Source organism: Wolffia australiana, chromosome 14, assembly GCF_029677425.1.
Source record: "Wolffia australiana isolate 7733 chromosome 14, ASM2967742v1".
In the NCBI taxonomy this organism is placed as follows: Eukaryota; Viridiplantae; Streptophyta; class Magnoliopsida; order Alismatales; family Araceae; genus Wolffia; species Wolffia australiana.
Window position 1 is genome coordinate 4,950,456 of NC_135848.1, and position 70,001 is coordinate 5,020,456.

Consider the following 70,001-nt stretch of genomic DNA (forward strand, 5'->3'; position numbering starts at 1 on the left):
CTTGGAAGCATTATTTTTGTGTAAATATATGATAACAATCCAAATTTAAGCCTTTTAAATGCATAAACCATGCTAATAACATGAAATAAAGATCGAAATTAGGGTGTTATCAGTAGCGCCGAGCGCTGCGCGCGGGTGCGGGACGCGCAGGCCGGGCGGCATGCCGCGTAGCGGCCGTGCGGGCGGCGCGCGCATTGCATGTGCGGGCCGCGCGATTGGGAGACATCCCCGCTAGGAGACTAAGGCATGTGGCGCACTGAGAGCACCGAGACGGCACAACGGGCGCGTGGCGCTCCTGCGGGTAATGATGGGCGCACAGCGCCCAGCTCGGGGACGTCGAATGCGGTGGCGTCGCGCAGACTGTGCCAGAATGTAGACACGGGTGCTGGTGGCGTGTGGGATCGCCATGCCCGCGGGCGCACGACGCCCGGCCCGGCGCACGGATGAGCGACAGGGCGAAGCGGCGGCCCTGAGGCGGTGTGGCATCATTACCTCGGTGCAAGGTGCCTCGTCTCGTTCCTTGTAACACCCCTCGTCTTTCCCCATGTAATCTAAGATGTACTCTTCATGATATTAATGCAATGAACCTATTCACTAACGGTGCCTAGCACCAACCACTCCTCTAACCCCTTCTATACGATCTTAAGCAATCCTAAGAGCTTCCGCTGCAAGAGATCAAGGCTGCTCAGTGTTCTGCCCAAACACTGAGGCCGGCACACGTCAATTCTAAGCCAAGAGTCCTAGCTCGAGATTTGACTGTGTGACAACTGGTATCAGAGCCAGGTTGGATCACCATGCCCGCAATGGCTTTTGAAACTCCGGTTGAGGAGATGGAGTCTGTCCGCGCACAACTGAGCGAGGAGAGACGACGGAAGGAGGAGCAGCGGCTGACGAACCGCATACTCCACCAAAACATGATGGGTTTGAAGACCCGAGTGGACAAAAATTATGACGATATGAAAGCAGACATAAGAGATGTGCGGGCGGAGACCCGCGACAGACAAGAAGGTCTCGAGGAGACCATCCGACAACACGAGGACACCATCTGGCAGCTGACCGAGATAGTCTTGACACTAAAACTCCAGATGGAAAGACTGGAGGAGGGGGCCAGTAGTCGCCCCAGCAACGATACCGGGAGGAAGCACTCACTCCCTGAACCGCGGTTCGACAGTTCTCGCCGGGAAGATGTAGTGGCAGATTTCTTATACGACTGTGACCGGTACTTCGGCCAGGGACAGTACTCAGATGAAAGTAAGATCCTCCAGGCCAGCTACTTCTTAACGGAGGAAGCGAAGTCGTGGTGGAGACAGCGGGAGGAATGTGGAGATTGGCCACCCCTGACTTATGAAGAACTTGTTCGGGAAATCAAGGAGAGTTTCATGCCGCACAACACGGCGTGGATCGCGAGGGGAGAGCTCGAAAACCTCAAGATGACGGGCAATCCGAGGGAATATGTGGGCCAGTTTGTGTCCACAATCCGGAGGATCACTGACATGTCGAAGGCGGACAAGCTCTACCGCTTCGCCAAGGGCCTCTCACACTGGCTCTAGACGGAGTTGGAGCGGAGACAGTGCAGAGATTTGAACTCGGCCTACAAGGTCGTGGAAAGCACAGAGCTCCGCCCCGCTAGACCCGCCAAGACCGAAGACAGACCCACGAAGGGGTACAAGCCGCGCCAGGAGCGCGCAGAGGCACCAGCAACACCAAGAAGTCAAGGCCTGAAACGAAAGTTCAAGCTAGGCCACGACAAGAGTCGGGACAAGGACAAGAGTCCCAGACTGTGGAAACAGAATCCAGGCGGCGGGGGAAACAAGTTAACCTGCTTCGCTTGCGGAGGTCCCCACTTCATGAGGGATTGCCCACGAGGGACGACAGCGGCCACCAATGTCAATGCGATAGTCGTGCCGCCGCCCCAACCAGATGTTCCCGGGGGAAGCAGCACGGTGACCCTGAACCCCCTTCAGTGCCTAGCGGCATTGCAGGGCGGAACCCCTGTCCAGTATGAGGGTCTGAACCTCCTGCATGTCCCGGTACAGATCAACGACAAACCCTCCACGGCCATGGTCGACACGGGGGCGACACACAACGTCCTCGCCGAGAAAGAGGCGAAGAAGCTCGGCTTGAAGCTGTCCCCGAGTGCGGGGAAGATCAAGGCCGTCAACTCGGAAGCACGAGAAATTGTTGGTGTGGCCAAGGGGGTGCTGCTGCAGGTGGGAACGTGGGAGGGCCGGACCAACTTCATGGTGTCCCCCATGGATGACTTCGCGGTCGTCCTGGGTCTCGACCTACTGATGGGCTCACGCGCGGTCGTGTTCCCCCAGTACCGCAGTGTACTGTTCCCAGAGGGATTTCACCCATGCTTCGCGAGGGACCAAGGGGTCCAGAAGCCGCAGAACACCGCTCTCTTGTCCGCAATGTAAATTAAGGACGGATTGAGGAAGGGGGAAGAGACCTTCCTCGTCTCCATACGAGGGCCCGCACCCCGGAGAAAGGGTGAAAGGCAGGGGTGTGCACCAGCCCGTTTGGCTGCACTTAGTTGGGGCGACGACGACGACAATAGCCCCGGTGCAGCTACGGGTGGACTACCAGGGCCAATTCAGGACGTACTATAGGAATTCGCCGGGGTGATGCCCTCACAGCTCCCCGCGAAACTACCGCCCAAGCGGGATGTGAACCACGAGATTGAATTACTCCCTAGAACACATCCCCCTGCACGGGCTCCCTATAAGATGCCCCCCGCTTACCTGGAGGAGCTAAGGAAGCAGCTCCAAGAATTGTTGAAGAACAAGCTCATCCGACCGTCGAAGGCCCCCTTCGGCTCTCCAGTTCTCTTCCAAAAGAAGAAGGATGGATCGCTCCGACTCTGTGTGGACTACCGAGCGTTGAACAAGGTAACAGTGAAAAATAAATATCCTGTACCGAATGCTGAAGAATTGTTCGACAGGCTCGGCGAGGCTCGCTACTTCTCGAGGATGGACTTGAAGAGCGGGTACCACCAGGTGCAGATCGAGGAGGGGGATGAACCGAAGACGACGTGCGTGACGCGCTACGGATCTTTTGAATTTTGCGTGATGCCTTTTGGGCTCACGAACACTCCTACTACGTTTTGTTGCTTGATGAACAATATTTTTCGAGACTATATCGATGATTTCGTGGTTGTGTATTTGGATGACATTCTCGTATACAGCCAAAGCTTGGATGACCACGTGAGGCACCTGTGGAAGGTGATGGCCAAGCTAAAGGAGCACGAGCTCTACCTCAACCCGAAAAAGTGCGAGTTTGCACTGCAGGAGATCGAGTTTCTTGGACACCTAGTTGGGAAGGGAAGTGTGCGCATGAATCCCTCGAAGGTGAAGGCCATTAGAAATTGGACGGAGCTGAAGGGAGTGCCGTAGTTGAGATCTTTCCTTGGTTTGGCTAATTATTGCCGGAAATTCATCAAAGGTTTCTCCCGACTAGCTGCCCCTTTGACGGATTTGTAGAAGAAAGACATGAAGTGGCAGTGGACAGACCGGGGCCAGAAGGCATTTGAGAAGCTAAAGTGTGCAGTTTCTAGCGAGCCGGTGCTTCACCTGCCCAAATTCAACATGACATACGAGGTACACACCGATGCTTCTGACTTCGCCCTTGGAGGTGTCTTGATGCAGGATGGACACCCCATGGCTTACGAGAGCTGTAAGCTGAAAGACGCGGAGAGAAGGTACTCGGTGCACGAGAAGGAGATGACGGTCGTGGTACATTGCCTGAGAGTCTGGCACCACTATCTCCTCGGAGGCAAATTTGTGGTCTACACCGACAACGTGGCCACCAGTTGCTTCGAGTCCCAAAAGAAGCTGACCCCGAAGCAAGCGAGATGGCAAGACTTCCTAGCGAAGTTCGACTTCGTCTTGAAGTACAAGCTAGGGCGCGCCAATCAAGTGGCCGACGCCCTAAGCCGGAAGGAACCCGAAGTGTTTGTGGCAGCACTTTCAGCAGTCCAAGGAAGCATCCTCGATGAAATCAAGTTGGCGCTGAAAGGTGATCCAGAAGCTGTTCGACTGATGAAGCGCATTGCTGCGGGCGAGACAAGGAGATTCTGGACTGAAGATGACATTGTATACGCAACCGGAAATAGACCGTACGTGCCACGTGCGGGTGGGTTGCGCCAGAAGCTCCTCTACGAAGCCCATGACGCACCCCACGCCGAACACCCAGGGCAGGCCTGGACGCTTGCACTCCTGTCCAGCAGCTATCACTGGCCGAGAATGGAACGGGATATTGAAGCTTATGTTCGTTCGTGCCTAGTGTGTCAACAAGACAAGACGGAGAAGGCCAAGGCAGCGGGAACGCTGGAACCTCTCCCGAGGGCGAGTAGACCGTGGAAGTCCATCTCAATGGATTTCATCACTTGCCTTCCGCGCGTGGGTGGGCACGACGCCATCTTGGTTATCGTAGATCGCTTTTCCAAATATGCGACCTTCATCCCCACTACATCGGAGGTGCACGCAGATGGCGTTGCTCGTTTGTTCATGTCCTATGTGGCGAAGTATTGGGGTCTTCCACTAGACATCATCAGTGATCGGGATATAAGATTCACTAGTCTTTTTTTGGGAGTCGTTGTTCAAGTACATGGGCTCCAAGCTCAAATTTTCTACGAGCTTCCACCCCCAGACCGATGGTCAGACGGAACGGGTTAACTCCATGCTCGAGGAATACCTCCGGCATTACGTTTCGGCCAACCAAGAGAACTGGGTGGAGCTGCTGGATGCAGCACAATTTGCGCACAACATCAACCGGAGCTCGGCTACAAGACACTCACCATTCGAGATTGCAACCGGAAGACTGACACTGACCCCTCCGGAAGTTGTGAAGAGGAAAGGGAATGGACATTTCCCTGCGGCCTTCCACTTTGAGCGCTAATATCATGCTCGCATTGAGGAAGCTCGCGAGGTGTTGGAGCGCGCTGCTCAAAGAATGAAAAAGTAAGCACACCAACACAAACGGGACGTTGAGTTCCAAGTGGGCGACAAGGTTCTACTGAAGACTAACGCTCAGATGTTGAAGACAAAGCAAGCAAAGCAACGTCACAAGGGTCTGGTTCCCCGCTACAATGGACCTTTCGAAGTGGTAGCAAAAATCGGCCGGGTTGCCTACCGACTCAATATTCCCCGTCGACGGGCGGTCCATCCGGTCTTCCATGTGTCGGTTCTGAAGAAATATGTACCAGATCTCGAAGACGCGGCGAGGAACCAGCCCCAACGTCCGCCACAAAATGTGCGGGCACACTTTGATCAGGAAGCAGAAGCTGTCCTTGCAAAGTGGGATATTGACCGGGGAGGACGTCATGGCTGCTATCACAAGATTGAGTACCTCATCAAGTGGAAGAACCGGCCAGAGGAATCAACCACCTAGGAGCGCGACTCAGACTTATGGCAGTTTGAGGATCTACTTCAGGCATATGAAGTGGAGCAGCGAGCGTCGATGAGGGCGTCGACAAGTTTAGGCGGTGGGGGCGTGTAAGGCCCCTAACTAGTCGACATTCCTTGCCTAGAGGCCTGTGTGCTTATTGGGAAGGATCGCCCTTGTATTTGGCTCACGACATTTATAAAGACCAAGTCATTATGGATAGCGATATCCAAATACCTGATCTATTAGGCCATTGCCACTACCGATGGTGATTCACGGTAGACTGCGTATGTGCCCGTCCAGGCCCAAGGCGGGACGGATCAAGTACGGTCCGTGCGTGCTGGGCGCACGGCCTGAACGGCCCAGGTGCGCGCGCGCAAGCGCTGCGCGCCAACGCTAACCGCCAGCGCCGAGTGTTGCGCGCAGGAGCGGGAAGTGCTGCACGCGGGTGCGCGACGCGCAGGCCGGGCGGCATGCCGTGGGCGCGGCGCGCGGAGTTGTGCGGGATGCCACGTAGCGGCCGCGCAGGCGGCCGCGCAGGCGGCGCGCGCATTGCGTGTGCGGGCCGCGCGTTTGGGAGACATCCCCGCTAGGAGACTAAGGCTTGTGGCGCACTGAGAGCACCGAGACGGCACAGCGGGCGCGTGGCGCTCCTACGGGTAATGCTGAGCGCACAGCGCCCAGCTCGGGGACGTCGAATGCGGCGGCGTCGCGCAGACTGCGCCAGAATGTAGACACGGGTGCTGGTGGCGTGTGGGATCGTCAAGGCAGGGGTGGCGTGTGTGATCGACATGCCCGCGGGCACACGACGCCCGGCCCAGCGCGCGGATGAGCGGCAGGGCGGGCGCGTGCGTGTGGAGCGGCGGCCCTGAGGCGGTGTGGCGTCATTACCTCGGCGCAAGGCGCCTCGTCTCGTTCCTTGTAACACCCCTCGTCTTCCCCCATGTAATCTAAGATGTACTCTTCATGATATTAATGCAATGAACCTATTCACTGACGGTGCCTAGCACCAACCACTCCTTTAACCCCTTCTATGCAATCTTAAGCAATCCTAAGAGCTTCCGCTGCAAGAGATCAAGGCTGCTCAGTGTTCTGCCCAAGCACTGAGGCCGGCACACGTCAACTCCGAGCCAAGAGTCCTAGCTCGAGATTTGACTGTGTGACACCTGCCCATTGACCCACCTCGCCCCATCCCCAACCAAGAACCCCACCACCTCCGCCACATCCCCCGGCCTGCCCACCTTCCCCATTGGACACTCCCCCACCACCCTCGCCACCTCCTCCTTTGTCTTCCTCACCTTGTACAACATCTGCGTTGCCGTCGGCCGAGGCGCCACGCAGTTCGCCGTCACCCCCTTCCCCCCCACCTCCTTCGCCACCACTCCCACCACAGCCTCCGCCGCTGCCTTCGCCGCAGCATACACTCCGAACCCTGCCTTCCCCTGCGCCACCATCGATGACGTCACCACCACTATCATCCCCCTCCCCCCTTCTCCATCCAGCCTCATCGCCCCCTCTCTACAGCACAGAAACGCCCCCTTCGCGTTCACCTCGAACAGCTCCTCGAAGCTCCTCTCGCTCGTCTCTGACACAGTTGTATAGTCTGCATTGATGGTGCCTGCACAACAGACGAGGATGTGCGCTTTCCTCGAGAAGGCCTGCTCGGCGAGGTCAAAGAGGGAGGCGACCGAGGCGGCGCTTGTCACATCGGCTTTGATGGCCACGCCGTTGAGGGTCGCAGCTAGGGAGGTGGCGGCCGTGGCGCTGGTGGCGTAGGAGATGGCGACTCTGGCGCCAAGGCCGGCGAGGTGAGCGGCGAGGTGAGCGGCGAGGTGAGCGGCGATGGCCGCGCCGATGCCGCCTGCGCCGCCAGTGATGATCGCCACGCGCCCCTCCAGCGGCCGCTCCTCTGCCATCTGCGAGTGGATAACCTGTGATGAGATGAGACGAGAGGGTGGAGTAGAAGAATGAATAATCCCATGGTAGGAAGGGGAATAGGAGGATAAATAGAGTCCCATGCATTGCCATAGCGCAGGATGAGATGGGTATGAATAGGAGGATAAATGGGATTATTCATACGAGTCCCATGGATTGCGATAGTGCTCGAGGAGTTGACATGAGATGAGATGAGAGGGTGGAGTAGAAGAATGAATAATCCCATGGTAGGAATGTGAATAGGAGGATAAATAGTGTCTAATGGATTTCCATAGTGCAGGATGAGATGAGATGATATGAGTATGGATTCTACCGCCTTCTGTTTAAAGTGCAAGCCCTTTTCCTCTACCCAGAAAAAAACTCTATAGAATAAGGACCCTTTACCTTCTCTTTAAAATGCAAGCCATCTTTCTCTACCCAGAACAACCTTTGTAGAGTAGGTACATAATTTCCCAAAAATTTCCCAACAATCCTATATTGAAGTTTTATCCAAGTCACCATCATTTTGATATTTTATTCATTGTTCCTGCAGAAATAAGATTCCATATTGGCGTATTTGGCAAGAACGAAGAAAAGGAAAAATATCCTAATACACGTGGTGGAAAAACCATAGAGAGGGGTCGGTAATCGTGTCACAGCCCAACAATTTGAGAAAGAATAAGCAGATCCAGTCGGCAAAATAAATATCAGGAAAAAAAATTGTCGGAAAACAAAAAAGAAGCAATAATCACACGGATGGCCGCGCAAGAATATAATCCAGACACTGCAACCGCATTAAATGAGACTGAATAATAGACAGTAACAACCTCAGCGATATAAGATCCACTTAAATTTAGTTTGATTGAGTAAAATTTTCAATAAAAGGTTCCCTTGTTCTAAATGTTCTAAAATTAAGCTCAAGCGTTGAATTAAAATCTCCTCGGGAAGAGTAACAACAAAAAAATGGTACTAGAGGCTGGGGGACTGCTTGTAGAAACTACTCACCAAGTTTGAAAAAAAAACTCAGAAACAATTGATTTATCATGAAAGTCATGCGATTCATCTTAACATTGCGGTGTTCCAAGAAACTGTGGGCTCAACAGAGAAGCTAAAAACAATGATAACAATGAAGGTGGTCTTAATGGCATTCCGAGAATAATCAGTTTCGAAATGACCCAAAATAAAGAAAATCTTACAAGTTCGAATTTGTTCTTTTTGCTCTGAAAGATGGCCAGAACTTCATTCGGGTTAGAATCCGAATGAGAACACAAAAAACAAGAGATTTTCACAGAAAAGTTTATTTTAAGAGAAGATCAAAATAAAATAAGAAAATTGAACATTTTCAAGAATAAATATTTGCCAAATGACCCGAAAACAAAAAAAAATACTACAAGATCAAATTCGTTCTTTTGCTTTGAGAAATAGCCACAATGTCATCCGGGTTCGAATCCTACTGAGAGGTCCACAAAAGACCAGACGTTTTCTCAGAAAACTCAGCGAGACATTCGTAAAATAAAGAAGAACAAGATCAAAAGAAAAGAAGAGAGTTTAACATTTCGAAGAAGAGAAGTGGTCGTAATAGCATTCCAAGAACAAACATTTACCAAATGACCCGAAAACAAAAAAAAATCCTACAAGATCAAATTCGTTCTTTTGCTCTGATAAATGGCCAGAACTTCATCCGGGTTCGAATCCTACTGAGAGGTCCATAAAAGACCAGACATTTTCTCAGAAAACTCAGCGAGACATGCATAAAATAATGAAGAACAAGATCAAAAGAAAATAAGAAAGTTGAACACTTTCAGAAATAAACATTTACCAAATGACCCAAAAATAAAAAAACCCTACAAGATCAAATTCGTTATTTTTGTTCTGATAAATGGCCCGAACTTCATTCGTGTTCGGGTCCTACTGAGAGGACCTCAAGAGACGGGACATTTTTTCAGAAAATTTAGCAAGATATTCATAAGATAGAGAAGAACAAGAACTATCAGGGAAACATCGTCACCTCGTCTTCAGGCCCAGCTACCTTCTCCACAATTGCCCCTTCCATTCCATTACCCATATAGTTTAATATCATGCGACAGAGAAAAATATAAGTTTTGTTTGACAATTTATTTTTTGGAGAAAAAAATAATTTCGGATTTTAATGGTTTATTGGGTGGATTTAAATAGCCATATAAGCATCTGTTTTACTTGGGGAAAAAATGCAATATCATTTTGGCCTTTTTATAAGAGGGAGGAATTTATTGCCAATTTTATGAGTAATTTGGGACAACATTACTCCGTTAAACTCTTTTAAGTTTTGTTTAAAATGCACTTTTTCAAGAGCAAAATAGAGGAATTTATGGATATTTTATGAAATACTGAGAACCCCTTGATTTTGTGTTTTCATTTGATTGATGATGGACGAAGAAATGAAGAACTGGAGAATATCCGTCCATCTGACTATTTTTCGATAGGGGAAAACCAAAACAGCAGTTTCTATGTGTTATTGGGACATACAAAAATACTCGTTCAACCTTTTAAAACTCTGATGAAAAAAATGTAACTTCAAAATATATATATTGGGAAAGACAAAAAAACTCTTGATTTCTTGAGTTAAGTTGATTAATGAGGGGAAAAAAATGGAGACCAGGAAAATTACCTTAAACTATTTGTTTAGCTTGGGGGAAAAATGCTACTTCATTTGGCTATATTATAGACAACAGGGAAGGACAAAATACATATTTGAGGGATATTCAAGAAAAAACGAGAACACCCATTTAACATTTATTACTCTTGTTTGAAAAAATTCAATTTCAAGAGAAATACATATTTTAAGGGTATCTTGAGAAAGATGGAGATACCGTCTATTCAACAAGTTAACGTTGATTGATAGTGAACAAAAAAATGACAAACAGAATAATATATTGAGGCAAAGATGAAACTTCATTATTCTAGTTAATAGGAAGGACAAAAATGCAGATTATGGGGATATTCAAAAAAGACAATAATATCCATATAAGATTTTTTGCTCATTTTATAAAAGTTCATCTTCAATAAAAATTGTAGATTGCAAGGGAAAATTAAAAAAAGATGAAAATATCCGTTGTTTTAACAAGTTAGAGGTGACTGATGCTGGGTGAAAATGAGGAACATGATATTAGATTGCAGATAAAATGAAACTTCATCAGACATATATTATATATAATGAGGAAGAAAAAAATGCAGATTCTGGGATTAATAAAATATTAAAAACCCGTTTAACATTTTTTAATCTATTATTAAAGAAATTCAATTTCAAGAAAAATTGCAGATTGCAAGGGTATTTGTACAAAGACACAATCCCCTGCTCTTGACAAGTTAAAGCTGATTAATGCCGCGCATAAAAATGAGGAAAATGTTATTAAATTGGGTTGAAAATGAAACTTCACTTGACAAGATTATAGAAATTAAGGAATAAAACAAAATGGCAGGTTCTATGTATATTTAAGGGAGGACCAAAAACACATTAAACAGTTTTATCTCTTGTTTAAAAATATTAACACTGAAGAAAAAATCCCCGATTTTAAGTATATATTTTTGAGAAAGACAAAAATACCATCGATTTCTTCAGTTAAATATTGATCAATGGCAGGCAAAAACGATAAACATAATAATAAACTGGGTTAAAAATGCAACTTCATTTTTTTCTATTTTTTGGATGCTGGGGAAGAAAAAATTGCAGATTCATGGATACTTTAGAAAGACAAAAATTCTCATTTGCCATTATTTATATTGTCTTTCAAAAAATTAAACTTCAAGAAAAAAATCAAAATTTTGAAAGGGTATTTTGAGGAAGACAAAAAATCCCCAAAATTTTAAAGATATTTGCCAATTGATGCAACCAAATACACAAACACACATTTAAAATTTTTTATTTTTTTTTAAAATTAAAAACCAATAAAAGATTCCTGATTTTAAAAGGTTATTTTGAGAATGACAAAAATACCTTTGCGTTGCAAGTTACTTGTTAATCGATGCGACCAAAAATTGCAGAAACAACCCATTTAACATTATTTATGTCATATTTTAAAAAATACTTCAAGAAAAAAGTATGGAATTTAAAAGGGTATTTTTAAGAAAGACGAAAATACCCTTGATTTTGCAAGTCAGTTGTTAATCGATGCGACCAAAAATTGCGGAACAACCCATTTAACATTATTTATGTTATCTTTTAAAAAATTTTACTTCAAGAAAAAATAATGGAATTTAAAAGGGCATTTTTAAGAAAGACAAAAATACCCATGATTTCGCAAGTTACTTGTCAATCGATGCGACCAAAACTCGCATAAAATACCCATTTAACATATTTTATTTTGTCTTTCAAAAAAATTAAACTTCAAGAAAACACCCGAAATTTAAAAGGGTATTTTTTGAGAAAGATGAAAATACCCGAAATTCTCTCAAGAAAAAATCTGAAATTTAAAAGGGTATTTTTGGTAAAGACGAAAATACCCCTGAGCTCTCAAGTTTTTTGTTAATTGATGCAACCGAAGACAGATACCCATTTTATATACTTTTTTTTTGTATTTGGAAAAATTAAACTGCAAGAAAAAAATCCTGATTTTAAAAGGATGTCTTGATTTCTCAAGTTATTTGTTAATTGGTGCGGCCAAAGATTGCAGAAAATACCCATGTAAGGTTTTTTACTGCCCTTTAAAAAAAATTAAACTTTGAGGAAAAAATTCAGGAGTTTAAAAGGGTACTTTGAGACAGACGAAAATACCCTTGAGTTCTCATGTTATACGTAAACGAAGAACAGAAGAAAATATAATAGAAAGAGAAGAGAAGAGAAGAGAAGAGAAGAGAAGATCGGCTGGGAAGAATGCCACCGACGAGCAGCGGAGGAGGGCGAAGATGCGAAATGCGAAAAGACGCGGTCTTTGGGCAGTGGGTGATCTTCTCTCCTGCGCGCGGACGACGTCCTTCTGATTTCAAATCTTCTTCTTCTTCTTACTCGACGACTACCCATCTCAATTCCTGCCCTTTCTGCATTGGAAGAGAGCGAGACTGCGCCCCAGAGATTTTTAGGGTTCCAAACGGCGCGCCAGAGTGGAAATTACGCGTTATTCAGAATCTGTACCCGGCTCTGCACCGCGATGAAGAACCTCCAGGGTTGAATCCCCAAGAGAAATCCATCATTGTCGGGTATGGGTTTCATGATGTGATCATAGAGACGCCTTATCATGATGTTCATCTTTCTGATCTTTCTGCTACCGAGGCTGCTGAAGTTCTGATGGCTTACAAGGAGAGATTCCTGCAGCTCTCTGCTCTGGGTGATGTTGAATATGTCCAGGTGAATTCAAAGATGTAGAAATTTATTGTAACCGAGAGGGTATCACGATGGTATCCATTCTGAATTTGGAAGAAAATGCAATTTTATTTAACTGTTTCTTAGAAGAGGGAAGAAAAAAATACCAATTCCATGGGTGATTTGATAGAGCATTATTTTAAAAATCTATAAATTTGTTAAAACTGAGTGGTTTTGATGTTACGAAGGTATTCCTTCAGACTTTGAGAAAAAAATGCAACTTCATTCTACCGTTTTTTTTCTAATACGGAAGAAAAAATTGCCGATTCTATGGGTGATTTTGGGGGACACAATAATAATACTCCGTTAACCTTTTTTTCAACCCTTGTTACAAAAATGCAACTTCTAGAAAAAAAAATCAGATTTTATGTGTATTTTGTGAAATACTGAAAATTTTGAATCTGAGTGATTTTGATGTTGCGAAGGTATTCATTCTGATTTTGGGCAAAAACGCAATTTCATGCTTTTTTGTAAGAGGGAAGAAAAATGTACCAATTGTATGGGTGATTTGGGGCGCAAAATAATACTCCGTTAGCCTCTTTTAAAAATCTTATTAAAAAAGATGCAACTTCAAAAAAAAAGACAGAATTTATGGGTATTTTGTGAAATACTGATTTTTTTTTGAATCTGAGTGATTTTGATGTTATGAAGGTATTCATTATGACTTTGGGGGAAAATTCAGCTTCATTTTACCGTTTTTTAGCAGCGGGAAGAAAAAATTGACAATTCTATGGGTGATTTGATTGAGTATGGTTTCAAAGATCAATAAATTTATTGACACTGATTGATTTTTTTGATGTTATGAAGGTATTTAAGAATCACGGGGCTTCTGCTGGAGCTTCGATGAGCCATTCTCACAGTCAGATAATTGGAATGCCTGTGATTCCTCCAACTGTATCATCAAGACTGAGGAGTATGAAGGAGAATTATCTTCAGACAGGGAGATGTGGGCTATGCGAGGCATGGTCTCAGGATATTCTCATTCATCAGTCTGTTTATTTCTCTTCGATAGTTCCAATGGCTGCTTCATATCCATTTGAAGTTTGGATTGTTCCTCGACATCATCTGTCTCACTTTCATGAGATTGAAAGAGAAGAGGTATTCACTAACTGATATGTGTTTTTGTAATTTATGTTTTTTATTTATGTCTTGTATGAGCCAACTGAATTTGTGGGGAGTTATGATTTTTCTTAGATGGGTCTCTCTATTTTCTTCTGAGATTTACTTTTTATCAGACCATTTTACTGTGGTATTCTGAGATACGCATCATCTGTCTCACTTTCATGTGTTTTTTTATATGATTTTGTGTATCACCCGATTGAATTTGTGGGCCTGTTATGATTTTCCTCTGTTGGGTCCCTCTATTTTCTTCTAAGTTATAATTTTTATGAGTCCACTTTACTGTGGTATTCTGAGATATATATACACCATCTGTCTCACTTTCATGTGTTTCTTTATTCATGTTTTGGTATTCGATTTGTGTACTAGCCGATTAAATCTGTGGGCCTGTTATGATTTTTCTCAGTTGGGTCTCTCTATTTTCTTCTGAGATATATATATATATATATATATATTTTATCAGATCATTTAACAGTGGTTTTCTAGGATAAGCATCATCTACCTCACTTTCATGTGTTTTTTTATCCATGTCTTTTCATATGTTTTTGTACTTGTTTTGTGTATCAGCCAATTGTATTTGTGGGCCTGTTATGATTTTTCTCAGTTTCGTCTCTCTATTTTCTTCGGAGATATATATATTTTATCAGATCATTTTACAGTGGTTTTCTAGGATAAGCATCATCTACCTCACTTTCATGCGTTTTTTTATCCATGTCTTTTCATATGTTTTTGTACTTGTTTTGTGTATCAGCCGATTGTATTTGTGGGCCTGTTATGATTTTTCTCAGTTTCGTGTCTCTATTTTCTTCTGAGATATATATATTTTATCAGATCATTTTACAGTGGTTTTCTAGGATAAGCATCATCTACCTCACTTTCATGCGTTTTTTTATCCATGTCTTTTAATATGTCTTTGTACTTGTTTTGTGTATCAGCCGATTGAATTTGTGGGCCTGTTATAATTTTTCTCAGTTTCGTCTCTCTATTTTCTTCTGAGATATATATATTTTATCAGATCATTTTACAGTGGTTTTCTAGGATAAGCATCATCTACCTCACTTTCATGTGTTTTTTTATCCATGTCTTTTAATATGTCTTTGTACTTGTTTTGTGTATCAGCCGATTGAATTTGTGGGCCTGTTATGATTTTTCTCAGTTTCGTCTCTCTATTTTCTTCTGAGATATATATATTTTATCCGATCATTTTACAGTGGTTTTCTAGGATAAGCATCATCTACCTCACTTTCATGTGTTTTTTTATCCATGTCTTTTAATATGTTTTTGTACTTGTTTTCTGTATCAGCCGATTGAATTTGTGGGCCTGTTATGATTTTTCTCAGTTTCGTCTCTCTATTTTCTTCTGAGATATATATATTTTATCAGATCATTTTACAGTGGTTTTCTAGGATAAGCATCATCTACCTCACTTTCATGTGTTTTTTTATCCATGTCTTTTAATATGTTTTTGTACTTGTTTTGTGTATCAGCCGATTGAATTTGTGGGCCTGTTATGATTTTTCTCAGTTTCGTCTCTCTATTTTCTTCTGAGATATATATATTTTATCCGATCATTTTACAGTGGTTTTCTAGGATAAGCATCATCTACCTCACTTTCATGTGTTTTTTTATCCATGTCTTTTAATATGTTTTTGTACTTGTTTTGTGTATCAGCCGATTGAATTTGTGGGCCTGTTATGATTTTTCTCAGTTTCGTCTCTCTATTTTCTTCTGAGATATATATATTTTATCACATCATTTTACAGTGGTTTTCTAGGATAAGCATCATCTACCTCACTTTCATGCGTTTTTTTATCCATGTCTTTTCATATGTTTTTGTACTTGTTTTGTGTATCAGCCGATTGTATTTGTGGGCCTGTTATGATTTTTCTCAGTTTCGTCTCTCTATTTTCTTCTGAGATATATATATTTTATCGGATCATTTTACAGTGGTTTTCTAGGATAAGCATCATCTACCTCACTTTCATGTGTTTCTTTATCCATGTCTTTTAATATGTTTTTGTACTTGTTTTGTGTATCAGCCGATTGAATTTGTGGGCCTGTTATGATTTTTCTCAGTTTCGTCTCTCTATTTTCTTCGGAGATATATATATTTTATCAGATCATTTTACAGTGGTTTTCTAGGATAAGCATCATCTACCTCACTTTCATGCGTTTTTTTATCCATGTCTTTTAATATGTTTTTGTACTTGTTTTGTGTATCAGCCGATTGTATTTGTGGGCCTGTTATGATTTTTCTCAGTTTCGTCTCTCTATTTTCTTCTGAGATATATATATTTTATCAGATCATTTTACAGTGGTTTTCTAGGATAAGCATCATCTACCTCACTTTCATGCATTTTTTTATCCATGTCTTTTCATATGTTTTTGTACTTGTTTTGTGTATCAGCCGATTGTATTTGTGGGCCTGTTATGATTTTTCTCAGTTTCGTCTCTCTATTTTCTTCGGAGATATATATATTTTATCAGATCATTTTACAGTGGTTTTCTAGGATAAGCATCATCTACCTCACTTTCATGTGTTTCTTTATCCATGTCTTTTAATATGTTTTTGTACTTGTTTTGTGTATCAGCCGATTGAATTTGTGGGCCTGTTATGATTTTTCTCAGTTTCGTCTCTCTATTTTCTTCGGAGATATATATATTTTATCAGATCATTTTACAGTGGTTTTCTAGGATAAGCATCATCTACCTCACTTTCATGCGTTTTTTTATCCATGTCTTTTAATATGTTTTTGTACTTGTTTTGTGTATCAGCCGATTGTATTTGTGGGCCTGTTATGATTTTTCTCAGTTTCGTCTCTCTATTTTCTTCGGAGATATATATATTTTATCAGATCATTTTACAGTGGTTTTCTAGGATAAGCATCATCTACCTCACTTTCATGCGTTTTTTTATCCATGTCTTTTCATATGTTTTTGTACTTGTTTTGTGTATCAGCCGATTGTATTTGTGGGCCTGTTATGATTTTTCTCAGTTTCGTCTCTCTATTTTCTTCGGAGATATATATATTTTATCAGATCATTTTACAGTGGTTTTCTAGGATAAGCATCATCTACCTCACTTTCATGCGTTTTTTTATGCATGTCTTTTAATATGTCTTTGTACTTGTTTTGTGTATCAGCCGATTGAATTTGTGGGCCTGTTATGATTTTTCTCAGTTTCGTCTCTCTATTTTCTTCTGAGATATATATATTTTATCAGATCATTTTACAGTGGTTTTCTAGGATAAGCATCATCTACCTCACTTTCATGTGTTTCTTTATCCATGTCTTTTAATATGTCTTTGTACTTGTTTTGTGTATCAGCCGATTGAATTTGTGGGCCTGTTATGATTTTTCTCAGTTTCGTCTCTCTATTTTCTTCTGAGATATATATATTTTATCCGATCATTTTACAGTGGTTTTCTAGGATAAGCATCATCTACCTCACTTTCATGTGTTTTTTTATCCATGTCTTTTAATATGTTTTTGTACTTGTTTTCTGTATCAGCCGATTGAATTTGTGGGCCTGTTATGATTTTTCTCAGTTTCGTCTCTCTATTTTCTTCTGAGATATATATATTTTATCACATCATTTTACAGTGGTTTTCTAGGATAAGCATCATCTACCTCACTTTCATGTGTTTTTTTATCCATGTCTTTTAATATGTTTTTGTACTTGTTTTGTGTATCAGCCGATTGAATTTGTGGGCCTGTTATGATTTTCTCAGTTTCGTCTCTTTATTTTCTTTGGAGATATATATATATATATATATATATATATATATATATTTTATCAGATCATTTTACAGTGGTTTTCTAGGATAAGCATCATCTACCTCACTTTCATGTGTTTCTTTATCCATGTCTTTTAATATGTTTTTGTACTTGTTTTGTGTATCAGCCGATTGAATTTGTGGGCCTGTTATGATTTTTCTCAGTTTCGTCTCTCTATTTTCTTCGGAGATATATATATTTTATCAGATCATTTTACAGTGGTTTTCTAGGATAAGCATCATCTACCTCACTTTCATGCGTTTTTTTATCCATGTCTTTTCATATGTTTTTGTACTTGTTTTCTGTATCAGCCGATTGAATTTGTGGGCCTGTTATGATTTTTCTCAGTTTCGTCTCTCTATTTTCTTCTGAGATATATATATTTTATCAGATCATTTTACAGTGGTTTTCTAGGATAAGCATCATCTACCTCACTTTCATGTGTTTCTTTATCCATGTCTTTTAATATGTTTTTGTACTTGTTTTGTGTATCAGCCGATTGAATTTGTGGGCCTGTTATGATTTTTCTCAGTTTCGTCTCTCTATTTTCTTCGGAGATATATATATTTTATCAGATCATTTTACAGTGGTTTTCTAGGATAAGCATCATCTACCTCACTTTCATGCGTTTTTTTATCCATGTCTTTTCATATGTTTTTGTACTTGTTTTCTGTATCAGCCGATTGAATTTGTGGGCCTGTTATGATTTTTCTCAGTTTCGTCTCTCTATTTTCTTCTGAGATATATATATTTTATCAGATCATTTTACAGTGGTTTTCTAGGATAAGCATCATCTACCTCACTTTCATGTGTTTCTTTATCCATGTCTTTTAATATGTTTTTGTACTTGTTTTGTGTATCAGCCGATTGAATTTGTGGGCCTGTTATGATTTTTCTCAGTTTCGTCTCTCTATTTTCTTCGGAGATATATATATTTTATCAGATCATTTTACAGTGGTTTTCTAGGATAAGCATCATCTACCTCACTTTCATGCGTTTTTTTATCCATGTCTTTTCATATGTTTTTGTACTTGTTTTGTGTATCAGCCGATTGTATTTGTGGGCCTGTTATGATTTTTCTCAGTTTCGTCTCTCTATTTTCTTCGGAGATATATATATTTTATCAGATCATTTTACAGTGGTTTTCTAGGATAAGCATCATCTACCTCACTTTCATGCGTTTTTTTATCCATGTCTTTTAATATGTCTTTGTACTTGTTTTGTGTATCAGCCGATTGAATTTGTGGGCCTGTTATGATTTTTCTCAGTTTCGTCTCTCTATTTTCTTCGGAGATATATATATTTTATCACATCATTTTACAGTGGTTTTCTAGGATAAGCATCATCTACCTCACTTTCATGTGTTTCTTTATCCATGTCTTTTAATATGTTTTTGTACTTGTTTTGTGTATCAGCCGATTGAATTTGTGGGCCTGTTATGATTTTTCTCAGTTTCGTCTCTCTATTTTCTTCTGAGATATATATATTTTATCAGATCATTTTACAGTGGTTTTCTAGGATAAGCATCATCTACCTCACTTTCATGTGTTTTTTTATCCATGTCTTTTCATATGTTTTTGTACTTGTTTTGTGTATCAGCCGATTGAATTTGTGGGCCTGTTATGATTTTTCTCTGTTGGATCTCTCTATTTGTTCTGAGATATACATTTTATCTCACCATTTGACTGGTATGCTGAAATATACATCGTCGGTCTCACTTTCATCTGTTTTTTTATTCATATTTTTGTATTTGATTTGTGCATCAGCCAACTGAATTTGTGGGCCTGTTATGATTTTTGTCAGTCAGATCTGTCTATTTTCTTCTGAGACCTACATTTGATCAGGCCATTTCACCGTGGTATTATCTTGCTTTCTTTATCTTTTATTTTATTTTTTTAATAAAATTTTGCAGGCTGTTGATTTTGGTGGAGCCCTGACAGGGATGCTGAGGAGAATATCAAAGCAACTAAACGACCCTCCTTTCAATTTCATGATTCACACGTCGCCATTTGGCTTGAGCTCTGCTTCCTTTCCTTTTGCCCACTGGTTTTTACAGATCATCCCTCGGCTATCTGGAGTAGGTGGGTTTGAGCTTGGCAGCGGTTGCTATATAAACCCTGTTTTTCCAGAGGATGCTGCCAAGCTCTTGAGAGAGGTCAATCTTGATTCAGTCGAGCCTTCATCTATTTTCTCTTTATAGAGCTGCTTCTTGGAAAGGTGCTAGAACCTTTCATCAATTAAATAAACTATGATTATCTTCAGTGTATCTAGTAAGTTCCATTCAATATCCACACTTAGATGGGTGTAGAGGTGAACTGGCTGTAAGACACGCCGCCGAGAACTCGGAGAGAGGGAGAGCTCTGGAAAGATCATCGGCGGAGAGACGTAGACGTGGGGAAGAACATCACAGGGGAGAAGGAGCTACGAGAGACGAACACTATTTCTTCTTAGCTGCCATCCTAAAAGGGAGGGCTGCCCTATTTAAAAAGAAATACTCGCTGAGTGGAAATTATGGAAAAACGAAACTTCCCTAGATATGATGGGGATCATATCAGAAATTTGCCAGCACACTCCACTAAAAAAATAAATGATGATTATTTAGCAGTCATTTTCATCTTTCAACATATCTAGTAAAATCTGTTCAATGATGTACCACGAGTGATTGTGCTAGGTAGTGAGCTCTATAAATGGGAATCTCACAAATTTAGATAAATAATATTTTCCTTTAAAATATAAACATGAATTCCAAAGTATAAATAATACTATCCAACATACAACTTATGTAATTTTTTTCGTTCTTCAGGCCCCACGTCCATGATCATAATTCATATACTCAATACGATATGATTTCCAGTAGTCCTGGTTCAAAATCAGTTAAGCTGAGGGTTAACTGACGCCTTTAAAAGCTCAAAATGAATGTACATTGTCATAGGAAAACAATATTGATGAGAATTGCACACATATAGATGGCGATATGCCTAATAATAATAAATAAACCCTGTTTATTTACACATTTTGTAAAACCAAAATGTGCGGTTAAAGATATCTCTCTCTACATTCATTAAATAGTTACATGCACAAGTTAATTCCCAATCCATCTCTCTCTCCATCTACTATACATTCAATAGAGACTGTAACACGGTTGCCTACATAGCGTATAATTGAAGTTTTCCCTATCTCTCTCTCTACATCTACTTACTATAAAGTGTATAGCTGTAAGTAGACGATTCAATCCATCGTTCATACCATGGATTAAATAGTAAGTAGATGATCATTGCCTACATAGAGTGTATAGTTGAAGCTCTAAACATTCAAATTCACCCACCAAAACTTTTTTTACCGTCTATCGGAAAATAAAATCACAAAAACAAGCAGCAAAAGGAAACGATGCCAGCCGCCTAAAAGCGAGCCAAAAAAAAAAAAAGATCATGTGGAAAAGGCGACGAACCTCAAAAACTCTCAGTTGGTGGATGCGAGGTCGGCGCGGAGTAGCTTGGCGGCGGAGACCATGGCGGCGAGGGCGGGGAGGACCTCAGCGTACTTGCGGGTCTTGAGGCCGCAGTCGGGGTTCACCCAGAGGATGTTGTTGTCCAGCACCGCCAGCATCTTCTTCACCCGGTCGGCGATCTCCTCCGCCGAGGGGATCCTGGGGGAGTGGATGTCGTATACTCCCGGGCCGATACCGGCTCCATACTTGACTCCCTCGCGGAACACCGACAGAAGCTTCTCGTCTGACCGCGAGTTCTCGATGGTGATCACATCCGCGTCCATGTCGATGATCGAGTGGATGATGTCATTGAAGTTGGAGTAGCACATGTGTGTGTGGATCTGCATGGATCGCCATCAGGATAATGAGAATTGGAATCAGAGGACAGATTCATATCACAATCAGAGTCAGAAAAAAAAGAAAATCCAAAGAATAACCAGGTCCAGCACACAGGATCAATTGAATCATTTAATCTGATTGACATCTAGATCAATTAAGATGCAATCTGATCCGGTTCGAACTGATTGAAGAAGCCTACTAGTAAGTAGTAATCTTATTCTCTTAAATTTTAAGATTTTCTTGCGTGCTATTAATGATAACAATATAAGAAGAAGATGGATGATGACCTGAGTGGTGTCCTTGACACTGCAGTTGGTGATGCGGAATGAGTGGACAGCCCAGTCGAGGTAGAAAGCTTGCTCGGACTTGCGGAGAGGGAGACCCTCACGGAGCGCAGCTTCATCGATTTGAATCACCTAAAAAATAGCAGAAGAAGAGATCGGATGAAAAAAAGGGAAGATAGAGAAAGAAGAGAGAGGGGGTGAGGAGTAGCGCGTACGGTGATCCCGTTGGCCTCGAGGTCCTCCACCTCCTTCTGGATCGCAAGCGCAATCTGGTAGCACGTCTCGAACCTATGCAGAAAAAGGGCGTTAGAAATTAATTACAAATTGTATGTGGGATTAAAAAAGCTGGGGTTTTACAGTCACCTGGGCTGGTCGTTGCGAACAAAGGACCAGTTGAGGATGGTGACAGGGCCGGTAAGCATGCCCTTCATGGGCCGCTGGGTCATGCTCTGGGCCATGGTGGACCAGAAGACAGTCATGGGCTTGGGCCGGCTCACGTCTCCGTAAATGATCGGCGGCTTCACGCATCGCGACCCGTACGACTGCACCCACCCGTTAGCCGAGAATGCGAAACCAGACAGCTGCTCCCCAAAGTATTCCACCATATCGTTCCTCTGCAAGTTACACCCCACAGTTAACCACCTTTCCTGTTTGTCTTTCCTTGTATCTATCACTTTTATGTCTAACTCTATCTCTCCATCCACCAAACTTTCTATCTACCCATCTGTTAAATCCATCCATCAATCCATCGCATCAGTCAGCGTAGAGGGAATGATTACCTCAGGCTCGCCATGGACGAGGACGTCGATGTCGAGATCTTCCTGCAGCTTCACGACCTTGCTGATCTCCTCCTTGATGGCCGCAACATACTCTTCCTCGGAGATCCTGCCAGAATTTTACCTCCATGGGTAAGTAAAAAAAGAAATTAAATGTAGCGAGAGTATTTTCAGGAATGGCCTTGTTTTATACTTTTTTGCCTTGACCTCCCGGCGAACCCGCCTCAGCTCGATGGTCTGCGGGAACGACCCGATCGTGGTCGTGGGCAAGATCGGCAGGTTCAGCTTCTTCTGCTGAGCCTCCAATCGGGCACTGACATTAGTCGCCCTGCGGTGGTCTGATCCTCTCAGGGCAGCCGCCTGCTTGAAAGTTCACCATTAGCATGATAAACTTGGCGCACTTAATGTGCAAACACTTACAGCTTTCTGAACTGCGTCATTGGTCACTCTCGGGGAAGTCCTCCTTGAAGCTTGGGCGGCAGCGTTGGCAGAAAAGTATGCCTGTTTTTTATCACATGGAGAAGGGCTTAATTTTCTCAAAGTTGAACTATATATTGTTTTTTGGAAGATAAATTAATTATAATCCACTGAGTGAGAGTACTTGCCTCATTCTTTTGACCTACCAAGGCCTTGGCCAGGGCATCAACTTCCACAATCTTCTGTGCCGCAAAGGCCAACCACGACTTGATCTCGTCGTCTAGCTTGGTTTCGTTGATCAAGTCAACGGCCGTGTGCAGGAGCGAGCAGGAGGTGGAGACAACGAGCTTGTCTGCCATTCATTTAAGCAAGCCCCACAAGAATCAGAACTGGCCACCATTGAAGAAGAATATGGGAAAATGGGACCTACCTTTGCCGACAAGGGACTCAAGAGTCTCGAGAACAGTGAGTGAGGCAGCAAGATCATTAGCCCAGATGTTTCTGCCATCAACGACACCAGCAAAGAGAAATTTTCCGGCGGGAAACTCGCTCTTGATCAGCTCCAAGGTCTTAGCCCCTCGGACAAGGTCAAACCCAAAGCCGGAGACGCCACTTAAGCTCGTCAGAGTCCTGCCAAAAAACAGTCACCGATTATTGAGAAGCATAAGAACTATTTAGCTAAGCACACTTGCGCCGATTCGATAAGTTAATCATGGGCAGACTTCACATGTATAATTTGATACTTTTCTTCTATTAGGGAAGGAGTCAGTAGAGGTAAGATGAATAAGAATAGTCCCTCCCACGAAACTAAAAATTATGAAAATAGGATGAGAGTTTGACTGGAGAAAGGAGAGGGAGGATGACTCACTTGTATGCATCGGCGGGAATATCAGCAAAATATGTCTCAACCACCACATTCAAGCCAGAGAAAGAAGAAGCCAACTCCCCGTAGGCCTGAGTAAAGGCTTCCAGCTTCTGGGCTTCAAGATCCAGGACCAGCGTTGGCTCATCAAGCTGGATCCATGATGCACCTGCTTCCTTAAGCTCGGCAATCACTTCCCTGAATTTTCCAAACAAATCATTTTTCTTAATATCTGATTTAAAAACTAGGTTCCAAGGAAATTCCTATGGGAAACATGACTTGTCAAGGAAAGAAAGGGTCTCACTTGTAGACAGAGAGAACACTTGGGAGCAAAGAGAGCGGGGAAAAGGATTTCTCGACACCCTTTGCCGGCTTTGAAAGCAGCAGGTAGGTCACAGGCCCAACGAGGACCGGAACAGTGTCCACACCCAGCTGCATCATGGAAAATAGGATGACTAAAATAAGACAAACGAAGAAAGGCAGGGCCATGAAATTTTTTCTAAAAATTACTACTATTTCCTTTTAAAGTGATAAGAGTACACACCGCTTTGGCCTCTTTGTATTCAGACACAGCCTTGTGGGAACCGTAAGAGAACTTGGTGTTTGGTCGAAGTTCAGGGACGATGAAATGGCTGCAGAAACAGGAAAGTAAATGCTTCATTAATAAAAGAATTTAAGAAAAATGAAACCAGAGAAAATAAAAATTACGTCTCCACTTACTAATTGGTGTCGAACCACTTGGTCATCTCCATGGCTGGAAGAGTGGCGTTTCCCCGAGCCATAGAGAAGTAGATGTCGTGACCGATCTCTCCGCCGGTGTAACCATATCTGTCGGGAACGGCGCCGAGCATCGCCGTGGTGTCCAGCACCTGATCGTAGTAGGAGAAGGTGTTGCTGGGGATGTACTTGATACCGGCACCGGACATCTGCTTCCAGATCGAAGCTCTCAGATCAGCAGCAACTTTCTGCAGGTCCTCGGCGGTGCTCTTCCCATCCCAGAAAGACTCCAGAGCAAACTTCAGCTCTCTCTTGGGCCCCATACGTGGGTATCCGACGACATGGGAAGCCATGTTTCTAGTAATCATTAAATCTCTGATTAGGCACTTTTTCTAATCATTAACATACAAGAAACGGCCCAAGATACTTAGAATCATAGGCTGACTGTATTAAATATCGTCAAAAGCGAGCTATCTGGAAATTTTGAAAGTTTTTTTCTGAAATAAATCAATAAAAATCCTCAGAACTGATGAGAGGCCATGAGTGAATTCCTTTCTGAGTGTAGGAAAATAAATCCCAAAATATTGAGTTACAAGGATCGGTGCAGATGTAGAGCGTTATTATCACATGAGCACAGATCGATTCAAAAGACGTTAACGCAAGAAAAAAATGGCGCGGATCAATCCTCACAAAACGGCGTTATATCGCCGCTGCACAGGCTATCTTGCATCCTCAAACAGAATGCAGCAAAATATCAAACAGGTTAAAGACTCGCATCCGTTCAAACTCCCTTTGCACGGATCACATATCAGATCTGAAAGTTCACTCCTCAGAGAGAGTAAACTTCCAGATCTGATCACTGATCCGAGCAAACGGAGCAGGAACCGGTGCGAGTCTTCATTCTATTTGATCTGAAAGTTCACTCTTCAGCCAATATGAAATTCGAACCACAAAACAATCGAATATCGAAGCGCTTTGGAAAGAAAAGCCGGTGCAATCACATAAAAATGCCGGAGAACAAAACCGCTTCCAAAATAAGATAAAATCAAAATGCAACCAAAGATAAAGAAGTGATCATCCACAGACCTGACAGCAAACGAAAAACAAGAACGTCTACGCAGGCAAGGTCCAATCCGCACAACAAACATCAACAACGAATGAGCAAATCTAAGAAATCAACAACCGAGGCCGAACAAGAGAGGTTAAGGTAAGAGAGAGAGAGAGAGCTAGAGCTAGAGAGAGAAAGACGAGATCAGAAGTTACCTTAGCGGAGGAGCGTTGAAGCAGCACCTCACTGATCTTCTTGGCGGCAGTCTGCGAACGGGAAAGGGCACAGAAATTGTTGATAGGGGTTCGCGCGCTTTTATAGGCACCACGTAGAGAGAGAAACGGATCGACATAGAGAGAGAAAGAGTGAGGAAGAAGAAGAGGCGGAGAGAGAGAGAAGAGAGAGAATGGAAAGAAGAGAGAGAAGAGAGTAGTTGAGCTGGACAGGAGAATATTGCCACGGAATCCTCAAATAGTTTAATTAATTTCGAGATTATTCTTTAAATATTGTCATTAGGTGTCGTTGCAGAGTAACTAATCGTTTGATAATGACTTAATTAATTGTCTGATTAAGGGTTGTGGAGCCCACCCGTGGTTGGTGACTACGAGGCGATAGGTGGATAGCCTCACGTGACTTTCTGTTCCGCGCGTGAGTCCACGTCATCTCGCAGTGGTATTTCTCTGTTTCGCCCCTGTTTTTGTTAGCGAGAGCAAGTGTGCCTTCATTTTGAAATATTATCTGTGTTACCTGAGTTGATCCACGCTTTCCCGGTTTAGAAGATTTGAGATTTCTCGAGGAGACGACGAACAGTCTCGTCAAATTGGAAAGATTCCGTCCTTGAAGGTTTTTGATTTCCGCGAATCGCAATCAGGTATGTGGTTTATGCGTGCAGCCGCACTTGTAGACCCTATTTTCCGTTCGAATTTGTATTATTTTCGTCGTTGTTTGTAGGGGAGGTAATTGTCGAACAGTTTCAAAACGCGCAAGAGATTGTAGAACTTTTCATGTTGAGCGCGTAATTTGGCCTTGAACCGAGATAATTTTTGTGATTTCTGTTGTCGTAATTGCGCAATCATGTTTGTGATTGAAGCGTGCTACGGCAGCTTTTAGATCCTATATTTCCTTTTCGAATGTATTATATTCTCGAAATCGAAAATTCTCAAAATGCGCCAGAGACTGAAGTAAGATATTTCATTTTGAGCGCGAAATATAAGTGTCGTCCGCACCTTCTGGATCATGTTTTCCTGCACAATCGTAGATTGTCGGCGTTGCCTTCGGCAACAATTGTCCGTTTTTCCAGATTTCAACCAAGATTAATTTTCTGCACTTATGAGTGATAAACATAACTTGCAATTGGTGCAACGTAGTCAAATATTGTTTCTTTCAAGATTTGCTGCCGTATAATAGAATTGCTAATACATCGTCTCCTCTACATCTAGATCTTAAACAAATAAGCAACAGATCTAGCATTCTAAGTTTCCTTCTTAACGCGGAAAACTAACCATGATTTGGAAAAATTTCATGGCCATGTATTTTCAATTCAATTGATTGTCTGTCAGACTCCACCATTATTTGTGCTCTAACCACAGAAAATTAGAAAATTTCTTACACTTCTAATGAAATAGTACAATGTTCGATGCCAGTCATCTAACGAAACCAAATCTTAAGTTCCTATCTGACAGATCCCTCTAGAAAAAACAAAAGTCAACTTTTTTTTGAATGAAGAACAAAAGTCAAAACTTCTGATCACACAAAGAAAAATCAAACTTCAACATTACTATGATTTTGTTTCTTCTGATTTGGTGTCTGTAATCGATTATTGACTGGAAAACTGGAAATTCAGGTCTCTTCTGATGGGAGGACTCCTCTGCAAACAGGGCTTCCACAGAAGCAAGGCCGCCCGGTCTGCTGCCCCTCCGCCTCGCCGTAGCTAAACCTTAGCTCCTCCCCGGCGGCGATATCTCTGCAGGCAAAGAAGCAGACCCGGGGAAGCATCAGGCCGGTGCAGCGCACCAGAATTGCAGCCAAATTCCCACCGCCGCAGTCGTGGTTGATGAACCGGGCCACGTTTCCTGTAACCGTGGCATCCACATTCACTCTCAAGCATGCCCGGCCCGATGGTAGATGCTCCCGCAGAACCAGCAGTGCCGGTGCCACGGCCTGCTCATCGTATCTCTTCTGCCGTTGCCGAGCTTCCGTCGTTGTCAGGTACTCCCCTGTTTTAATTCAACAATTGGGTACTCACCATCATCAAGATATGGATGAAGGTTTGGATAGAGAAAGATATAATTATAGATAGTAAATGATGGAATGATTGAGGTAATGGATGGAAAAGAAGAGTAAAATGTGGATCAAAGACTCCGGAGACCCCAATGCTTTCTCGCAAGTCTGTATCCTTATATTCAGTTAGAGTCCTTATGAAATAGCCGATTCTTGAAATCGTAGGGTTATAAATACCCCCTTGTAAGGTCATTAGAAAGACTTTTGATGAATGATTACCCAGTGGTTTCTTGGCAGGAGTAGCTGTATCCGGCTTTCATGAGAGCAAGAAGTCCCGATTCGGAGGTTCTTGAGAGTTTGTTCTCCTACCACTCTTTCTTCTTCACTCGTACCTCATCCATCTCTCCTATTCTCCTCTCTATCCCTCGCTCCGTTTCTTGATTTTGTTAGATCTCCATGGGGATCGTAACATATTCCTCCAGGATCATACATTTTTTCATGCAAACAAGATAAGAGATTGAAAGAATTTGGACTGTGGAGAATGTATTATCTTGTTGGTGAGCCACTTGGTAGAGCGTCGATTGCAACTCATTTAGCAGAAACATTATGATCAAAATTAAAAATGCAATAAAATATGCCTTAGTGCCAGTTTTCTTGGTTAATGTGAAATCAGATCATGCAGTTTTGTTGAAAGAAATGCAAGGAAATTATGAGAAAAAGTCTTGAATCTGCAACCTACTTGTGTTTGAGGGGGGAATTTTGTCATCATCCCCAGACAGCTGACAATTTCACTATCACCTGGCCTAATCTGAGAGAGGATTATAAAGGAGCCATGATGATTTACTCGAGTGATCAACATCTATAGATGATGAAAGACGATCACGGTTTCATCATCATCAGCACCATCCTGGCGAGTCACGGGATGAAGGTTGAAAAGTCCAATGACAATGTCGACGGCAGCGTCACTGGAACACTTCCAGTGTGCTTATGTCATTGTCAACAGTGGTCAATAATGGTACCTAGATCGTCATTTTCTAACCTTGACTTAGCTAAAATTAGGCTGATGATGGCAAACACTTGACCCCAATTAGCACTTGCTCGTCATCCAAAACTCGTCAACATCATCGGTGAACGCAGACACATTACCAGCATACTCGCAGACGAAGGCGCCATCTTGGATGGGCTCCGAGGCGAATAAGCCCCATCCCTTGCGCGGGGTCCACCCAATCTCCAGCACCACTGAGACACCACCTTGGCTCCGCCGCTGAGGGCAGCTCGGGCCGCAATCACACCCTGGCCCGCACTCCGTGATCAAATCCCCTCTGCCCAGCAACCCACATGGGCAATCAACATCATCGCCATCACCATCATCACTATCACCATCATCGCCACCACCATCATCATCGTCATCACCATCATCACCATCACCATCAACATTACCATGACCATCACCATCAACACCATCAACACCATCGACATCACCATCAATATCAACATCAACATTACCATCGACACCAGCACCTTCACCATCACCATCAATGCCATCAACATCACCATCATGACCATGACTATAGTTAGCACCACCACCATCGTCATCATAACCATCATCATCATCATAGACATTGTCATTGTCATCATCATCATCATGTTTGGGGGCACAGGAGAGGCAGCGGCAACCGGGGCCGGCGTGGGGGAGGGCGGAGAAGGGGGACGGCGGCGCCGCCGGGGGGAGGTCCGGCCAAGGGCGGGAGAAGGGAAGGGGGGCGGCGGCGGCGCCGATGAGAGAGAAAGGGGAGTAGAGAAAGGAGGCGTACGGAGGTGAGAGAAAGTGGCGGCCGCGGAAAGGGATAGGGCGGCGCTCCAGGCCACGTGTCGCGTCGGCGGCTCTGGCGGCGGTCACGGCGGCGCATAGGCAGCGGAGGTGGCGACACGTGGCGGAGACGGCGGCGATGTCCGCCGCCGGCATCCATGGTAACACCGCCTCCCATGCTTCCCGTTCCATCCGTCTCTCCTCTTTACTAACTTTCTCTGTTTCTCTCTCTAAATATTTCTCCGATCTTTCTCTCTAACTAAAACTATATATACATTTATTTAAATTTATTTTCTTAAATATAGTGCTCTGTTTCTCTTCAGTGAGGAGTGAATGATTTGTTTTTTAATTTAAAACTGCTAGTGCAAAATGTCTTTCTTTCTCTCTCAAAATATTTCTCCGTTCTCACTCTCTAACTAAAACTATTTATACATTTATTTTAAAAAAAAATTTCTGAAATATAGTGCTCTATTCTCTTCAGTAATGAGTGAAATATTTGTTTTTTAATTTAAAACTGCTAGTGCAAAATCTCTCTCTTTCTCTGGCTAAACATTTCTCCGTCCTGTCTCTTGAGCGCTATAACTAGAACTATTTTTTGATTTTAAATTATTTTCTTAGGTATAGTGCTCTACTTCTCTTGATTAAGGAGTGAATGATTCGTTTTTTAAGTTAAAACTGCTAGTGCAAAATGTCTCTCTTTCTCTCACTATTTCTCCACCCTGTCTCTAACAAAAACTATATTTTGATTTGAAATTATTTTCTTAGGTATAGCGCTCTACTTATCTTGAATAATGAGTGAATGATTTGTGCTTTATGTTAAAATTGCCAGCGCAAAATGTCTCTCTTTCTTAAATTTAATAAAATTATACTGCCATTTCCCTCTATTAAATTGCATGGTCCGTAGGTGATATTCTTTGCTGCTGAGTATCTCTCTCTAAAAAAATCAAGCAAGTCTCTCTTTAATTTTTATCATTAAACTCAGTGCTCTATTTCTCTTGACTAATGAGTGAAAGATTTGTGCTTTACCTTAAAATTGTTAGTGCAAAATGTCTCTCTTCCTTAAATTTAATTAAATTCTACTGCCATTTCCCTCTTTTAAATTGCATGGTCTGTAGGTATTATTCTTTGCTGCCGAATATCTCTCTCCAAAAATTCAAGCAAGTATTTCACACTGACAGCGGCGCAAGTGTATATATTTTGAACACATTGTACCTGTCCTTGACAAGTAGTGGTTTGTCAGCAGAAATTTGCGTCACACATCGCACAAAGCCACATGAGTATCTTTATTCACGTTACAGATGTTAGTAATCTTATAAAGCCACACAAGAATCGAGGGGAGAGAGAGATATGAGAGAGATGTGAAATGTGAAATGAGCCCAGAAATGAGAGATGGATGAACAATGAGAGAAAGAAAGGAGAAAATAGAGGGAGAGAGGGATGAACAACGATAGAATGAAAGGGGACACTACTAAATTGAGAGAGAAAGGGATGAACAACAAGAGAAAGAAAGGAGAAATAAGAGTAAGAGAGACGAGAAATGAGAGAGAGATGGAGCAAACAGAGAGAGAGAGATGAACAATGAGAGAGAGAGATGAGCAATGAGGGAGAGAGAGGGATAAACAACAAGAAAAGAAAGGGGAAATAATAGAGAAAGAGAAGATAAATGAGATGGAGAGATGAGCAACAACTCGCAGGTCACTGGTCAGTGGAGAAAAATTTTGATTGTTTTCAATTCTTTAGAAAAAATTGAAGATATCCACAGAACTGCACCACACACTGCGTAGGCCTTAGTACTCAGCAACTGTGACCAGAAAATAGTGATGCAACTACTATAGTGATCAAATAAATATCATCTATATCTTATCTCCATCTCCTCATCTTTTTATCTCCATCACAATCTCTATCAAGTGGAAGAAACTGCATTAGATGAAAAAATTGCAATTCGTATAAGCATCAAGAAATAACCGAAATATCTGTTCTCTCAGTTTGTATAAGCATCAAATGGGAATGACTAATGTAAGTGGAGACAGGGAAAAGGATTACAAAATGTAATTTGTATAAGGATCGAGAAATAATCAAAATATCAGATATCCCAATGCGCTTATTTACATGCCTCTTCTTCTAAACCCCCTGTCCATAAGAGTTCTCCAGAACAGGGATTGCAGGGCCATAAATCCGGCGGCATCGATCGGTGAACGAGCCAACGAGCATGGATACCACCTCCTTGAAGAACATAGAGGCGACCTGCAATGGAAATAGTGATTAAAAATGTGAAAATAATCTTAAATAATTATGAATTGGATTGAACGCATTAGGGGGGACTAACCCGGCGATATAATGGGGACTGGAACTTGAAATCAACCAAGAAGTAGAGATTGCAGGTTCCGGGGGCCGAGCCAGGATTGAACTCCCAAACATTAATCAAGTACTCGAAGAGACTACTCTCGGAAACGGCACTCTGAGAAATAACAAGGATTGTGATCCATCCCGGTGGGATAGTCGCATGAAACTTAAAAAGCATTTTAGGGTTTTTCGTCGTTTTTATACAACACATTTCGCAGTTCTAATTGGATCATTGGATGAAAATTTATAACCTTTTGAAGGTATTGAATTTTCAACTAAATTGTACCACCACAGAAAAGGAATTTCAAGCAGCTGATTTTAGATCTTAACCATATAGACTGAGATGGAGAATATTTTATTTCAGGAATTTCACTATTAAAGATTGTCATAATGCAGTGCCTGACCAAGCGTGCAGACTGAGAACTTCTGAGGGAGACCCTCTACTACTGCATGATTGATCCTCTTCAATTTTGAATTTTGATCATGGGATGAAAATTTATACCTTCAGGCGGCTTTAAATTTTTAGCTAAATAATGTCACAACAGAAAATTTTGATCTAGACTCATAAAGGCAAGTATTGTGCATTCCGATCATTGTGGCCCATACTATAGATATAGATAGAATACATTGTTTAAGAAATTTCAAAATACAGAAAGAATAGTCAAAATGTAACCGTTGACACTGTCATCATCATCTAACCATAGTTTGGAGTCGACGATGAAAATGACTAATGGATAATGACACTATCATCAGTATCATCATCCAGTTCTAAGATTCATTATTATCATCGTCCTCATCTTACAAGTGTTCATGACGAAATCATCATTGCTGTGGTCACTAATCCAAGCCACCCATGTATGAAGATGACAAATCACATAATTTAAGGATGACTATGACTAATTCGTCAATGTCAGCCGACTGTAGTTGGACGCTACTGTTTCAATTAACGTTTATGCTTTGAAAAATTCCTCAAAAGTTGGTTTTTTCGGCTTCAAAGCTTACCATGAAACTTAAGTCAATAATGCAAAGAAAAAATGCGAGAGTGCATTTATTACCTTGATATACTTGGGTTTTCTCACTTCTACGTGGGAGACATAGCTTTCAACAAGAAACTTGAATCCGATCTCGAGCTCGGCATCAAAAGAACCATCGCTGTTGCGCCGAACAACTTTCGAGCGTTGACACCACGGGAGGAAATCTTCGTACATGTCCACTGCTTCCACAACTGCAAAGAGCTGCTCAGGGGAGTACCTGGGCATCACCGAAAAAGAGTTTGCATGTTCATGATCCTCAGAAACTAGGAGATTTTGATAGAAACAAAGAAACAGCACAAGATTATCATGTTTTAGCCAAAACTCCAGCAATGAACTGATTTTTAGCCTAGACATACACAAAGATTATGAGCTGGATTATAAGCAAAACATTACACAAATTGGAGTAAGAGTAAACATTCGCGTCATCAATCAACAAAGATAGGCAAATTATTCGATCATACTTGGTTCAACGTTCAATGCAAAGAATCTCCACGTTAAAGAACAGACTATGAGAAATTCTTGTTTTGGTGACAGTGTTTTCAGAATTTTCATCAAACAAAAGAACAAAGATTTAATCCAGAATTCGTTTATAGGACAATTTGATGGCAAAAGGAGAGAGTAAGATCATTAGTTTTGGCAAAAAATCTCATACAAATTCATTCACATGCTTTAATCCATATAAGAGAGTATCGGCTTCATAAAAGAACCAAGAATACGTTCGTCTCTACAGATGTTCTCTGTATCAATGTCAGGATTTTTGGTCGGACATAAAAAAATATGAGGCAAAACACTAGACAAAAGGAAAACCAGATTATGAATAACTTCCGGGTCACCAATCAACCAATTTTGGCAAATTACTCGATCATATTTTGTTCAACACAAAAAATATCCACGTTTCTCTCAAACTAAAAATCTAGAGATAGGAGAGAGGAAGATCGCGAACTAATTACCCGATCAAACGCCTTTCCTCGTATGTTTTGGCAAGAACATTGCCCTCCTCGCCATCGCCGCAGCCGAGAAAACGCCTGATCTGACCAGAACTGGATAAATATCTCGGAAATTGATCAAATTCCGCGGGAACAACGACTCGATCCTCGATTGCGGGGATCAACCCACGGGCCGATCGGCTTAAAGATCTATTCCATCTTCCAGCACCACAACTCGCCAACGTTTCCAACGCAGGCTGTCGCGATGATAATACCCTCCCGGCGGCCTTCGAGGCCGACAGAATCGTCCGCATGATAAAAAACCGTCACCTTTCCTCGTGCCCCAAATTCCACTTCGAACCCAGATCAAAATATCGAAGGAGATCGAGATTGGGAGACGATAGGTTGAGAAATCCAAGGCGGATGGCGTTTCTGGTGCGCTTTTCTGTGAGAAAGATGATCAAAATCGACGGTTTGGTGAACTGGGAGATGAAATTTGATAGCGAAAAACAACAAAACTAGAAGATATACCAGATAATGGCGGGTCGAGTTCAAATCCCCGGATTGACGCCTGCAACGAGGAGAGTAGTTTCCAAGAGAGAGAAGCAGGTCGACGATAATGAGATTGATTGGAAGGAATGAGCCATATAAATAAGAGGGACGAGAGAGAGATTCGGAAGGTAGTTTATTCTTCAATTTTTGTTAAAAATGTATTAATTTTTAATTATATTTCCATTTTCAACTTTTTGGGTGACTTTGATAAATCATCAAGAATGAAGCATGGGTGTAGGAAATTCATGGTTGCATCCTTGTTAACCCTCGGAATTTATGAATTTATTTTCAAGACATTGAAGTTGATTATGTCATAAAAAACATGGAAGTGAAAGTATATGAATGATGCAAAATTTATATCATGACTTCAAATTAGTCATGGAGCATTGGTTTGCTGTATCAAAATTTAATGTTTGTTTCATGTTGACGACTAATATACTTTGGTGGCAGCAGAAATGTGTAAAGTTTTCATTTATGTGAATTGAATGTATTTGTTGATTCTCTGCCCACATTTTCAAATTTATCCTTTTTGGAACGTGCATTTTTGGATTATGTTCTCCTTTCATGTCATAGTGACATGCAAGTTTAAACTCTCCCTCTGTGTATGTATGCCACTTCTAAATAAATGATGGAAGTTGGCTGATTTTGTCACAATTTTTCAATTGTAAAAAGGATGATCAACACCATTATTTAATGGTAACAACATCTTGTGTGTACCTTTTTGGAAATCCTGTTGATGTAAAAAAATCCACCAACATGTTATTTATTTTGCAATACCATGCTAAAAATATTGTAATATGGAAGAATTATTTAGGCCCAAAATTAAGAAAAAGCTGCATTTTACTGAGATAAATAGTTATCTCAGTTACTAAAGTTTGTGATCCTGTTTTAAAAATCAGGGACTATGAAGTTTAATAAATAAATCTAACTCTTAAAGAGAACATATTCTTGGTTTTTAAATTATTGTGATATATTTTTTGTCATGCCTATAAGATACTAAATCATATCATGCTTTTTAATTTTTACTATCTGGGCTATAATGTCATTATGTCCAATGAAGCATTGATTTGGTAAATTAACAAATTTAGTGTTTTATTGATGGCGTTAAGTTTGTGAATAGTTGACACATTTTTTGTGATTCATATTATGATTTATGCACAGTATTCTTTCCGTACATGGTTACTTTCCCCAAAATGACAAAACCTCGAGTTTGTTGTTTTATTATGGGAGTTCAGGCACAAAGGAGTAGCATAGATCTCATAGTCACTAAAATATTAAACAACTCAACAATATGTTTGACCCTATCACAATTTGTTGACGTATTGTATCTTAAATCAACCTTATTTTAATTTTTTTTAATTGCGTATTTATGTCATCAAAATGAATTCCAAATGGGTATATATTTAAATTAACCATGAATTTTCTTTTCACATTTTGTAATTGTAAACATTTGACAATATAAGGAAACTGAATGAAATAAAGACAAACTACACCGACACGATGGAGCTACACAAACTGTGAAAACATGGATGATGCCCAACCTTTTTAAAACATAAATTAGGTATTATATTATTGAGATATTTTTGAGGAAACTCTGCTCTGGTGTTGACTTAGAATTCTTAAACGGATGATTTTAATATGTGTTCAAAGGTAGATTTTATTTACTACATCCATTTTATGTGGGTGGACTGATAAGCCAAAAAATAGGGGTAAATTATGCAATTTTATAATCCCTTGTCATTGTTAATTTTAGCTTATACAATAAAATTTATAGAACCTTAACTTAATATGTATAATGATAAGTAGAGGTATCGTCCAAGGGAAGCTTGTGAGGTAATTTAATTGTGTTCTGCATGAATAATTTCTCCCTAATTAGGTTTTGGTATCAAAATTCACTAACTATTTGATGGCCAATGCCCTCAAGTTATCTAGATTTTTTTTCTTAGGTTTAGGTTAAATTTTCATTTCTAGTTAGGGTTTCCCATGTTCCTCATGGGGCCTTTATATTGGAACCCTAGGTTAAGAAGTGAAAGAGAGAAGTCTTTTGAAGATAAAATATTTTGGAACGCAAGAGAACTTAGAGAGAGCTTGAAGAAGGCGGCGCCGCCGCCGCGCGCCCCTGAAGCCGCCGCTGTGCGCCCCTGAAGCCTCCGCCGCGCACCCTTGCAGCCGTTGCGCATGTGCCCCTAAGGCCGTCGCCGCGTGCGCACCCCTAAGGCCGCCGCGCGTGCGCCCTGAGGCTGACGCCATGAGGCCGTCGCGTGCGCGCCATGAGGCCGCCGCCACGCGCCCGCGCCTCAGCCGCATCTACCCCGTCGAGCGCGCGCTGCTGCCAAGCCCGCCGCCGTGGCCGCCAGAGCCACCGACCAGCTGCGACCCAACCGGCGGCCGCGCCGTGCTCGATCGCGGCCCAGCCGTCGGCCAGCCGAGGCTGCCCTGTTTGGTCCTGCTTAGCCGGTCTAGCCTGCCTTGGGTGGCCCGCACGTCCGGTCCAGTGGGCCAGCCCCGCCCATTGGGCTGGTGCCAACTAGCAAGGCCCAAAGCGGCCCAGCCCGCCGGCCTGGCTCCCGCGCCCCGAGGCGCTGCAACACGCGCCCCGAGGCGCCGTCACTGCGCCCCAAAGCGCTGTGAGCCCTAGCTGCCATGCACGTGCCCCCGAAGTGCCACGTCAGCCCTAGCCACCCCTTCCACGCGCCCCGAGGTGCCACATCAGCATTGGCTGCCCACAACGTGTCCTGAGGTGCCACATCACCCTGGCGCCCCACAACGCACCCCGAGGCACCGTTTAGGGCGCCCCACACGCTGCCTGAGGCACCGCTGGCCCAGATCGCCCTCTGGGCCAGCCCTCCTGGGACCGCAGCCCAGCTCTATGGTCCAGACCGCGGTCGATCGCGACCCAGTCAGCGGCCCAGTCCGTCGCCCTATCGCGGCCACCCATCGGCCCAACCGCGGCCGGCCGCCGGCCTAGCCCACAGCCGACCGCCGGCCCAGCTCGCGGCCGCCCATCGACCCAGCCACGGCCGATCGCCGCCATCGGCCCAGCCCACGGCCGCCCACTGACCCAACCGCGGCCGATCGCTGCCCGCTCAGCCCACGACCGACCCAGCTGCGGCTGACTGTCGCCCATCGGCCAAGCCCGCAGCTGACCCGCGGCCTCAGCCGCGACCCCCTCGACGGCCACACACCCGTTTCAGGCGGCCGTCGCCACCCAGCCATTCCCCAACAGGCCGCCGCCGCCACTGTTTCGCGCGTCCTAGCTAGCTGCGTTTAGCCGGCTGCCGGCCGTTGCCAGCAGGCCGTCGCCATCCGGCTGCCGCCCTCGGCCGCCACGCCGCCGCTCGGCGCGCTGCCGCTGCCCCAGCCGCCGCACGCCACCGACCTCGGCCGCCGCGCTGCCGCCCTCAGCCGTGGCCCACCGCCAACCTCGGCCGTCGCTGGCGCCGCTTGGCAGCCGCCGCTGCTGCTGCCACCGCCCTGGCCGCTGCATGCTCCCGCACTCGGCAGCCGCGACGCTGCCACCTCGGCCTCATACGCCGCTTGGCCGCCGGTGCGCCGCCGCCCTCGGCCGCCGCGACGCCACGCGCTGGTCGCGCGACGCCGCCACCGCCGCCACACGCCGTCGCCCTCGGCCGCACGCCGCCGCCCTCAGCCACCGCGCGCCACCTCAGCCGCAGCACGCCGTCACCTCGCCGCCTCCGCCGCCGCCCATCGCCCCCCGCCACCCTCCGCCGCCCTCGGCCGTCGCACGTCGCCACCCCCGAGCCGTGCTGCCGCAGACCGCTATCATCGACACCTACCGCGTCACCGTTTGCCGCCGTCTCGTCGTCCTGGCGGTAGACTTTCCCGCCCTCCCGTCGTCGGGGCTTGCCTACGCCTCAACGAAGAACATGTGGGTGCAGGCTATGTGGAGATAGCGTCACCCTCGGCTTCATCGAATTGAGGCCCCTCGCAGGACCTTTCCGGGACACCCTAGAGCGAGACGTGCGATCCCAAACGATCGTCCCTGAGTAGGGCGAGCAGATCACGCGCCCGCCGTAGGACGTCACCGACGACGCCCTACATCACTGTTAAATCATAAAGACAATCTATTTTATCCTAGAAATTAAACCTTTTTATATATTTTTTCTTAATGTGAAAATGGAATAGCTAGGTGAATTTCATGATATCTCCTCTCAATCATAGTAAGGGCTTGTACATGCCGCTCAAGCCAAGCGACTAAGAAATGCGAACCAACTTCAAGAGGAAAAATCACAAACTTCACTAAAACATAATCCAAATTACACTAAAATTCGAATACAATGAAATAGAAAGCACCCAATAGGGTTGATCCAGGATGAAGCTCATCTCTGTCTTGCAGCTATGAAATAACAACCTTCTCCTCTCAAAATTTGGGTTTTCTACTTAGGTTAAATGGTAAAAGTTACCATTTTACCCCTAATTAGTAATTAATTTTTATCCATGAATGTACGCTTGATCTAAAACGATCTAACCATACAGATAGAAATAGGAGTAAGACAAGCAAATCCATAAAAAATCATCTCAATCGGGCTTCAGGACCAAAAGTTGTTAATAAATGAATTTTGACCAATCATAGCCGTTGGATCAATATTCATTTATTTAATTACTTTTTTTTCTTACACAATGACGTGTCGACGACTGATTGGCTGGTGCATTTTGAACTCCAAATGGCGGGTTCATTCTTTGCGTGCCATGTACCCCTGTCCAATCACAGAGTGCCACATCATCTTTTGTGCATGCGCTGTGTATGTGCCGCAAAGGTGGCAAACTTACTGCTCTGAGAGAGAATTCCCCCGAATTTTGGCAGAAAGACACCTAATTATATGCGCTTGTGCAAATGGACGCCGCCTGAGAAATATTGGTGTTTATATCCCTCTCTCTTTCTCTCTCCTCCACTTTTCCTTAAAAACCATTAAATAAAATCCTTGTTAATTGTAAAAAAACCTTGCAACTATTTTAACAGTATCTGCACGCCTGCACACATGACTGAGAGCTGTTTTACTCGCATATTTGGAGCAAAAATTTAAGAAAAACCCCTCTGACTTTAGAAATTGCTTTAAAACTCATATTTGTTTTATAATTATATTTTTTCCCATTTAAAAATTAATTTCTTCCTCAAATAATCCCCAAAAAACCCAATAAAGTCCTACAAAGTTCTAGAAAATTCAGTAATTCGTTCCCACATTAATTAAGATTAAAATTACATTTTAAACTTTCCATTTTCATTTAAAAATAAATATTTCAAGCTTAATTAATTTCCATAAAATTCATAAATTAGCATAAAATTAGAGAAAAAACAAAATTCACTTGGAAAAATTAATTTACATGTAATATAAGATAAAAACTGAGTTTTAAACTATTTAAGTGTATAAAATTGTGCTAATTGCTTGAAATAAATACCAAATTTAGGGTGTTATCATGGACCAAGGTAAAGCCATGGTCAACTATAGATATGTGCAGTTTTTCAAACATAATATAACATGAGCTATTAAGAACTACAATAGTGGATAGCTAGTTGAATTTAATTATAAAATGGATTTAGTGAAAGAAATTAAAGTCTATAAATATAGCCATTTATAACTTCATGAATATAAAAAGTATATAGTTAAATTATACTATATCAAATATAATATATCTGATGTATGGATATAATAAAATTATTTAAAGTACATCGAAGTAGATCTAGTAGTCATTAATGTGGAGACACCAAGGATATGCATACGGTGATCTCTAAGGGAATTTTACATTGAAATAATAAACATGTATCCTTGAATGATATTATACCTAAATATCAATCAGGTTGATTAAAGCCACATTTATGTAAGTGGTCCTCATACCAAGGACACAAAGATTTGATGGAAAATAGTGTTTTGAATGGGACTTATGAATATTTAATTATGGGATTCCATTCATTCTTAGCTCAAATGCAATAAGAAGTCCAAGAATGTGATTCCGTGATGAAGATTGGATCATCCTTCCTCAATGGAAGATGTGATAGACTCAAATACTAAACAATTAAATATCTGTCAAGGATAATGGAGACATTAGAGAAGGTGTTCTCAGATAGCTCCTATAACATATGTACAAATTAGAATGACCAATTAGTTAACCATACTCTACTTCATTTAGGAGTCTCACAGAGGTGAATAATTATGGATACACATTAATTCATGGTGATAAAGGTTCCATGAGTTAGTAGGCATGCTGCATGAGTTGGCAACTCTACTTGACTAATAAAGATTATTGGGCAGTTAGAGTCATTAACTGGACTTATTCATGTGCCTGTAGACTCAAACACCAAAGATTTTTGGATGTTAGTGGATATACTCTAAGTTTGGGGGTTTAATGAAATCTTGATATGGATGGGGGATTTTATAAAATTTTCTCCATTAATTTTATAAAACTATTTTGTCGACTACAAATAAAAGTGATGGCGAGGACGCCAATGCATCAGCCCGGGACACGTCACCGCAGGCAGTCGGGGTCAACACAGACGTTACGGATCCAAAGATGAAGTCAACAGAAGTCAACCAACCTCGGTCAACAGGAGTCAACGAAGAAGTCAACACGCCACAACCGTCGTCCGCCACGTCACCACCCGCGCACGTCTCCACGCGCGTCATGACACGACGCCAAAGGCAGATCCACAACTGCCCTTTAGCATGACGTGATGCACGTTTTCCCTTGCGTGTCTTATTTTCTAGTTATTTTCTCTTTCCTCTAAGGCCTATATAAGGTCATTTGTTTCAAGAACTCATTAGGCAATCATAATTCAAGAATTGAGTTTTCTTTCTAACTCTTCTTGGAGGATTGCCCTACCCCTCATCTTGCCCTAACCTTCCCGCTGCCGTCGCCGTCATCACCGCCGCCGCCGCCACCGCCGCCGCCTGCCGCCGCGCGTCGTCATCACCGCGCCGCGCGCCGCGCGGTCACACGCCGCGCGCACGCCACCGCGCGTGCCATCCCGCCGCCGTGCGCCTGCGCCGCGTCGCGCGCGCTGCGCCGCCGCGCGGCGCCTCGCCGCAGCGCTGGTGCGCTCCGCGCACTCCGCGCACTCGCGCGCGCTGGGCGCTCGCGCTCGCGCGCGCGCGCTGCTCGCGGCGCTCACGCCACGCGCGCTGCTCCGTGCGCTCCGCGCCCGCGCGCGCTGCTCCGTGCGCTCCGCGCACCCTTCGCGCGCTTATCGCGCGCGGGAGTTCGTCGTGCCCAACCCGGCGTCCCCGCTTCATAACGTCAACCAGGGCCGGACAACGCCGAGCGCCGTTCAGTATCACGCCGCCGCGCCACGAGCAGAATTACCTGCAGCCTCTACACGCACTACGGTGCTGAGGTATACCTGAACCCGGTGGTGTCGACGTGTTCTCCGCTCAGTATTTTCTCGGGAAGTTTCCACCGCCGTCAGAATTAGACTTGGATTTCCTCTTCTTCTCTCCTTTTCTCGAGTGTTTCTTCGCGACGTGAATTCGAGGTATTGATTTCGGTGCTTAGGCATCGTCACGGTGGGGGAAGACAGTACTCCCGCCCTCGATAAGGGTCGGAGCTGCACCACCAGATTTCATCGGTTTTAAGTCCGAGAATCGACCGTGATTTCTGTGGATTGTTTTATCCCTTAACCCATTCCTACCCATAGCCTCGTCATCCGCCCTAAATCGTCCATCCCATAGTCGTCCTACGTCAAAAAGTGTACATTTTTTGATACCCATGAAAATCATTCTTGTGTGGCCCCCTTTCCTTTCTTATTCTTTCTTGAATATTGCTTCTGGTGAGACTAGATGGTGAGGAAATCCACTCTGACTTCTAGTGGCACAGTTTGATGGAATGAAGAGTAGATCTAGCACTCTGAATATCACATGGATACATCTAAAAGATGGACATCTAAACAACTTTTATACACTCATTCAATTAACTAAGATATTTCAGATTTGATCTGTGAGTATACAATATGATATACTTTTTCAAAATTAAGCTCCCTTCCTGATCTAGCATAATCGAGTTCAGATCCAGCATAATTGAGTTCAGATCCCACTCCCCTTCTATCTCATTCCCCCTCTTTCATGAATTGATGGGTCTTTTTTATTCATTTGTCATATTTTATTCCCTTCAAGAAAGGAAATAAATTTGTGATTAAATTATAGGAACACTTAGTGTTAAGTCCATACAGATCAATATCTCACAACTATAAGAATGATATTGATAAATTCCTTCTCCCAGCAACAAAATAAACTAATTTGGGCGAACCCACAGTTTCAAGCACTAACTCTTAGAAATTTTCCAAGTGGGTAGATGGCCATTTACCTCAGTTCGAATCAGATAACATATCCCCAATTCAAATAGCTTGCTTATTATAAATAATAAATTTAGAATGACACACATCCCTACCTTCACTAAAGTTTATATTCTTCGTAATCAGAAAAAGTGCACTATTTCAGCAAAAATCTCGTAAGTCACCTAGTTTGAAAATAAAAATAAAATTATATTTTGCTTTCGCATGAACCAAATTTCTTAAAAATAAATTAAAAAATTATTTTCTTATTTCATGTACACTATATTTATATCTTCTCTCCCTCACTCTCCATCTATCCACACCTCTCTCTCTCTCTCCCTCTATCCACCTCTCTCTCTCTCTCCCTCTATCCACCTCTCTCTCTCTCCCTCTATCCACCTCTCTCTCTCTCCCTCTATCCACCTATCTCTCTATCTCCCTCTATCCACATTTATTTCTCCCTCTATCCACCTCTCTCTGTCTCTCCCTCTATCCATCTCTCTCTTCCTCTATTTTCATGTCTTCTCTCTCTCTATCTCTCAATCCATCTCTCTCTCCCTCTCATTGAGGTCTAGCGGCCTAGATCTGGATGAAGAATTCAGAACGATACGCAGTGGAAGACTTTTGTAAAATCATATGGCATCGATAAAACCATTGAAACGAAGTATCTTTGCATAGATCATCACCGTGATTTCTTGGATCCCAGAGCAAGACGAGTCAAGATGCTCAAGTGTACAGCCTCTAGACGTATCCACGTGGTCCTCGACACATCGGATCTCCTCCTTCTCATTGACGAGTCATGTTCAACCTCCGTCACCGTCATTACGCTTGTCCCGATCGCATCGAGAGTGGAGAGGAGTCATGGGGAGAAGGGAGAAGAAGCGGAAGGCCACTGAACAATTTTGGGCTCGGTGAATTTTGTTCAAGACTTCCCCTATTTATACTTGGTGGGTATTTTTCATTAAAACCCCAAAAAATTACGTATATCTTCTGACATCCTAAAGACCATTTGCTTGTGACCCTCTTGGATCATGTATCAGTCTAGTTAATAACTCTAGCAGCACAATAACCTTTATCGGTCTTCCCAATTAATTAACTATATCATCATATAGATTAGTTAATGTCGTATCAATTTAACCCAATCAATAGGTTGAGTTTCTACCCTGTGGGTGCCAAGCTACACCTCGTGCTCTAGAAGATATAAAAGAGTGTGTATCGACTCACTCATGGAACATGTTCGTCATCGGTTACCTTGGATGACTTAGGGTAAGTTCAATCGTCAAACCCTAATCGGTCATTCGAGTTATTACTGATGCATTCGAAAATCATCAAAGAATCCTTCTCTGATATTTCACTTCCTTGGCCTAGTACTTCATCGCATCATCTTTGTTGAGTTGTCACTACTTACAACGAGGGTCGACGATCCCATCTTGACCACTCGATCATCTTCGTGAACTTCTTGATGCATGTGAACTATGATTATTTAGGATCCAATGATTAGAGACTAGAAGGTCATAGTCAAAGTCCAACTGTCCATCCATAAGACGTCTTTGGTGTCTCAGGTCCAAGGACCACTTGCATAACCGTGATGTGAATCAACGTGATTGACAGTTTAGTATAATACCATTCAGGGATTTGTACGGATCAATTTAGCAAACTCTTTACAGTAAAGAGCATCCTCTATCTATCCTTAGTGTCCCTATACTAATGGCAACATAATCGGCCATACTCTTCATATGAGAGATACTAGATAGTGTTATTCTTTCCGGATACTTTGATGCCCTTCTTGAGTATCATTTGAATAGAAATATTTAGAACACATGTTTAAAAACTAGTGATCTCCATTTTATGATCTCATCATAATTCACTTAGTTCCATCATTAATTCATGGAATTCATTATAAGCATCACACGTGCACTATAATGAATACATTTAATTATTGAACATGGAACAAGATGTGGAATGTGTGATTGGCTTGCCGACCACATATATTTCTATCACCTCTATCCACCTCTCAATCTCTTTCCCTCTATCCACCTTTCACTCTCTTTCTATCCATCTCTCTCTCTATCCTCCTTTCCTTCTCCCTCTATCCACCCCTATCTCTCTCTCACCACTCTGCTGTTCATACTGAGTCACCAAGGGAACAAAATAAAGCTCGTCCACAAAGATCATATATGCAAACAAGCAAGGAAGGAAGGACACCTCCAGAGTTTGACAATATGAATAAAATTCTATTTTGCTTTTAATGAACCCAATTTCTTGGTTTTTAAAAATATATTATCTTGTTTCATGTACACTAAATTTATCTACCTCTCTTCCAACCTCTTGTTCTATCCACCTCTCTCTCTTAATTTATCCATCTCTCTCTACCTCTATCCATCTCTGATAGGGGACCATCTAGGTTCGAATACCTGGTCGCACTAGTTCTTCAAGCGAGGGCTCATGCATGAGACTCGGCCTTCAGAATACCCGGCCTAGTCAACGGGCCACAAAGATTTGACGTTATATTTCCTTATATTTTCTTTGTTTAGTAAGTCTTGAATGTCGGCCGCGTATGTGCTTTTTTTTGTTTGCTCGCACATGTTTAGGCTGTTGTATGGACCTACACGTTTGTGCGTGTGTGAGCCCATGTGTGGGCGTGTTAGTGGGTCTCTCTCTCTCCTATTAGGGGGCCCTAGGACACTTTAGGTGGGCCTTCTCCCCTTTATTTCTAAGAGGAAGGCCCATATTTACTCCTATAAGAAGAGGGGGGGGGGGGCGCCCATAGAAAGAGAGGAGAAGAATAACTTTGAAAAAAATGTGAATTTTGGCCTATTTCCTTTGATTTTTTAGATTCTTATTTAGTTTCTTATGTTTTCCACATGCACAAAATACCCATTGTGAATTTTGAGAGTGAAAAAAATAGTCTTTGAAACCCTAAGCCGGTGCCGCTGGTGCCACCGCCGGTCACGCCCAACCGCTAGTCCCCGCTGTCGTTTGTTTGCTCGTCGTGGTGGCCACTGCCAGCAGTTGCCGTAGCCGCGAACGCAAGCCGCACCCACCGTAGCAGCCGCGACCACCATAGGCACCTTAGCCCCCGCTGCTGCCCGCCTCAGCTACAATTGCCTAAACGACTGCGTTTGCCCGTCGCGATCGCAGCCACCTTAGTGGCCATCGCAGCCCACCACGATCGCAGTAGCCTGCCACGGCTGCAATAGCCCGTCGCAGCCGCCGCAGCCTGCTATGGCCGTAATAGCCTATCACAACCATCACGATTGCCACCGCCAGCCGCCGCACTTGCTAGTCGCGGTTGCTGCAGCTGCCTGGCCGCTAGCGGCGGTCACTGCCACCGACCACTAGCTGCCAGCCACACCACAGGTCGCCCCTTGTGGCTCTACGCTAGCTGTGCATGCTGCCACCAAACCTGTCACCCCACTCTGCCCCCGCTGTGCTACCACACCCTTCTGCCATCGCGTCTCGCTGTCGTTGTGCCTTGCTGTCGTCACAACCTGTTGCGCTAGCCATTGCGCCCCTTGTCGCACCCATTGTTGCATTTGTTGTCATGCCCATCGCCGTGCCTACTCACACTGCTGTGCCTACCTGCGTCGTCGTTGCACCTACGGGCTGCTTGCCATCCACTATGGCTGAATTAACCATCGTCGCACTTGTCTCTACTGGTATGCTCATGAACTCCCTCTTGGCATTATCTTATTTCTTTAAGTGCCTCTGAATGTTTTCTCCATCGCCGGGGTTAGATTAGTGATGGACAAGATTCAGGTTTTGAGGATTAGAATTTCAATCAGTAGGTCGAGGGGGTGTGCACTGGCAGTAGTAGTTGTGCTCGCACCGTAGACCTTCAACCCCGGCGTCCAGGTCATTAGGAGCCTAGTGGCATTTTGAGATCACACTTGCCATAGCCTAGTAGTCATTGGTGTCCGCCAATGCCGGATTTGTACTTATCAGTGATTTTCATCTTCGCATATCCCTTGCATTATGTCCACATCTTCCGTTTTCACGACATGACAAGACTGCCCCCCCCTGTGGTGTAACACAAGCCATTCGATCCCGGTGTCCGGTGTGTCATATCGATCTCTCTTTCTCCCACTATCCATCTCTCCCCCTCTACTCACCTCTCTCTCACAACTCACTCAACCAATCACACTCAATAACCAAGTGAACAAAACAAATATTGTCCACCAAAGAGCAAGCAAGCAAATGAGAAAACAAGGAAACCTCTCGAGCTTAGATGATGTTGCCGTTGGTGCGTATAACCTGCCCATTGACCCACCTCACCCCATCCCCCACAAAGAACCCCACCACCTCGGCCACATCCCTTGGCTTGCCCACCCTCCCCATCCGGCACTCCTTTGCCACCCTCGCCACCTCCGTCGCCGTCTTCCTCAACGTGTACAACATCTACGTTGTCGTCGGCCCTAGGGCACACAGTTTGCCATCACCCCCTTCCCCCTCACCTCCTTCAACACCACTCCCACCACTGCATGCACCGCCACCTTCGCTGCTGCATACGCCCCAAACCCCACTTTCTCCTACCCCACCATTGACGACATCACTGCCACTATCATCCCCTCCCTCCTCCCTCCAGCCTTCTCACCCCCACTCTACAACAGAAAAACACCACCTTAGCATTCATCTCGAACAACTCCTCGAAGCTCTTCTCGTTTGTCTCCACCACGGTCAAGTCGTCCGCGTTGATGATGCCTACGCAACAGATGAGGATGTGGGCTTTGCTTGAGAAGGTTTGCTCGGCAAGGTTGAAGGGGGAGGCAATTGAGGTGGCACTAGTCATGTTGGCTTTGATGGCCACACTATTGAGGGCTGCGACCACGGAAGGGGCCAGGCCAGTGCCAAGGCTAGCGATGAGGGCGGTGATGGCCACACTAATGTCACCCACACTACAAGTGATGATCGCCATACACCCCTCCAATGGCCACTTCTCTGCCATCTCGGTGTAGATAACTTGTGATGAGATGAGATAAGATGAGAGAGAGGGTGGAGTAGAAACATGAATAATCCCATGGTAGGAATGGGAAATCAAGATAAAAAAGTCCTATGGATTGTGATAACATGCAATTTACACTATTACTTTCATACATATTGCATTTTTATTTGCACTAAGATGATTATATTTGCATTTTATGGTAGTAAAAATGAAATGAATTTTTCTTTATTGAGCGGAGAACATGAAGAAAAGGGCTCTAAAACTGCTCTTGATAGTTTTCACCGACATAAATCTCCAATTTCATTAAAAGTTTTGGTATTTTAATTTGTTTTGGAAGGATATAGGGTTTTTTTGCAACTCTTAGGTGAAGTGGGAGAGATAATGTGATTGAGAAGTGGAAGGGTATAAATCTAAATATTTCTACAACCAGCGTCAAAGTAAAACTGTGGAAAAGCGAATGGACTTCTTGGAAATTTTGTGGAGAGAGAAGGCCAAAAGGATCAAATGCCTTAGATTGCTCCAGATTCAAACCTTAATATTGAAAGATCCAAACATCGGATAGAGTTCAAATTTTGAGTTCTAGTTATTCATTGTATCATCTTTCCATTCATACAGATGAATTGATGGGCAAACTCCTAAAAACAAAGAAAATTAAGGAAAATCTGGGGGTAAAAGTGGCATTGTCTCACTCCTCTACCCTCTTCATAACAGTCTGCACTCAGAGGGGAGCTCTCCTTGAATAAACTTTTATCATGGTATTTTATTTGATTTTTAGTTTCTCTCTTTATTGATATTGATTTGTGTTCTCCTAAATCACCTTCACTAGGGCAAAATGTACCACCCCTTGTCTTGATTCAAGGAGGAAGTTAGCTAATGATAAAATTCTGTTATCAGACATAAGAATAAACTAAGAATCAGATGGATTTTCTATTCCTTACTTTCCTTTAAACCCCCAAATTCTTCACCATCCATTATTGTTTTAAAACCCTATATTAAGTACTCTCCTTATCTCTTTCCACTTCTAATTCTGGATCTTGTTTTGAGGACCAGTTGAATGAAGTGAGGACCTATATTCCATTCAAATTCTCTCATCTCTCCTACCTCCCTCTTCTCAATTATTTTCTCTTATTATCTCTAAGGATCTACCCTTTATTTAGAAGTGAAATCAATTTGGATCATTACCATTTAATTTTGGAGATAAGATCTTCATTGAAGACCACATCTAATCAAGATTAAATCTACTAAAAGTACATTCTAAATAGCTTTAATTAAGTCTTTGAACTCTGCCTCCCTGTGGATGACCCCTCTACTCATCATGTACATCTTAAGAAGGTTAATTATCACTATGATTGTATAAGTTGATTACAAAGAACGAGAATAATGAATCAAGTTTTATCATATTACAATAGTGCTTGATGAGTTGAGATCAGATGAGAGGGTGGAGTAGAAGAATGAATAATTTCATTGTAGAATGTTTATACAAGGATAAATAGAGCCCATGGGTTGCGATAATTCGTGATGAGTTCAGATTAAATGAGATGAGACAAAGGGTAGATAAGCTGAATGAATAATCTGTAGGAATGGGAAGATGAGGATAAATACAGTCCAATGGATTGCAATAGTGCATGATATGTAAATAATTTATAGGGGTTGTTCTGGGTAGAGGAAGATGTCTTACATTATAGAATAGAAGATGATAGAATCATGATGCCATCATTGACTTCAAGCGTTGCTTTAACCATAGAACTGATGTGCAAGCCATTTTACTTGACATGAGATGATTGGAGGTGGGAGGTTGATGGGGGACCATCTAGCTTCAAAGACACGCTCTCAACCAGATCGTCGAGCGAGGCCTGGTACGCAAGATCGGCCTTCAAAGTAGTCAGCTTAGTCCATGGACTGAAATAGGAGGAGAAGAAGAGCAGAGTGAGGGAGGAAGAAGAAGGAGCCCACCCGTATGCTGCTGCCAGCGGTTTCCGTTCACTGGCCCCTCCTAAGATCTCACGCCGTGGCTCCACCTGGTCTCGCCAGCCCACAGCGCCGGTGTTGTGGCTCTAGGTCGCAACTGCGACGCTCGCTCAACCTCAGCGACGGTTCACCACGATAGCCGCCCGCTGACCGGCTCGGAACATCGCTCAGAGTTGACCAACATCCCGTGCGTGGACCCTGGTCCGTCCCCCCCGGGAAGCCCTCCCGTCCCCTTTCGAGTTGCACCCGTCGACTGCGGGTCGTCGGACGCTGTTGCGTACCCACGACACTCGCGCACGCGGGTCATCGAACGTCGCTCGTGGATCTCACTAGGCGTGCACTCGTGTTCTGGTCGCCCTAAACTGACATTTCCCTTGCTCCGTTGATGCCACAGCCGACCCCTGCTCGAGACCGAGACGACTTCCCCAGGGACGATAACGAGGTACGTTGTTCGACTCCCGTCTCTTATTTCTTGTAGTATATCTTTTGTTTGCCTCCACCGCGCTCAGATTAGATATAGGTGAGCGTGACAGGACGAGTGAAGAATTATATACTACCGAGTGTCTTACCCGGTTTGGTACGAGTCGGTTTGCCCGCCACGTGCGAGCAACCTCCGGCGGGAGTCCTCCCGTTCGGCGCCGTAGCAACCCGTCCATCAGGACGAGGGTCAGGAGGTTTACCTACCCACCTCCGGGCGACCCTGTCGTCACTCGGGCATCGGCTCCCCCCCTACTTCTTGTCGGCAGCTGCACGTACGACACCCCTACCCGCACCGTTCATCGTAGGTCCTCCCGTAGGACACCCCTGCCCGACGACCATCGAGTTGACGTCGTGCACTGACGTTTTTGACACCGAGTACGAACTCCTCGGTGACGGCCGGACTTCGTCCTCGACGTTGTCCTATATCACTCGCGTAGTTGGTGACGGATTCTGGTCAAGTGGGGGAAACATCGCATGATGTCCTGCCAGACTCTCTGTAGAAGCCACTAAGAGCACGAGCATGCACGAAGCATATTGACTAACACTTGCGTGTCTAATTCTACGATGATATTGTGGAGGTCTCGCTCCTCGCAGAGGAGCAAGCCATCGCGTATCACCATAACCTCAAATTTTTTGTTAATTTGAATTCTGTAAAAGATGAGAAAGCAAAAATAATACTCCTTGTGTGATCTCAGAGAATACTGCTCCCTCCTGTTTGTCCTAGATTCCCTTTGGTCGCACCATCCACCTTTAGCTTAAAAATGCCCATCGGCGGTAGGTGCCGATGAACAAGCTGTAGCCGAGTGGTGATGGGGGTCAAAGTCACTAGAATGCCTCTCATGCGAAGAAGATTACATGTAAGGGCCGAACTACGGGCAAGGGGAAGTATGAGATGATGGGTGCGCTGTATCCATACCTTGACTTGTCTCATGATATCCAAAGCTCGCATGTGAGTCCAAGCAAAACGAGAAGAAATTTACTCTTTCCATTTATCCCATAGTAAGTAAGATATGGTGATGAGTAGATAGGGGTTCCCCTTAGAGCGTGTTGATGAGATAAACATCTTGTCAAAACACTATAACGGTGTTAGAACAGTGTGGGTGCAAAGTAGTGGGCGCTAGTGATGTGTAAGTTGGGGCCAACAGTCTAGAGAAGTCTCACTATGGAAGAAAAAGTGCTCCATCGTCACTGGAAAGAGGCGGGGCAATAAAGACAACACGAATTGAATGAATGACTTATATAGGTCACCCAATCATCAATAGGGAGGCCACGATGCCTGAGTCTCCAAAGGAAGAAGGAGACGTGAGGGATAATCTCTGATGCCAGACATGGTGACCCCAAGGCTGTGTAGGGGATCTCTCATGAAAATAGTCCCAAGAGGAGCGACAAGAAAAGGACCCGTCGAATGTGAGAGTCTAGATAGGGCAGTTGTGAGAGGTCCCTATGGTAGTAGTCAGAGCATGTGATAATGTGTCTAGTGGGAGGCCATGCTGCTCCCATAGGTGGTGTGTATTGCCCATGAGCAGCTGTGCCACAGTCAATTACACTCTATGAAGGGCGAAGTGAGGGTGGCGGGCTAAGGGAGTGTCGCCCGAGCCATGTATCATACCACACACTAATCGTACCTTGGCTGAGTTGTTAACGGGTCACATTGGATATGTCTAACCAATACCTCTGTCTAGTCCGCCACCTTTTATGGACACAGAATCTGACTCTCTACAAGCCCACTCGCCGTACTTGGTCGAGATTAAATTCCCCAATGGGGAGGTCGTGGTACGCATACGCCACATAAGCTTCTTTTGAAGCATGTCTACAACATCTTGAGGACGTCTGATCCCTAGACCCCCTCGTCCATTGGGCGACATACCTTTTGCCAAGAAACCCAGTGACGCCTACGGTCTCCCTCAAGGTGATCCGACCATAGGAAATGAGTGCATAGTTGTTTCACAGAGCAAAGGACTATGAGCGATAACGAGTGGAGCACTAGCGTATGCAACGAGATGTTCATGAGAACGTGGCAAATAAGTTGGATGTGCCCTCTAGAGGATAGAAAATGGATTTTCTTTCTCAGCTTGGCCATCAATGTATCAAAATAATGATTTCTCGCTGGGCCGCTAAAGATGGGGAATCCAAGATAGTTGAAAGGTAGGCAACCTCATGAGTAACGTGTGTAGTATTGGATAATCTCTGAGCGCTTTATGGTGGTGGAGAGGCTGACCATAAAGCTACTCTTTGAGGCATTGGCGAGTTGAACGGAAGACCGTTCGTATGTTGTGAGTACACTCAAAAGTTCCATAATGGATTTTTTAGATCAATTGAGGAAAAGGATGTCATCATCTGCAAATAGAGAGTGCAAGAGGATCAAGCAACCCTTTTTCGTAAAATATGGTTGGACGAGTCTACGACCAACCTATCGTATGAGTGATCAGCTAAAGGCCTCTTCCATCAATATGAAAAGGATGTGCGAGATGGGGTCACCTTGCTGTAGCCCTCGCTTGGTAGTGAAGAAGGTAGTGGAGTTTCTGTACACCAAGAGAGAGAAGTGATTCTCTCTAATGGAAGCATCCACAAGAGCGATGAATGCATCGGTGAAACCAAAGCGTCGTAACACTGTGGTGAGGAAATTCCACTCGACTCTATCGAAAGCCTACTCCATATTGAGTTTGATGATGACGTTCGAACCCCAAATATGAGTGGCCGGTGACTGTGCTAACTCATGAACTAGCATGATACCGTCATAGATCTGTCGACCCTTAACAAAACTACATTGTTCAGGGGAGATGAGTCTATCAAGGAAGGTCCGTAGTCAATTTGTAATAATTTTGGATGCAACTTTATATCATACATTACAAAAACTAATAGGGAGAAAGTCTCTTAAAGAAACTGGATCATCCACTCTTGGGATGAGCGCCATGAAAGTGAACTTCCAACTTCTAAGTAAGACTTTACGTGTAAAGATCTCCTTGATAGCTAGCACAAAGTCTGTGCCTATGATATCCTAACAAGCTATGTCGAATTTTGTGGAAAACCCGTTCGGCCCTGGGGCCATGTTCCTACTAGAGGAGAAGACTACCTCCTTGATCTCTGCACTCGTAGGAAGGGCCATAAGTATGACATTTTCCTGGTTGGTCATCAAGTGTGGGATGGATTCGAGTAGACCCTCACTCACTTCACTTGGCTATGAAGTAAGGAGAGAACTATAATACGCAATTTATTTGTCGTTGGCTGGTTTGGATTCTGATTTTATGCCCCTAATAGGGTCGTATCATTAGGTCGAGCTCTATGTCAGATCAAAGCATAAAATAAAAATGTGTTTCCATCACCTTCTCGCACCCATTGGATACAAAATTTTTGGAGGAAGAAAATCTACTCTTGCCGCATGGCATCCTCAAGTTGTTCCTTGAGCCTAATCATGCGCTCCCTGACTTTGTTCGTCCAAGCACCCTATAGTTGTTTCTCGATAGCTACTAGCTCCTTCTTGAGCGCTTTGTAATGCCGAACGTCGTCACGATGTCGTCCGGTCATCACCGAGGGTACGGGCTCAGTGCCGTATCGATAACTAATCGGACTACGTCGACCGACGTCGTCCGAAGGATGCGGACAGACATATAATATGACGAGAATGAATGTATGAAAGTCCTAGTGTCGTACGTGCGTGCGCCGACGAGCAGTGGGTGCCGTTCCACAGAAATGACGGGTCGCCTGAGTGAGGCCTGTCGGGCCTCCTGAACCTCGCCCGAGGGGTCGAGGGCGAGTACGTCGCCGAACGGGGAATCCCCGCTGAAGTGCTCACATGCGTCGGGGTTTCCGGACTCGTACTGGACGGGTGAAGACTCTCGAGAAATATTTGTCGTTTTCTCAACCTGTCTCACGCTCATCTATCTAACCCGAGCGCGGAGGAGGCGAATCGAAAGTGCACTGAAGAAAGTAAATGACGTAAAAAAGGAGAGCGAGTGAGGGTACTGATGTCGCACTGGTGACAGATATGCGTATTCGGAGATCCGTAAGAAGCGGGAGTCCTGAATGACAGGGCGATGCCGGTGAGGACGAGGGCGCATGAGAGATCGGCGTCGGCGGCAGGTCGCCCTTGGACAGGCGGCGTGAGGTCGTAGCAGTGCAGATCACCAAGGTCCGAACGTGTTCCCAGAGCCGTGCGTGCGGAACGTCTACCAGCGTGGTAGAATCACCCGCGGGCGGCGAAGAAACGGCAGTGGAATGGGTCGTCGCGAGCAGATGAGCAGGGTCGTTGGGTGTGGTTAGGGAGAGGTCGGGGAACATGGGCAGTAGGCGGGTGCCAGGATAGGGGTGCGTGGGCACTGGGGAGATCGCAGGTGGGGGGACAGGAAGGTAAAAGAAATAAGTGGCGTGGCGACGGGAAGGAAAGAAAGTGGCAGCGAGGGATGATTGCGGTAGGGGAAATGGGGGGGGGGTAGGAGGCGCGGAAGATCGCAGGAGGGGACAGGAGGATAGAAACGTGGTGTGGGCGACGGGGGGAAAGAAAGGTGGTGAGCGGACGCGAGGGAGTATGGGAAAGCGGGGTAGAAGGAAGGGAGTATGGGAGGTGGTGTAACGTCGGTCGGGTGGTGAGAGGGGAACAGGCGGAGCCGTGGACGGGCTGCGGCGGTGTGGAAGATAGAAATAACGGGAGGGGGAAGAAGAAAGCGGTAGGGACGACGGGAGGGTGCTGTGGCGGTGGCATAGGGCGAAGGGAAGGGCGCGGCGACGGCGGGAGATGCGGGGACGACGCAAGCGGCGGCACAAACGGCGGCAACGGCCGCGAGCGGCAGGCGGGCGGCAGACAACGGTGGCTAGGCGGCGGACGGCGGACGGCGGCTCTCTTTCCCTTTCTTTCTTCTCTCCCTTCTTCTCCTTTCTCTTCTTCTTCTCCTCCTTTCTTCTTCCTTCTTCTTCTTCTTCTTCTTCTTCTTCTTCCTTTCTTCTTCCTGCTCGAGCGGTCGTGACTCTACAAATTCTCATAATCTTAACTTAAAATTCAAGAGTGGTTTGGACGCCCACCTCTCCCCCTTATATAATGGGTGAAAGTGGGCCCCTTTTTAACAACAAAGAAAAGATAAGAAATTAGAAGAGATAATGGGCTTGTCAGGCCCATGTGAGGGGAAGATGTCCTCATATGGGCTCTTCCCCTCAATACACGACAGCATGTAAGACGATGAAAAGTAACGAGATGAAAGATAAGGAAATGAAAGTACGAAAAGAAAGCAACGGGGAATAGTGGCTGCTCCGATGAAGATGTGCGCGTACGTCATGCCGAGTATTTGAACTCGGGGTCGCATGTCGCCGCGGCGGCTCGTCGTGTCGGCTGGACACGTGGCGGTGGCGGGATCGATGACGACGATGGCTCCTCGCGTGCTGGCTCGATGACGTTCAGTGGCTCCTCGCGTGCTGGCTCGATGACGTCCGATGGCTCCTCGTGTGCTGGCTCGATGATGTCCCGTGATGCTGCGCCATCACTTTGACAGGTGCGTGCACATCCCCAAGTACATGTTTATTCCACCTCTTCAGATAGAATTTGGGATGCACAAAGCTATGAAAAGCCTCATGTTCCAGCCACATAGCCTGAAATCAAAATGGGGGACGACGAACACGGGCACAAAGCTAAGATTGGTGCATGATTTGAATAATATCATAGGTAAAGCTCAATGATAATAGTGCAGTGCTATTTGTGAAGCATTGGTCAAGCTGCTCATATATACGCGCATCGACCTAGCGCTCATTGCACCATGTCAGCTTTCTACTATAGGGTGGGTTCCACAAGTACAACACAGTGGATAAAGTCATCGAACGCTTGCATGGAATTTGAAAAGTAGTCGACCTCCCTGGCATTCATTGATCGCTCGTATGCAGTTGAATTATCCAGCTATAAACCAGGGGAGATCAATAAGTCGAGGGTAGGCATAGATATGCTGAGTAAGTTCCCCCCATAAGGCCTCACACACTAGGTGTCTATGAGATGCATAGACTACTATGAGCATGTAAGACTGTAGGGAGTACGATACTGCATAGGTGACACACTGGGTTCCTTTGGCAAGAAATTTCAACAAATAGTCTCTCTTACAGAATAGCCATAGCTTATTCGAGGAATGGCAGTAGACATGGTCCATGTTGTATTTCCTAATGATGGAATGGATATTATACGATGTAGTCATAAGACCAATTATCCCTAGTTTGTGCTTATTGATGAGGGAGATGAGATGTGACTGGGTAAGGGGTTGCCAATCCCTCGACAATTCCAAATGAGACTTGGAACCATAAAAACTATCGGCTCGTGTGATATAGCCTCAATCGAGTGTTATATGTATGACATATATGACGGCCATCCGAATGACTTTTGGGAGGGAGGGGTGTGTTCACATCTGAATCCTCAGATAGGGAGGCCTCATCCTCCTCCTCACTCGTGGAAGCAGGTTCGCTAGTATCCCCACAAGTATCTTCACTAGGGAGTGAAGCTTGATGGTTGACCAAGCATTCCTTCCTAGAAAATGGTATATGAGATGGGTGGATGTAAGACCTCCACCCATGTCAAGTGGATGAGCATGTCGAGTGGATGAGGGAGTGGCGATAGTCGGTTAGGGAGGCAGGTGTTGATGGGTGGGTAGGAATGGGACGATGAATGATGGGAGGAGGCGAATGGCTAGGAGGTGAGGATGGGCTGGGGCTAATGGGAGATGTAGGGAGGGAGGTCTAGCAATAGGGGAAGGAAGGGAGCGGGAGCATGGAGGGCAGAAGGGTGGGGAAGATGAAAGGGGTGGCATGCTAAAAATAGATGAGGGAGCATAAGGGGGGGGGGAACGAAGGATGAACCGAGGGGGATGGTGAGGGATGAGAGGATGTAGGCCAAGAGGAACAAGGGGGAGAGCACATCAGAGTGGATCTAACAACTAGGGAACTTGATGTGAAATGACGACGGCCGGGATCGATCGGCGCGTTTCACGTCACAAGGTTATGATGCAAATGTAAGGGATGTAAGCCAAATGATGAGAAAATACGAATGAGCAGATAAGGACTTGACGGATAGCGACGTCGGCCGTAACGTTCAACGAGAGAGGAGTGATCCTAAGATCAAACTCCCAATGACCCGCTGGACCTACTAGACGTCTACTAAGTGAGGGGCATCTAACAGCCCTGGAGCGTTCGGTGTCCAAGTCGGATGACAATCCGTCTACCACAAGAATCCCTACGCTCGACAAAGTGGCTAGTCCTATCCGATGATGTTCGAGAATATCACGGTAGCGGACGCGATAGGGGAAGACGAGACTGTCGAAGATAATAATACTGGAGTTTATGGAGGGGAGACGAGACTGACCTTTGTATCGCTTAGTCCAAGGCGTCCAAGTCGTCGAGCGGATGCTTAGTGTCGGGTTGTGCGGATGAGTGTCGTTGACGAGGATGAAACCGGGTACGGACGGTGCGGTCGTAACTATCAGCAGAGAGCTGAGTCCACGGGTGGCGTGCAGCAAGTGTCAGAGCAGAGGGCGCACAAGGCGCGCGCTTGGCTGGCGCACGGCGTAGTTGTGTGGGTGGGCAAGATAGCGAACCAAGTATCGTGGGAATAGTCGTGTGGGTGGGGCAGAAAACCAAGTAATCGGTTATGGCGTAGAGGGTGGGAATCAAGAAATCAAGAAAGATGAGGGCGAGGGGAGGGCGAAGGGGAGGACGAAGGGGAATCAAGGAGATATGGTGAGATCAAGAAATCAAGAATTCAAGAAATCAAGAAATCAAGAAATCAAGGGGAAAGAAAGGTGGGCGATCAAGAAAGACAAGAGGAGGCGATTGGGAATCAAGAAACGATGGGGAAAGGAGGGTGGGTGATCAAGAAAGGCAAGGCGAGGCGGTTGGGAATCAAGAAACGATGGGGAAAAGGAGGGTAGGCGATCAAGAAAGGCAAGACGAGGCGGTTGGGAATCAAGAAACAATGGGGAAAGGGGGGTGGGCGATCAATAAAGGTAAGACGAGGCGGTTGGGAATCAAGAAACGATGGGGAAAGGAGGGGAAATTCAAGAAATGTGGGAGGATGTTCAAGAACGGTGGTGGGGTGGATCAAGAACGAAGAGAAGGGGGGGGTATGGATCAGGAATGGTGGAAGGGTGGAAAAAGGTACCAAGAAATGGCTTTCTTGAACTGTAACAACCAAGAACCCTCCAAGAAAGAGGAGTTCTTGACGGATCTGGGGTGTGCTCCCTCGGCGGAGCAGATTTCCCCTGTTGATGGCGTGTCGGCGACGCTTCTTGAATTTCCCAAGACCCCCGGAGTAATCTCAACGAAGGCCTCTTTCGATTCTTGATGGCGGCGGCTTCTTGAAACTCTTTCCTCGCACCGGAGTGATCTCGACGACGCGCTTTAACACGTCTCCCTCGGAGTGATCTCGACGGGAGAGACGTGAGCTCTACCCACGGAGTGATCTCGACATGGGGTGGGGCTAGCCAAACCCCCTACACTACTCTCTTACGATAGGGGGAGACGAATTGTGAATAAACTTTTCAACAATGACTCCAAGGTGTTCCTTGGGCATGCCATCCCCTTATATAGTGAGGATGGGTGCCAAGTGAACGTGGGAGAGGACAAACCATCGCGAGACGTGGTTCGGCCTCTCCTTACAAATTCAAAATACAAACATAAAAAGTAAAAATGACGAGGATGGGGCCCAACAACATTGGCCCAGTCCACGAATCCGAAAATACAAACACACATGAAAATGAGCATAAGTGAAAAGATGAAAGTTCTTACGCGTGGTACTTAAACCCCGGGTGGCGAGCATCGGTGCGAGCTGCTCGGCGTGGCTGACGACGTCCCGTCGCGTCATCCTCGAGATGGTTCTTCGTCATCGTGGCGTCATCCTCGAGATGGTCCTCCATCAGAACTAGATGAACGCACCCGTCTAATGTAAGACATCGTCAATGACGTCATCTAATGGGTACCAAAATGATGATCTGATATCAAAATGATGTCGGACGTCATCGATGACGTCGTCCGATGGGTAAATCTCTAAGGGGTATGAAACTATGTGATGTGATGGATCCTAGGCAGCTGCAGGCCCCAATTTGTGGGGTTTTGCCAAACTCCAAGCTTTGGGGCGGGCGACCAATGATGGTGACAGTGACCTTCTGACCCTAGTCCAAGAGACGATGGTGACTACGATGTTGAACATAACAATTCCATTGACGTTCGCACATAACGGATGGGCTCAACCTGTACTTGAGAATTCACTCAATTCATAGTTCAAGATTTTTAATCTCTCACCTAAACTAACCCACCGCGGTGGAGTGCAGTAAAAAATATACTAGAGAAAGTAATGTAACTGATGGGCCAAGGGGAACGACGTACCTCGTCGGTGCTGTCGCCCCTTGTCAATATAACCGTCAGTGTAGTGGCCGGTGCAGACAGGTAGGGTGAAGGCGTACTAGAGGTGGGCATGACATGGCTTGACAGGCAGCGGTGTCGCGGCACTCGAGCGTGTCCTAGGAGATATGCAAGGACGAAGAGATGGAGGAGCAGTAGGGCGACTCAAGCAAACAACTGCGTTTGGTAGGCATCGGGTTGGCTGAGTTTGGCAGACATCGATGGTTTGACACACATGAACAAGCAGCGATTGTGAGCAGCGACAGGCAGAACGAAGGCGGGGTGCGAGTCCTTGCAACAATCGACAGGTATAAAGGCAACTCAGAGGCCCACTGCAGCGGTGGGCTGCGTGCGGTATGATGCACGATCTACGGGGATATGGTGAAACTGGTGGGAGAGTGGGAGAAGGTGAAACTTGGCAGTTGTAGGGCGGGAGCACTAGTGGCGAGCACGATAGCGTGGTCGATCACTGAACCAAGTATCTAACCTGAGGCATTGGAGAGTGGCGTGGGCGACTCGTACTGTGATCTTGACCGTGCTGGAACTTAGGCAAATCGTGCGTCAGGTGCCTTAAATGCGCGTGAGATGCACGGCCAGCCATGCAGTCCAACAGCATGGGCTGCGCCTGATGAGCTGAGGGACCAGGGAAGATCCTGTTGGATGCCGCAAGGGTCTAGAGCGGAAGTCATCGTGCTGTAGTGTGGCCGAAGCGGAGGTGCAATATGTCACGGGCGCGTACTTAGGCAGCAGGAGGCTCAATTGCACGACAAGGCGTCAACGAGCTTCTGGCGCACAGGGAAGAAACTTTTGTAGTGATTCATGGTCACAGGACAGTCGAACGCCCACGCATCAAGCACTAGAAGTCAGCCCTTGATTGCTGATTGAGGTTGCATGGGCCCACACAGCCCTTTAGTGGTGAGCACGGTGCCGTTGGGAGGCGTACGCCCACATAGAAGCTGGTAGTGTGGCAAACGTTGTGCGTCACAGACGCGTGATGAAGCTGTCATGGGTTGCGCAAGGCGGACCAATGGCATGCGACAGCTCCTGGAGGGCAGAGCTATTCCCTCAACTTCCCACGTTCTCTCTCCTTCCCTCCTACTTCTTCCTCTTCCTCCTTCTCTTCTTCCTTTTCTTCTTCTCTATTCGTGAGACCAAGAATACAACAAAACTTTCAACGATAAAACTCCTGGTCTGATCGGCTAGGGCACCATCGTGCCCCTTATATAGGGGCACGATGTGATGCAACACGACAAGATTGAATCGTTGCATTGCACCACTAGTGTAGCTATGATGAGCAGGGTACTAAGTGATAGAAGTGCAAGCAATTTTAAAGGGGAAACGGAATGAGAAAACGCAACGCCCATTGACATGGGACGAGAGGCAAGTGGCGACACGAGGAATGTCGAGCCTTGCCAGGCTCCCAATGACTCAAGGGACCAGCTTGAAGACCGACAGGGTGGGAGATGTGTCACCATTTGGTGGTGTCTGTACTGTCACCGATAACTAGCTAACCCGTTACTGTCAAGGGAAATTCTATTACAGAAGATGGCTATTCCTATGTAGTAGTCAAAGAATCTCAATAGGCAGTGGAGCAGTCAAGACATGACTAAAGAAAGTAACAATAGTGCAAAATAAAGGGGGGTGACAAGGAAGAAACCTGGAGACCGGAGTCTGTGGCCAAGCTGGCTGGAGTCGCCTGTCATCGAAGATGAGATTGGGGGGGAGGGGGGCAAAAGAACCCTGTTAAGTCGTTTGATGTAAAGCTTGGGGCAGATCAATTTCTAGATAGCCTTCTCGGCAATGGACTGTGTTCAGATGGCAATAGGGCTTTATAATGCGAGATTCAGCAGCTTGCAACCGCAACACTGATCTTCCCGCTCAAGTGTCAGTTGGCGGCACGGATAGAGAAACTTATCACGATGGAAGTCCATGGCCGTCGACTCAAGGAATTGGCTTTCCATTTCCTCGAGTCTTCTATCTAGGGTGCAAGGATCTTGCTACCGACGTTACGATTATCGGGAGATGGCCCCGACAAGGAGGTTTTAACACCGGTGGAGGTGCGCGGTGCTTTCACACGGCTAAGATGAAAGGTTGACCACCGACGGGGGGGGGGGGGGGGGGTCTGGCGGCACTCCACGGTGCAAGAGGTGGTGTCTTCTCTCGTTAGTAGGCACCATGGTGCAAGAGCCGATGGGGAAGCTGCTGGTCAATCTGGTTGCAGTCGAAACATCGGGAGCGAGGTCAGTCGACAAGACAAACGGGAGGGACAGAACCGGTCTTGAGGTTGGCTCCCCGTCACCAACTGAGTGTGCAACTTGGCCTCAACACGATGACTCGACTAGGAGTCCTGGCTGTTCAAACGACAGGGCGATCATGCACAAAAGATTTCTGACCACCAGGAAGAGTCGGGGACCGAGGCACCAGTCGCGGGGGAGGAAGGATTGAAGTTATGAAGGGCAGTGCAAGAGGGAGAGGGGGAAGGGAAAAGAGGGATAGAGGGGATCGTAGAAGAACAAACCCTAAAACAAGTCAAAACGTTTTCATTTTATTTTCCAAAACAGTTCGAACAAACAAATCCCTCCCCCTTCCTTTTTTATAGGGAACGAAGAGAGGGATGGGGGGGGGGTCAAATAGCCCTAATGGGCTCCCTAAGAGGGAAAGGGCCTAGTGGGCTAACCCCTCTTCCTCAAGGTCACTTCAAGAGAGAGGAAATCGTGCATGGTTCCCCCCTCCCTTTAGTGGTACAAAAAAGGAAAACGAAAAGGTACAAAACACGACTTCATGGGGGAGGCCCGTCCATGGGCAGGCGAGGATCTCCCTACAATTCATTATGATGAAATAGATAGGTGAAACAAAAACAACCTCTGTAATCCCATGGAGGGTCTCGATGATGGCAATAAAACAGCATGAATACCGGATAAAACAACACGAGGCGGATGCAGATTTAAACCTGGTAGTGGAAGTTTGGGTTCTTCACATCCGCTCGGGCTTTGTGCTATGGCTAACGACGAACTGGGGCCGGCTGGTCTAGGTGGTCCTCCATCACGATGGCCCTTACTAAGGCCAGGAGAGCCCTTACGGCACAAGTGCCTTTATTAAGGGGGGTCTTATACATAGGACCGCCCTTTTAACACAAATAAAAAGACATGTTTGATGTGTACATTGATGAAACAACACACAACACCACAAAAACATGGAAAGACACATGATAGACATGAACACGACATGACAAATACAAACACGGGAACATGATAAAATGACAAACCCAATGAGCACATACTGACGAAAATCAAAGTGACAAAAATACGGACGTGCTTTACTCTGTGTATTTAAACCTGGGTGTCTTCACTTGCACCTTGGCATGCCAGTTGAGTTGGACGCGAACATGTAGGGATATCGATGGCACTGGTGGCAGCTTCAAAGATGTCTTCGATGGAGTGAGTTGGTGCGCTCTATCATCCTCTCTTAGTGCGGTCTTAAGTGCTGGGTCCATCTGTTTCCTCTAACAAAGCAAAGGCATTTGAGGTTAGTGTAGGGGCCTTAATCTCTTTGCTTTTGCCCAACAATGGCTAGTAGATCCGACATCATTACCCCTAGGTGGAGTTTTTGGGGGGCTTATTGATAACACCCTAATTTCGGTCTTTATTTCATGTTATTAGCATGATTTCATGCATTTAAAGAGCTTAAAATTGGGCTGTTATCATATATTTGCATGAAAAAATAATGTTTGCAAGTAATTTCTGATTTTTCCCTAATTTTCTGTTAATTATATGAATTTGTAAGGATTTATTGAAGCTCGAAATAATTATTTTTGAATGAAAATGACATATTTAATATTTTTTTTCGACATTTATCAGCATGGGAATGAATCAGGGAATTTTCTAGAATTTTCTAGAATTTTTTACGAATTTTAAGGATTTTTCTGGGATTTATTTCGAGAAGAAATGCATTTATTCTATTAAAAAAGGGCATATTTATAATAGAATACAATGTATTTACACAATTTCTGGACTTTTCGGGGCCTTTTTGCAACGTTTCGTTGCAAAAAGACCCTGAAAATGGCTCTCGGTCGCCATTGCAGGCGTAAAGATCCTATTTAAAAAATTTTAGGGTTTTATTGCAATATAGTTTTAATGTTTTAGAAAAAATTGGAGGAGATAGAATGCGGTAAGGGCATATACACGAATATTTTAGGGCGGCGTTCGTTTACAATTGCTTGTTTTATTAAGGGCTTTCTTGAAAAAAATGCAAAGAGCCTCCCACCTTGTCGACGTGGTGCAACTTTAGCCGTTGGATAAAAATCCAACGGCGATTGCACATGTGTATGTGGCAGGAGGTAAGTTCACCGCCCGTGCGGCGCATACAATGTGCGTGCACGAGCAGTGATGTGGCGACACACAAGTAGGCAAAGGAACGAAAAAATGCACGTGTGAGTGCGTATCAAAACGTACGCAAAATGCGCACTAACGAAAATTTAATTGTTCTTTTTCTCTCTTGTCAGGGGTACGTGGCGCGATGAGAGAGTACCCGCCAAAGGAGTTTGAAACACCGCAGCCAATGGGAAGTCGACACGTCATTGCGTGTATTAATAAATAAATCAATTTTAAATCCAATGGACTAAATTGGTTTAAAATTGATTTATTAATAACTTTTTATCCTGAAGTCCGATTGAGATGATTTTTTTATGGATTTGTTTGTCTTGATCCCCTCTTTCTATCTGTATGGTTGGATCATTCAGATCCAGCCTACATTGATAGATAAACATTAATTTCTAAACGGGGGTAAAATGGTGATTTTCACTATGTAACCTAAGTATAAAAGCTGAATTTCGAGAGGGGGAGCTTATTCTGGAAGGTGCTTCATCACACCTGCAAGACAGAGAGGAGTCCCAGCCTGGATCAACAGTTTTGGTATTTGTTTCTGTCATTGTATTCAAACTTGTATGCATTTTGAATGGAATAGGTTAATTTGTTTGTTTCTTCATCTCTATTCTGATCTAAATTCCTAAATCGTTGGCTTGAGCGGCATGTACAAGCCCTGATTAGGATTGAGGGGAGAAATTGAGGGAATTACCTGGGGATTCAATTGCATTCCAAAAGAAAACTATAAAAAAAATTAGTTTTAATTCCTAGGATACTAAATTACCCACTTTAGTTCGGAATTACCCAAATTGCAAAAACCAACCAAACTCACTTTAAGAACCCTCTTTTAACCTCTCTAATTGACTTCTTGGATCCTTTGATTAGGATCAAGGAAGACAATTTAGATCCCCTAATTCTTCTACTCTTCTCACCTCTTCTATCCCCCTCTCTAAATTCTCACCTAATTAGGGTGACTTGATCATCATGAAGATCAAATTCACTCTAATTAGGATTTAAAACACCAAAAAGAAAATTAAATTGAACTTCCTACTTGCCTCCCTTGGACGACACTCATACTTATCACTATACATTTTAAGTAGAGTTTTATAAATTTTATTGCATAAGCTAGAATTCCCAACGACAAGGGCTTAAAAATCCATAATTTTAACCCGTATTTTCAGCTTATCACTTATTAACGCCCTTCTTCACCCACTATGAAGCTGTAGGTGTAGGCTTGGCAATACATTTTGTCGTCACTAGGTCCTGGGATATTAGAGGTGATGCACTAATGGTGCGGGGGTGGACCGTGAAGTAGGAGGCGGTCTCTGATTAGGGCGACGCCCTTGGGTAATGGACTTTGTCTCTACTACGTTATCATTATAGGGCAAGGGGGGAAGGTACTTTGTCGGGGATGCCGAGGTTGCCTGCATTACTTTCTGGCAACACGTGAGGATAGTGTGTCCCAAAAGAGTGCAATGTGTACAAAATTGTGGAAGATTCTCATGCACAAGTGGTTGATGGATCATCTCGTCATCATTCCTTCAGAGTATCATGCATTGAATAGGTGCTGGTAGCTCGATCTGAACACATACACACACATAGCCTGGGATGTTGAACAAAAGTACATTTTTTTCAAGACGTATGAATACTCCTACAACACTGGCTAATGACTCCAGAGCGGTGGGCATGATGAGGTGGGGCCGTAGCCCATGAAGGCCTATCCACACTAGGACAGAGTGAGGATGATGTTCGCATAAGTTGCTTGTCTGCTCTGCTGTCTATCGATATGTGTGTATTATGGAGCCACTAATAGTCCAGGTGGTACGACTCGAAGCTTTCCAGAAGTATACTTCTAGTTGGAAGCAGATAAATACACTCCAATGGTTGCAGGCTCCGATTACTACCTGACCGAGAACGTTCCCTCGCGCTAAGTATATCCATGTGACTTCGTCCATAAATGGGCGCTTGGTAGCGAATCTCCCCACTAGGGCATAGGTGAATGTTGCTGCCACTCGCGAGACCTATTTTGGAGAATGCGACTAGTTGCACTCCCTCTGATTCGGTGTAACCTTTGATCAGTACCCTGTCATCGTATAATGGAGATAGCGTAGTCTTCAGGAGTGATTGTGCCCTAGTTGTCTATATAGGACCAACAACCCTAGCTGCCCACATTGCCAATGGGACTAGTTAGTGTGTCTGCTCGGCCCGTCCAAGCCCGTCCCATTGGAGATCAGGCTTGACTTAGTCAGAGTTAGGTTAGACTCTATCATATGTAGGCTCATCTTAGGCAAGACCAACTCACTCAATTTGATTCTGATCTAATAAGAGTCGGCCCCAATGCTATCGGGGGTGGACCCCATGCGGTTTGACTCGTGGAGATAACCTCATGCAAGTCAATCAAGGCAGTCTGACCTACTAGGTCACATGCGGCCGAGTATATGTTGTCGACTTGATTAGACTCTGTTGGGTTGGTCAGGTTGACCTGGTCTGAGTCGATCATGTCGACTCTGACGATTTGGGCTGACTCAGCCAAGTCAATTGGGTTGACCAGGTCGACCTGGGCTAACTCAGGTGAGTTGACCAGGTTGGACTCGGCGAGGTCGACCCAGTCGACTCGGTTCAAATCGACCGTGTCGACTAGGTCAGACTTGATGGAGTTAACCCAGTTGATTTGGTCAAAATTGATTGGGTTGACCTAGTTGACTCGATTGAGTCAATCGAGTCAACCAGCCCAACTTGACCCAATTCAACGGAGTCGACTCTTGTAGACTCGGCCGAGTCGACTCCGACCGGTTTGGGGGAGCCGACTCTGATGGGGACCATCTATTGCTGAAGATCGAAAGCCAGCCAACAAGGCAATCTAGAGCTGACATCTGAGACCCAGGCTTTAGGTACATGCCCTAGTCAACATGGTGAATTAAAAAGTTGAATTTATCCTTTTATTTACTTCCTAGTGGCCTAATGTTAGGAGGCCTAAAAGTGTTGTAAGGAGGACTAAGTAGAGAGCATGAACCCTCCCCTTGACCCTCTAGTTTTGCTTCGTTGGGTCCCTTTAGGACCCAACTCATGCTTTGGCCCATTAATCCCACATAGACCCTAATCCTACTTATATAAGGTATAGGATGGGGTCATTTTATGTTATGTTGATGTTTGTTGAATTTTGAAGGTTAAGCCTCCAAATCCATACCCCATTCCTCTCGATCCTCCCTTCTTCCTCCTCCATGGATCCCCATGGAGCCCCTCCAACCATTTCCTCACCTTGACCCCCTTTCTCCATGGTCGCCTACCTTGGGGTTTCAGTAAGACATCTCCATCTTCCATGGACTCCCGCTTCTCTCTGTATTTTTGGTTGAACTAATCCTCTGCAGGTTGAAAGTTTCGGCACCCCCTTCATCAAGAAAGCAGGGGCCCTTGGGTTGAGCTTGCTCCCCTTGAGCCTTCCTTTAGCTGGTCGGAAGGTTGAGTCTAGCTCCCTTCTAGCCCCTTAAGCCCGTGGAGGCTGATCTAGGGTCGAGCTTGCTCCCCAAGGCTGGCCCCCACAAGGGTCTTGTGAAGTGCCAGCCAAGCCGGCGCCAAGAAGGCCCCCACCCCACCAACTGCTTGGTGGAAGGCCTCCCTGGCCATCACCCGTAGCCCAAACGCCCCAGCCCCCCTGAGCCTGCCCGAAACGTTGCTAGAGCGGAGGAAGCCTCCCGCCCCTTGCTCAGCCTACTTTCGGCATGCCGGAACCTCCTTCAGCGCCCCTTGGGTCCTCTGCACCAACCAGTGCGCATGGCCCTGATGTAACACGATCGGGTTCTCAGATAGAACGACTCATGTTACACCAAAGGAGGGGTTAATGCAGTCACATCGTAGATCGGGGACGAGTAATGACGATGTCATGTAATGATGATGCAACACTAAAATCTATGAGAAGTATGAATTCGGTGTCGTCACGTACCAACACCCACTAGGCTACGGCAAGCAAGACTTAGTAATGCCACTAGGCTCCCGATGATCCGGTTGTTAGGTCGAAGGCCGAAGGTGCGAGCTCGGCTACTGCCATTTTTGCACACACCCTCGATAGTCCCAACCAAGGTCGTCCCGGATGAAATCCTAACCCTCAGAATGTGAGTCCTATCTATCACTATTCTAACCCCAGCGGTGGAGAAGACGTTCGGAGGTACTGAAAGAAATAATATAACGCCGATGGGAAAAGTCAGAGAGCGTACCAGGAATGATAGGCTCAGGGTATCATCTTCGACCCGTAAAAGGCGAGCGACACAGTGCGGCAGCAGTATCACAATCAGCTGGGACAGGATGCAGGAGATGGCCGAAGCGCGGCCGTGGGCAGGTGCAAGGCGTCCAAAGGGAAACTAAGGGGCACCCGTAGGACGGGACAATGTCTTTGAGAGAACAGCGGCCGGGAGGCCAAGGGGTTTGCTGACCGGGCGTCCAAGTGATGGCGTCCCCGATCAGCCTTGGCGGAGGCGGGCGGCATGGGCGGTCGCGATCGGTCGGTTAGCCGCAGTTGGTTCTGACGGCCCTAGCGGCTGGGGTCGCCGCTGGCGGTCGCGGGCGGTCGTTGGCGATCGTAGGCGGCCACGGGCGGTTGCAGGCGGTCTCGGGCTCTGGTGGCCGTGGGCAGCTGCTGGCGGCCGCTGGCGGCCGTGGGCGGTCGTTGGTGGCCGAGGGCGGTCGCTGGCGGTCGGTGGTGGCTGCTGGCGGTCGCTGGCGTCCGAGGGCGGTCGCTGGCGGCCGTGGGCGGCTGGTGGCAACCGTGGGCGGCCATTGGTGGCCCTAGGCGGCTGCTGGTGGCCCGGCGGGGTCGCTGGCGGCGCTGAGGGGTCTGAGGAGCCGGCGACGGAGCTCCGGCGAGGGTGGCATTTTCTGGCGACGGTGACGGTTTCCGACGATGACGGCGGGAGTTTCCGACAAACTTTAGGGTTCCCTCTCTCTCTCTCCTAACTTCGGAGTGGCATTCTCATAAATAGCTCGAAAACTAAAAAACAACACTAAAAATCAGAAAAAAGGTAAAAATCACATTTTTGAGTCTTTTTCTTCTTCTCCCTAATACAAGGGGTTCCCTTCTCTTTATAGGGAGGGTCCAGGCCAGTTAAGGAAGGTGAAAGGCAAAACATAAAACAGGAATTAAACCAACAAAACAAACAACAAAAAAACAAGGCGCGATGGTCCCCCATCAGGCCCCCTTTGGCCGCTTGCCCTAGTGCGTGCCGGCGGCCTGTGATGCCCTCTACCTCTTCGGGCAGTTCCGACCCCGTCCAAGCCCTGCCACGCCCTCGCGGGCTTTTCCCATGGAAATCAGGGCTTTTCGGCCCCCCGTTGGGTTGCTCATTGCTCTATGCGCGTGTGGTCAGCCGCACGCGCACTACGCCGCAGCATGAATCCTGTGCACACACTATGCCGCAGTGTGAATTCCGCGCGCGCGTAGTCAACTTGCACGCCGCACTCTCCTGCGCACTTGGCTGAAGTCACTGACACCCCCGGGCGTGCCACTCTTGCTCGAGCCTTCCCCCCAGCAGTTGAGGCCACCGAAGACCATCGGCCAAGCTGTCATCCGCCTCCAGCCGGCTCGGACTACGCCCGCTTGGAAAGACTACGGCCCGATCCCCACCTGTGCATAGCTGCCATGTGCGCGCCAAGCTGTCCCACACATGCCTTAAAGCTGCAACAGCTAGGACGCCAACCACTACTCTCGAGTTGCCCGTGCGCCATGTCTATCTAACGCTGCCACGTGCCACACCCACTGACCACTAGCGCTGCTCCTAAGCCAGTCATACCTGGCCAACCCGCCACCTGAGTTAGGCTAGCCATCGTCGCCACCATCGCGCCCGTGCTCTCTTGCGGCTGCCGCGCGCCTGCCAACGACCTGCCACTAGGCCTACCGCACCAACGCCGCCGACAGCGCCCCCCTCGGGTCTCACCATTGCCTAGTGCTACGGCCTCTTCTAGCAGCTGCCCCCCTACCTCGGCACAACGTCTTTGGGGTGTGGTCTTTAGCGACCGGCTCTCCTCCCTCACCATTTGGGGAGTTGATTGAGCTGGACCGTTTGGTCACGGCCGTCGGATTATGTTTCGAATGGTGCTCCTGCCGATGACGCGTGAGACGGTCCGCCTGATAGTCCTACCTATCGAGCAGGGTCCAGCCCCAGATCTAGTACTAATTTCAGGTCGACTCATCTACTAGACTTCTCGTCACTACTCGACATGACCAATTGGGCTTCGGCCGAGTAGGTTTACTCCTAGTTTCCCCTTTGAGTTTCTTTT

At 45.3% G+C, this 70,001-nt stretch overlaps 5 protein-coding genes and 1 long non-coding RNA gene across 8 annotated transcripts; 2 read left to right on the forward strand and 4 right to left on the reverse strand.

The window, feature by feature from the left end:
- Positions 1–12,087: 12,087 nt before the first annotated feature.
- On the forward strand, positions 12,088–19,796 carry LOC144711635 (putative galactose-1-phosphate uridyltransferase). Its single transcript, XM_078585627.1, has 3 exons — positions 12,088–12,619; positions 13,442–13,732; positions 19,443–19,796. Exons 1-3 carry the CDS (start codon positions 12,149–12,151, stop codon positions 19,728–19,730), a joined length of 1,050 nt encoding a protein of 349 aa, XP_078441753.1. The 5' UTR covers positions 12,088–12,148; the 3' UTR covers positions 19,731–19,796.
- A 437-nt stretch (positions 19,797–20,233) lies between these two features.
- LOC144711633 (5-methyltetrahydropteroyltriglutamate--homocysteine methyltransferase 1-like) lies at positions 20,234–25,834 on the reverse strand. 2 transcript variants are annotated; one of them, XM_078585624.1, is made up of 15 exons: positions 25,676–25,834; positions 24,416–24,769; positions 24,240–24,327; positions 24,000–24,127; positions 23,702–23,893; positions 23,264–23,463; positions 23,022–23,185; positions 22,837–22,917; positions 22,610–22,776; positions 22,420–22,525; positions 22,004–22,254; positions 21,856–21,928; positions 21,644–21,772; positions 20,979–21,358; positions 20,234–20,389 (listed from the first exon to the last, which is right to left on the reverse strand). In XM_078585624.1, the coding sequence occupies exons 1-14, from the start codon at positions 25,810–25,812 to the stop codon at positions 20,990–20,992; spliced, it is 2,439 nt and encodes an 812-aa protein (XP_078441750.1). In that variant the 5' UTR covers positions 25,813–25,834; the 3' UTR covers positions 20,234–20,389; positions 20,979–20,989. The 2 variants fall into 2 exon arrangements, with proteins under 2 accessions (XP_078441750.1, XP_078441749.1); XM_078585623.1 differs by lacking the exon at positions 20,234–20,389 and having other exon boundaries at positions 20,823–21,358.
- A 329-nt stretch (positions 25,835–26,163) lies between these two features.
- On the forward strand, positions 26,164–28,222 carry LOC144711637 (uncharacterized). Its single transcript, XR_013583627.1, has 3 exons — positions 26,164–26,331; positions 27,304–27,668; positions 27,978–28,222. It is a non-coding gene; the product is annotated as an uncharacterized LOC144711637 (long non-coding RNA).
- Positions 27,207–29,795, reverse strand: LOC144711634 (uncharacterized). Its single transcript, XM_078585625.1, has 2 exons — positions 28,827–29,795; positions 27,207–27,676 (listed from the first exon to the last, which is right to left on the reverse strand). Exons 1-2 carry the CDS (start codon positions 29,680–29,682, stop codon positions 27,300–27,302), a joined length of 1,233 nt encoding a protein of 410 aa, XP_078441751.1. The 5' UTR covers positions 29,683–29,795; the 3' UTR covers positions 27,207–27,299.
- A 1,656-nt stretch (positions 29,796–31,451) lies between these two features.
- Positions 31,452–34,440, reverse strand: LOC144711636 (Polyketide cyclase / dehydrase and lipid transport protein). 2 transcript variants are annotated; one of them, XM_078585628.1, is made up of 5 exons: positions 34,325–34,440; positions 33,818–34,238; positions 32,889–33,084; positions 31,817–31,948; positions 31,452–31,734 (listed from the first exon to the last, which is right to left on the reverse strand). In XM_078585628.1, the coding sequence occupies exons 2-5, from the start codon at positions 34,105–34,107 to the stop codon at positions 31,612–31,614; spliced, it is 741 nt and encodes a 246-aa protein (XP_078441754.1). In that variant the 5' UTR covers positions 34,108–34,238; positions 34,325–34,440; the 3' UTR covers positions 31,452–31,611. The 2 variants fall into 2 exon arrangements, with proteins under 2 accessions (XP_078441754.1, XP_078441755.1); XM_078585629.1 differs by lacking the exon at positions 31,817–31,948.
- A 12,410-nt stretch (positions 34,441–46,850) lies between these two features.
- Positions 46,851–47,571, reverse strand: LOC144712067 (NADPH-dependent aldehyde reductase-like protein, chloroplastic). Its single transcript, XM_078586248.1, has 3 exons — positions 47,248–47,571; positions 47,081–47,155; positions 46,851–47,024 (listed from the first exon to the last, which is right to left on the reverse strand). The coding sequence occupies exons 1-3, from the start codon at positions 47,569–47,571 to the stop codon at positions 46,851–46,853; spliced, it is 573 nt and encodes a 190-aa protein (XP_078442374.1).
- Positions 47,572–70,001: the final 22,430 nt, after the last annotated feature.

Coding starts and splice junctions, on each gene's coding strand:
- LOC144711635 (XM_078585627.1), top strand. CDS start 12,149: ATGCCACCGACGAGCAGCGGAGGAGGGCGAAGATGCGAAATGCGAAAA. Junction 12,620..13,441: donor GTGATGTTGAATATGTCCAG/GTGAATTCAAAG, acceptor GATGTTATGAAG/GTATTTAAGAATCACGGGGC. Junction 13,733..19,442: donor ATGAGATTGAAAGAGAAGAG/GTATTCACTAAC, acceptor AAAATTTTGCAG/GCTGTTGATTTTGGTGGAGC.
- LOC144711633 (XM_078585624.1), bottom strand. CDS start 25,812: ATGTCGATCCGTTTCTCTCTCTACGTGGTGCCTATAAAAGCGCGCGAA. Junction 24,128..24,239: donor AATACAAAGAGGCCAAAGCG/GTGTGTACTCTT, acceptor TCCATGATGCAG/CTGGGTGTGGACACTGTTCC. Junction 22,918..23,021: donor TGGTAGGTCAAAAGAATGAG/GCAAGTACTCTC, acceptor GATAAAAAACAG/GCATACTTTTCTGCCAACGC.
- LOC144711634 (XM_078585625.1), bottom strand. CDS start 29,682: ATGGAACGGGAAGCATGGGAGGCGGTGTTACCATGGATGCCGGCGGCG. Junction 27,677..28,826: donor CTTCGTCTGCGAGTATGCTG/GTAATGTGTCTG, acceptor GAATTAAAACAG/GGGAGTACCTGACAACGACG.
- LOC144711636 (XM_078585628.1), bottom strand. CDS start 34,107: ATGCGGACGATTCTGTCGGCCTCGAAGGCCGCCGGGAGGGTATTATCA. Junction 33,085..33,817: donor GAGGAAAGGCGTTTGATCGG/GTAATTAGTTCG, acceptor GGTGATGCCCAG/GTACTCCCCTGAGCAGCTCT. Junction 31,735..31,816: donor AGTCCCCATTATATCGCCGG/GTTAGTCCCCCC, acceptor TTTCCATTGCAG/GTCGCCTCTATGTTCTTCAA.
- LOC144712067 (XM_078586248.1), bottom strand. CDS start 47,571: ATGGCAGAGAAGTGGCCATTGGAGGGGTGTATGGCGATCATCACTTGT. Junction 47,156..47,247: donor TGTTCGAGATGAATGCTAAG/GTGGTGTTTTTC, acceptor ATGGTGGGGTAG/GAGAAAGTGGGGTTTGGGGC. Junction 47,025..47,080: donor TGGGAGTGGTGTTGAAGGAG/GTGAGGGGGAAG, acceptor ACGACAACGTAG/ATGTTGTACACGTTGAGGAA.